This window comes from Papaver somniferum, chromosome 9 (assembly GCF_003573695.1).
Source record: "Papaver somniferum cultivar HN1 chromosome 9, ASM357369v1, whole genome shotgun sequence".
In the NCBI taxonomy this organism is placed as follows: domain Eukaryota; kingdom Viridiplantae; phylum Streptophyta; class Magnoliopsida; order Ranunculales; family Papaveraceae; genus Papaver; species Papaver somniferum.
Window position 1 is genome coordinate 108,939,785 of NC_039366.1, and position 72,089 is coordinate 109,011,873.

General features: G+C 38.7%; 2 protein-coding genes, 1 long non-coding RNA gene and 8 other non-coding genes across 11 annotated transcripts; all 11 read right to left on the minus strand.

Moving 5' to 3' along the window:
* Positions 1-23,996: 23,996 nt before the first annotated feature.
* On the minus strand, positions 23,997-30,943 carry LOC113309100. The gene is made up of 3 exons (XR_003340320.1): positions 30,869-30,943; positions 30,621-30,718; positions 23,997-24,410 (listed from the first exon to the last, which is right to left on the minus strand). It is a non-coding gene; the product is annotated as an uncharacterized LOC113309100 (long non-coding RNA).
* Positions 24,720-24,791, minus strand: TRNAP-UGG. Its single transcript has one exon. It is a non-coding gene; the product is annotated as a tRNA-Pro (tRNA).
* Positions 25,448-25,519, minus strand: TRNAP-UGG. Its single transcript has one exon. It is a non-coding gene; the product is annotated as a tRNA-Pro (tRNA).
* TRNAP-UGG lies at positions 25,866-25,937 on the minus strand. Its single transcript has one exon. It is a non-coding gene; the product is annotated as a tRNA-Pro (tRNA).
* Positions 26,069-26,140, minus strand: TRNAP-UGG. The gene has a single exon. It is a non-coding gene; the product is annotated as a tRNA-Pro (tRNA).
* TRNAP-UGG lies at positions 27,091-27,162 on the minus strand. Its single transcript has one exon. It is a non-coding gene; the product is annotated as a tRNA-Pro (tRNA).
* TRNAP-UGG lies at positions 27,819-27,890 on the minus strand. The gene has a single exon. It is a non-coding gene; the product is annotated as a tRNA-Pro (tRNA).
* Positions 28,583-28,654, minus strand: TRNAP-UGG. The gene has a single exon. It is a non-coding gene; the product is annotated as a tRNA-Pro (tRNA).
* On the minus strand, positions 29,170-29,241 carry TRNAP-UGG. The gene has a single exon. It is a non-coding gene; the product is annotated as a tRNA-Pro (tRNA).
* A 22,631-nt stretch (positions 30,944-53,574) lies between the features above and the next one.
* LOC113312391 lies at positions 53,575-54,675 on the minus strand. The gene has a single exon (XM_026561141.1). The coding sequence runs from the start codon at positions 54,673-54,675 to the stop codon at positions 53,575-53,577; it is 1,101 nt and encodes a 366-aa protein (XP_026416926.1).
* A 5,664-nt stretch (positions 54,676-60,339) lies between these two features.
* LOC113310092 (MACPF domain-containing protein CAD1-like) lies at positions 60,340-65,649 on the minus strand. Its single transcript, XM_026558655.1, has 7 exons — positions 64,747-65,649; positions 63,148-63,386; positions 62,750-62,942; positions 62,561-62,638; positions 61,812-61,995; positions 61,529-61,692; positions 60,340-61,221 (listed from the first exon to the last, which is right to left on the minus strand). The coding sequence occupies exons 1-7, from the start codon at positions 65,020-65,022 to the stop codon at positions 60,577-60,579; spliced, it is 1,779 nt and encodes a 592-aa protein (XP_026414440.1). The 5' UTR covers positions 65,023-65,649; the 3' UTR covers positions 60,340-60,576.
* Between the last annotated feature and the right edge of the window lie 6,440 nt (positions 65,650-72,089).

Here is a 72,089-nt window from a genome sequence, read left to right on the forward strand (position 1 = left end):
CAACTGTAGGACCGGACTTATGAACATCTCCTTTGGTAATATGACCACTGAACTAAATGTCTTTAATGTTAATAGACAACCTTATGACGATTTAGAGGAAGTGAATATGATTAGCACTTTAGTTCAGGATCTAACTCAGGATAATTGGGACGACACTTTATTTGGTAATTCCTTAGATGAACTTGATGAGGAAATTCTCTTAAGTCAGTTAGGTGACCAAACTTTTGAACTAGAAGAAGCTCTTGAGTACTTTAAAGACTCTACGGACCCTGAGATTCAAGCCATAGTGCTAGGCCTTACGGAGAGTAGTGTTGACCCTAATTTTGGGAGTAATGAACTAGAAGAAGCTCTTGAGTATTTAAAAGACTCTGAGGATCCAGAAATTCAAGCAATAGTTGGAGGTTTGTCCGAGAATACTGACTACCCTAAGTTTGGGGGTAGTAATGGTCAATTATCCCCATTAGAAGTCCCTAACTTGGGATTCGAGCCTAGTGTACCTGAGGTATTACTTGAGTCACTTCCGACTCCGCAACCGGATCCTCCTGATATTGTCCAGGAGGAAATTCTAAAAACTTGTTGTTCGAATGAGTCAATTTGTCAAGACACTCATATGAAGCCCAAATGGGCACAACAGAAAAACCCAGTTGTCTTGCAGGAAACCTTGGATGAGGATGTGCTATGTCTGTTCATTTTTCTGATTTGGTGCAGTTGTCTGATAATTGTGGCAATTTTATTTGCTTTTGTTGACCCACAGTTGTTTCAACTATTGATATATGATTTGAAAGGTAATTAGCCATTTTGTGGTATTTGACGTCTGGCTGAAGACTTTAAATTTAGCACTTCTTGGGAGGTAACCCAATCTCATGCAACACGGTAATATCTTTCCTTATCTCTTTGCTTTAAATGGTAACAGTTTCTCCTTGTTCATGCTTTTAATTTCATCTTTAGAACATTGAGGACAATGTTAGATTTAAGTTTGGGGGTATGGGAGAATTTTTTTAGTTGCATTAATAAACTCCAGAGCCTAGAAATTTATGTTTATTAAGGATCGCACTAACTAATCTAAGTGGATGGAAGCATTTTGGTTGTAGGAGTTGAGGAACCAATCTGATTAGATGGAAACATCTAAAGAGTCTATTCATAAAAGCACAAAGCTCAGGTGTTAGAAATAACATGATAGTTTCACCATATCTCGTTGAGTCCTTTTCACTTCTATTTTTATTTTATTTTGTTTTTAAACCATGTGTTTCTAAGTGATAGGTGGGGCCCACGATTCAAGTTGTTACCAATGCTAGGGTGAATTAGAGTGATTGAGTTACAAAGAAAAAGAAAAAAAAGACCAGACCAATTAGACCAAACGGATCAAAAAAAATAAAAAATCAGTGAATAAAGTCGACCACTGGTTCCCTTGTATATGCCAGTTGTGTTGAACTAGAATTAGGATTATCGATCACTGGTTCCCTTGTATATACCAGTTGTGTTGATATTAGTCAGACCAGTATCTCAATCCATTATGATAGGTTCATTTTGGCGGAGGCCTTCAGACAGATATGGGAAACGCCGTTCACTTAGTAAACATCAAAACCATCTATGTTTTTCTATATCCATCTTCTTGATCTATCCATGTGATTAGTTTTGACTCCGGATATTGATGTCCATAGTGCAACTATCTGAGTAGAGCTCTGTCACTTTATATGAATTTTAGTACGCTTGAGTGCAAACTCGTGTACAACAATTGGAATTTCGCATCAGGGTACTTCCTTCTGTAGTCAATAAGTATGCCAACCAAGGAGATTCTTTAGTGCCTTCCAAGGTTCTGTGTAGATAGATAAGGTCTGGAGTAAAGGTTTTGTGGGTATACCTCTTGTAAGCCCTCCGGAGACAACACTCCGCCACTAGGGACACTTAGGGGTTTAAAGGCTTATTGCATACGCTAAATGCAATCGACGATGCATGCGTCAGTGAGTTAGGATTTTATTTTATTTTATTTTTTGCTCGAGGACTAGCAAATAATAAGTTTGGGGGCATTTGATAGACACATTTTTGTGTCCAATTTGTCTCGATTCTATATATTTATAGTGCTCATTTTTGTACTTATTATGGTGTTTTATGTGTGTGTAGTTATTTTTGTCCAATAAACATTTTTGGAAAAATCGGCTCGAAAAGTTGTCGAAAAGCGCACCCGGAGGACACTTGCTATTCGGACTCTCACTATGGATAAGGGGTACCCGAATTACTAAGGGGCACCCTCAGGACATCCCAAAGGCACCTGCTATCGGCACCCCTACTCTGGATAGGGGGGCACCCTTCTTCTTCACATTTCAAACAGATTTTTTTGGCGGGAAAATGAACCCACACACCTGCAGATTAGGGTTCGAAATTCAACAGAGTTTTAGAGAGATTCAAGGTCTGATTTTCGTTGGGATGGACTTCCTAGAACATTACAGGGTTGTTACGTGTGTTTGGATCGAATGAATTGGGCTGAATAAGCCGGGAGAAGGAAACATAGGTGTAGGAAGTTCACGTCTTGTAGCGAACTTCTGGATTTGGTTTTGTCTGAGATACAATCGGATTTGGTTGTCGCTTTGGAGTCAGTTAAGCCTGTTTCTATAAAACAGGACTGGTAAGTCTGTCAGATTCGATAAAGTCGTGAGATTTCGTCGAGTTCAAGCTAAACAGAGGTTAAGGAAGTTTCGGGATTTTCTTCAACTATAATTGAAAGTTACGTGAAGTATTAACAGTATACTGATGGATATGATTGAGAATACCATCATTGAGAGATTCTGGTACGTTGGATTAAACTTGGAAGACGCGTGCAAAGGACACCTAGAGAGAATTATTCTCGGGACTTGCTGTGAAAGAATAATCAAGATAAAATTGAGTTGTTTAGGGTTTACTTGAGAGTTGTTGCCTATATATAGGTTTGTTGCAAGTCATAGAAGGGTTACGAACAGTTTGGGGTAGTTTAGATAACCACAGAAAGCTCAAAATTGAAATTACAGACATTCAGTTCTGCTGGTGTAGGGGAAGAACACGAAGAACATACTACTCCCAGAGACAGTCGTTTCTTCTACAACAGTTTAGAAGAAAGAACACGAAGAACATACTACTCCCAGAGACAGTCGTTTTTTCTACAGCAGTTTTCATATATCGTTTCTGTAACAGCTGTTTGTAACGCTTATAAACCGTTGCAGACTGTCTGCTAAACTAGTTTTCTCTTGTTTTTCACCCTTTTGAGCTATGAAAACCTATTTTGAGTATGTGAATAATATGAGGAGCTAAACCCCATTGCTGAGGCGACGGAGGAAGCCATTTTTCCAATTATTATTTGGTAAATTCTATTTAATTTAATTTTCGTAATTCTTTTATGATTATTTGCACTGAACTGAAATCGAATATATGATTCTGATTAAGTGGTTGTGTTCTCAATTGATGGGTCATGCTTAGGTTAAGTCTTTTGATGGTCCATGCTTTCGATTTACAACTATTGTTTTGAGTATCTACTTGTCTAGGAGAAAATATTAGAATCACTTTAAACGTAAAGAGTTGCATAAATATTGACTAGATTAAATCACATAAAAATTGGATATTGGTGGAATCCTGAGTCTCAGTGCTTTTTATAATCTTGATAACAATTTCTCTTTAAGTTTTCTATTTTAATATGAGTCTAAAATCGAGTCCACACAATCTGAGTTGAACGAACTTTACTACCACTTAAAAACTACATCACTGGCATGGTTGGCATGCCTTGGCGCGGAGACGTGGCTGGCATGGCATGCCATTGGCACAGTGGTGCGGCTGGAATGGTTGGCATGCCTTGGCGCGGAGACGTGGCTGGCATGGCATGCCATTGGCACAGTGGTGCAGCTAGCATGGTTGGCATGCCTTGGCGCGGTAGCATGAGAATTAGGGTTTGGCATAGATGATGTCAGTCAATGTTAAGGGTTCTGCCGTGGAACATGACCCATGTAAGAAAAAAAAGGTACCCCAGTAATTATTATGTAGGCATGCTGATCGATTCAATAAATGTGCTAATGGTCATAGTGATGTCATATCAGATGTGCGGTTTTACGATTTTAACCCTAAGCTAAAAACCACCATCAACAACATGTTATTCATGAATCTGTATTAAAACACTTGTCGAGTCTATGGAGTCTAAATATTCAACAACTATTCACGATTTGATGAATCAAGCTACTATTGTCAAGGCGCAGGACGAATTATTTACACTTTTGAAATTCCTCACGAATCAACTATCAAAGGAACCAACACGTATTCATTCTGGAGGAAACACTATCAAAAATTCATTATGAATCAATACTCATGGTAGTAGTCCTTCTTACAAGATTCACATTCATATTCATGGTGAGGAAGATAAAGCCTATGGTCACGCTGAATGGAAAGGTAGCCACCAACCTAACTTGTCTGCTCATGAAGATCAAGAGATGCCTCCTCAAACTCAGAAAAAAGACTTGTGGGATTCATCACGTTTTCATCAGAGTCCTTGCAATGAAAAGGTGATTTCATTATGTACATCCTTCTTGAAAAATATCAATTTCCATATTGCATCTGGAGCTGCTAAGAAATCCGCTGCTGCTTTACTCAATCGATCCAAACCGTCCCAGAATGAAGAAGCTCGTAAAGATGTTCAGGAATGCAGGCGTCCTTCCAATAAAAGATCCAACCTCCAGCCAATCACTAGTGAGGGTGGAAAGAGAAGGCATCTGGGGAACGGCTATCAAAAAAACGTGCAACACCAGCGCAACAGACAACTCAAACCCGAAAAGCTGCGACTAAGACGCCTGCACAGCAACAAGAAACTGGAGAGGCTGATCTAATCTTCCCATGTTCAATTGAAGAGGTAATCGAACTCCTGGAAGCGTTGATTTAAGATGGTGTCATGAAGCTACCTTCTACCAGACGTCCTCCAACCGAAGAAGAAATGGCAAATCCCAAATATTGTCGTTACCATAGGTTCGTTAATCACCCCACTAGCGATTGCAATAAACTGAAGCACATTTTCAAAGAGAAGGTGGATGAAGTATAACTTCAATTAAACACTGTGGGAGTCCACAAAGATCCTTTTCCCGTCAGGAGCTGCATGATTTTTGGGGACTCCGTCCACAAAACTGTACAGTCCACGATGGAGCATTTATGTGAGATTATGTGTTTCTCTAAAGCGCAGCGTCAAGACATATTTGCAGCACTCAGCCATTTCGTATCAGGCAAGCAACAATAGGCGAGCTTCCACCTGGAAATCAGAGAAGAGCTGTTTCACCAAAATAAAAGAGGAGAAATAAAACTCACGTATGTAAGGAAGAAAATCATCCTTTGGGCAATAACGGCCGATCAAAGCCCTTTAATGTTCATGGTCGTATCTAGCATCACCGTCTATGATCTCGCCTAAAGCTCGTAGACGTATCTACCACTACTTATGCTTCTTCAATCATCTAAGATTCATGGTCGTGGTTATCAAAGCCCATGACCACCATCACCACGCCTCTCCCTGTCGTGCCTGTAGCCACCACTCACCCCTGTCAAGGATCGTGACGGTAGCCATCCAAGCTCCAGCCGACCTGTTTTGTTCCCACAAAAACGCAGTCTCTTCTGATTGTGGTTGCTTCCAAGAACCATTGATGCTCGTTTGTTGATACTAGCCAGAACTTCACCATAACAACGACAACTACGTACAAAGGTAATCCAAATTTCTGCATATTTTATTTACCCATGGAGAAGTAATAGGATCACCAGTACGGAGGTTATATGGCGATACCTTTATTATGGTAAACCCATCGACCATACAAGATAGAATCACATAAACCACACTTGGGAGAATCCCTTCACTGTCAAGGACCTCTTCAACTCAGAAGAGACGGTCGACCAAGAAACCATGACAGGGTCACCACTCTTCAAATATGTAGCGTAAAGATATCATCACCTCCCCGTCTGGAAGGAGCCTGACCAACAAGCGGTATTGGACTCAGCCATCCGTAAGCGTTATTTAAGAATCAAAGAAGAAAGTCGCGCCTCAGCAAGCCACACATACCACCTTCACGTCAACCACCTTACCAGCAAATGTAATGAAGTACGTCTTTCAAGAGAAAATCGGCTCAAGATAATTACACATGGGGACTACCAGCATGGGATGCCTTCACGTCCCTCAACCAGGTTATTTCTGATATCAACATCATCATTGTCAAATCTTTACGAGCCGCAAGAATTTCTCAACATGAATCCTGTACACGTGCATCAAAGGCTCAAAAAAGTACGCCGCAGAGATTTTTTTCACATATCCGGCCACGCCATCAGATATAGTACGCATCTATAACTCCTTACAAGACCGCATTGTATTTCCAAGCCGACTCAAAAATACATCTCTAGTAATCAAGCAGAAGCGTAACTGGGGAATGCTCAATCACATCCCATTCCATACAACAATCCAAGATTCAGAAGATGATTCAAAGGATGTCGCTGGGAACGAAGTCCTTGAAGATTTGATAGCAGCACGTCGGCAACACAACACCTTTTAGTTCGTTCACTTCACTCAAAGGCTCAGGAAGATTTCGCCCATACAAGCGTTCCAAGCATATCATCATCGCAATCAGAAAGGGAAAGAATAAGCTTGTAAGCTAAAGATCCAGAATAAACACAATTTTATTCCGGTCAATACTCAGGAGTTTAAGGAACATCTTAATTACGGCTCAGCAGTCCAGGCACCAAATAACTTAAAGTCAAGGACGGATCAACAACGCAGCTACACTCTCCAAGATTAGCCCTGACATGATCATAGCCGAACATGTATTTCATCCATCCCTCCTAGGACTGCAATGGAGTTTGGTGAATTTTGAAATACACTGGAGAGGTTAGATACTCATTCTTCTGGAGACATAACCTTATTACACGTTCTGGAGAAGATCGATGGTATTGTTGGCTACATGCGCAAAAGAGAAAAGAGCACCTACCTTGAGTTCTCCTGGCTCGTCTTGCTGCTGATTGATTTGTTTCCATTGATGCTTGCTCTGCCACTGCTAACAAAGAACGTCATTCACACCGAATCTCCAAGTTTGATCAATTACTCATGGATATTACACTCACAACTAAAATACGAAGACAAGATGAACTTACCTTGCCACTGACGATTGACACGCTTGTGATGGAGCTGCTGACAGTGACGAAGAGGAGTCGGCTGCTGCAGATGAAAGCACGGAGCCGAACGGGCAACAAAAACAGAAAAGGGTCGATACCCCTTTTTTATACGAACGGAGTTTCTAGAGGCCGCGTGATCCCGCTGCTGAAGGACGGTTAGAATTTTCCTGGTAATATCTACCTGCTTCGTCTTTTCAATTTTAATTTCGTCTGTCACCATCTAATGCTTACACCGCAACAATGTCACTGTTACGTGCTAAGCAGGGGACTTAATGTTGATGGTGGTTTTCAGTTCAGGGCTAAAATTATGAAACCCTGTATTTAATGCGCCGTCATCCTGCAAAGGAACAAAAGCCATTTAAAAAAGTGATGAGTGCATAAACCTCTTCGCTTACATATGTATTGAGCAATTCAATATATTTGTGTATATATAAAATTCAATTAGAATGGTGCATATAGCAACAATCCCAAATATTCTATGAATTTTATTTTCCGCCAGAATTATTCACTAATGCATTGCCCGCCTAGTGTTTTCCTATGCTATCTTCCCCTGCTGAACTCTCAATATTGGCCTGACATGACGATTAACGTTCACTCGCAACGGAGTAACACGAATCTCCTGAAGTGTCAGTATTGAGATCTATATGAAAACACTTACACAGGCTATACCACTCTCTGATAAAGAGATTTTCGTGTCAATGCGCTTTTTAATTAAAAGTTAGCACGATTGACGCGCTTAAATTCTTCAAGGAAAACCTAGACTGTCCATGTTAGTCTTAAAGAGAAATCACAGCCACACGATTTGGCCAGACAATTCGACAAGGCTGACCTCTTCCCAGCGGAACTAGGTAATCTCCATGATGACCACCGGCGGGCCCACTAGCGTCCCAGCCGATCGGATCCCTTTAGTTCACCCACAACACCCCTAATCGCTAACCAAAACCAGGGTGATCGCGCTGCGAAGGAAAAGCTCAAACGAGCTAGACCGACCATAACGGTCTCAAAATCATCACATCCGTCCAACTTAGCCAGCCAAATTGGACGGCTTAGATCGTGTTTCAGACGATCAAAGAGGCGCCAACATGATCGCAGGCGGCTCATCTCCATCCCCAGCTGATCGAACTACATGCGGCGATCCAGAAGCACGTCGAACCGATTGCCCAAAGTAGGGCGATCACGCGCTTATAAAACCATAAATTGAATAAGCGACGTTACGCAGCTTCCGCAAATCGATCACGACCGTCTATCTTCGCCAACATATTCGGACGGCCTAGATCTAATTTCAGGAGGCCAACGAGATGCTTGCACACTCACCAACAACCCGTGTGTGCATATACCTAATCGGCATGTCCAAATCAGTGGCAAACGCCACAAATCGTTTGGCCCAATGGTAGGGTGGCCGCACGGCTTAAAACCCTAAAATACAATCAACGACAGCATACAACTGCCGCAAATCATCTCGTCCGTCCAGCTTCGCTAGCTTGGTCAGACGGTTTAGATCGAATTCTAGATGGCCAACAGGGTGACGCCGTGATCACCGACCACCCCTCCTCAACAGGGAACGATCGGCCAAGTCATGACTCGTTCATAGGATCCCCAAACGATCACTCAAAGGTGGCCCTTCGCGCTACTTGTATGATTCAACAACAGTCATTAACGGTCACAAATCGTCTCAGTCACTCAACTTGGCTAGCCGATTTAAGCGGTCCAGATCCAACCTGGACCAACCGATAGAATTTTAGAATGGCTACCAGTCGCCACTCTCCTATAGGGAATGATCGTCCACTACCTGGGATGCGGGCGTAGCTCCTACCAACTCCCTGAAAGAGGGTGGTCACGCTCCTTTTAAGACATTCAACTCGCGACTAATTTGGACGAGCTCTAAAACAACGATGCTTCCTGCACATCGGTTATTTTTAGCAGCTTGTTTAAAAGTGATGTTTCATTTGCATCAATTATAAAGGATGCTTTATAAATATTAATTCCACAAATAATTTTATTATTTGACCTAAAAGCACTATATGCTACTTTAAGCAACGAGTCTCATGACCTGACTCATTCAACAGTCTGTTGTATATATTTTTCTACAAAATACTCGAGACATCAAATATGTCACAAACTGGGGGATGCTTACTGGGGTATTGGTCTGGCGGTTTGCATCGTGAGGCGTGCAACGCGCCCATTACGAGAAAGTGTCAGGAAAAAGCGGACGGTTAACAACAATAAGAGAGTAGTGGGTGAAAGGGTGATCGGTCTTCCATCATAGTGGAAACGTGATGATCACCACCTTTTGCACAACCCCACTTCTCCACTACTTAACTGCCTCCACTTCCTACGAGATCAGGGTGCGCTCAATGACTTGTATAAATAGGTTTTCAACCTATTTCAACAGAACAACAAGTGTTATAAATACAAGTATCCAGAAAACATCGAGAACTGATAGCTTACATTCTGTAAGCCAGTTCTACATTCTGATACAAGTCATAAAACAGCCACACCTTCATAATTCAACATTCTGATCTCAAACACCTTCTTCGCTTCCCTCCCTAAGATCAACCCTTCTCCTTCACTTTGTGGCCGAATTGAATCTGGAACGGCCATTTCTTGGTTTAGGCTAGAGTCTTACAGATTGATATCTCGAATCTAAAAGTACATTTGTTTAGGGTTTGAATTCGTTTCTCATCAACGTACCCAAATTTACCAAAAATGGCAGAATCGGTTTTTACCCTCAAACACTTGTGACTTTAGGTCTCCCATTTTTAGCTACGTCTGATGCGATCATAAACTGTCGAACTGGTATCATGAATCCATCTTTTGGTAATATGACTATTGAGATGAATAGTTTTAATGTCAATAAGATACATTCTGAACTAGATGACACGTGCATTGAAGAGGTTAACATGATAGGAACCTTAGTTCAAGAGTCATTACCAAACATCTTATCGGAAGATCCATTAGAGAGTTGTCTGTCCCATTTTAGCCTGGATTTCGATGATGATAGCAATATTGAACAAGTAAATGCTCTGTTGGATTACATTCCTGTGTTAGATACTGATAGATGGAAAGCTAGGTTCAAACCATTACTAGCTTCCGAGTCTACCTTAATCTCTTGTTTAGAAGACCCTCCTAAGTTGGACCCTGAATATGCAACTTTAGGCCCATCTGAGACATTGCATGTGATTATAGCTTCCGATTTGGATAGTGATCAGTTGGATAGTGATCAGGAGAGAGTAGGTCATTGACCGTGCTTCAAGACAATAGGGAATATTTAGGGTGGACTCTAGCGTATTTTAAGGACATAACTCCTACATTTTGTATGCATCAGATGCATTTAGAGGATAAACCACCTGATTATAATTTAGAGAAAGAAATTGACCTTTTTCAGGAACCTGATGGTCTAGAAATTAGGAATATTGACCCAAAATTCTAAGTTTGGGGGTGGAATTGAAATATATTCCTCTACCATTTCACAAGAGTATCTTCATAGACAAATTCAGTTGTTAGATGTGGTTTACCTAGGTGATGATATCAAGATTGACTTTGTTTTCCCACCAATAACTTTTCTTCCAATTGTGGGAACGTATGAGTTTGAAATATGTCGGTTACTAAGTTTTAAGACTAAGCTTTATTATTTTAGGAGATTAGAATGGACACATTTGCTTAAGAATGACCAGTGCTTTCATGATGGTCAACTGTGTGAGTCAACTCTGATTGACTTTGAGGATCCCCAATTATTCAGGTTATTATTATGTGCTTCAAAGTTCTTAGTTGAGTTTTACCAGACTCTACAGCCTGAATCAGATCTTTTCACTAGGAAATTCAGCCCAAAGAGGTTTTCCTAAACCCATTTATAGAGCCTGAACCCGAACCACAACTAGATATTGTGATCTTAAACAAAATACTGGATAAGGTTGTGCTCGGCTTGTTCATTATTTTGGTCCATTGTTGTTTCCTTTTACTTGTGTCAGCTCTATTTGGTTTTAACGATCCACAGTTGTTCCGGCTAATACTTTATGATTTTATGAGGTGACTAATCCTTTTTTAGTCTGGATGAAGACGTTAAACTTAGCACTTCTTGGGAGGTAACCCATGCTCATGCAACACAATAATATCTTTTCTTAACTCTTTTGCTTCAAATGGTAACAGTTTCTCCTTGTTCATGTTTTTAATTTTATCTTTAGAACATTGAGGACAATGTTAGATTTAATTCTGGGGGTATGGGAGAAACTTTTTAGTTGCATTATTAAACTCTAGAGCCTAGAAATTTATTAAGGATGGAAAGGTGCCAATCTAAGTGGATGGAAGCATCTTGGTTGTAAGAGTTGAGGAACCAATCTGAGTAGATGGAAGCATCTAAATAGAGTCTATTCATAAAAGCACAGAGCTCAGGTGTTAGAAATAACATGGTAGTTTCGCCATATCTCGTTGAGTCCTTTTCACCTTCTGTTTTTTTTTTAAATATGTTTCTCTAAGTGATTTGGTGGGCCACACGCATCGAGTTGTTACCATTTCTAGATTGAAATAGAGTGACTGAGTTACCTAAAAAAAAAAGACCAGACCAATCGGAATAAATATTAACACTTGGATAGCAATATGTGTGTGTTCTCCCTGTCTCCGTCGCCTAAACAAGCGTGAAACGTAAGATCCACATGAATTACCATGTAATCTGCTGACAAGAAGCATGCGCTTGGATTCAAAATATCTAATCATGTTGTTAAAAAAAAATTGTTATGTTCAATGAATAAATCGACCTCTGGTTCCCTTGTATATGCCAGCTGAGTTGATCTAGAATTAGAATTGTTGATCACTGGTTCCCTTGTATATGCCAGTTGCGTTGATATTAGTTAGACCAGTATCTCAGTCCATTAGGATAGGTTCATCCTGGCAGTAGCCTTCAGACATATATGGAAAACACCGTTCACCTAAGTCAACATTAAAAACCATCTATGTTTTTCCTTATATCCATCTTCTTAATCTATCCATGTGATTTATTGACTCCGGATATTGATGTCCATAGTGCGACTATCTGAGTAGAGCTCTGTCACTTATATATGAATTTTAGTATGCTTGAATGCAAACTTGTGTACAAAAATTGGAATTTCGCATCAGGGTACTTCCTCCTGTAGTCAATGAGAGTATGCCAACCAATGGAGATTCTTTAATGCTATTCTAAGGTTCTGCATAGATAACTAGGATTTGGAGTAAATATTTTGTGAGTATACCTCTTGTAAACCCTTCCGAGACTATAACTCGTCCACTAGGGCCGCCTAGGGGTTTAAAGGCTTGTTGCACACGCTAAGTGCAATCGCGATGCCTGTGACAGTGAGTTAGGATTTTATTTTGTTAGTGCTCAATTTTGTACTAATTTGGTTATTTATGTCTTTGTAGGTATTTTTGGAGAAATAAGCTTTTGCGGAGAATTTGGCTCGAAAAGTGGCATTTGAACCCCAGGACGAAATTACTAAAGACACTCTAGAGAAGCGTAAAAAACACCCAAGAAGAATTGCTATTGGCACCACTTATCTTGGATAAGGGGCACCTCATTTGATAAGGGATACACTACTTGGGCACCACCCTGTCTGGTTAAGGGCACTCCATCTTCATCGTTTGAAATTTGAATTGGCGGGAGTTGTTCTTCACAAACTGCGAACTTCCTTGGACTGATTTTGGGAGAGTTTGACTCGGAATTGGTTGTAGTTTTGGATTGGGAATGAGTTTGTACGTTGAAATAATATTGGTAAGGGAATTAAACTCGGAAAACAAACACGTCTTCATAATTATCTCGTGAAACAGGTGGGGAAGTTTCGGGCTTTTGGTTGAGTTTAGTAGAGAGGATTTAAGATATTGTTTCCCGTATTTTCTTGCAGGATAGGATTGAGATGGGCCTGTTAGGGTCAAACACGTTCGTTAAGATGGTTAGAAACGTAATAAAGGGAAGAATTCCATAGAGTTTCGATAAACAGGGAGTTGTACGTATTCACCAGATAATTTGTGAATTTTTGGAAGTTGCATGGTGAACTAGGAAGGTTATGATTCCTGTGAAATTTAACTCTATCTTAGGGAAGATTTCGAGATAAAAACTGAAGCCGCGTGAGAAGATTTGGAAAGAAGAAACATATTTGTAACTTCCGGTGAAAGGAAAAATACAGCGAAGGTTTTTGGAGTTATAATCGGCTCTTGTGTATAAATATGGAGAAGAAGACCTAAACATGGGTATCGAGAGTTTGGGGTACGCTGCAGAGCTAAAAATCAAGCTGCAGGAGGAGTTGTAGCAGCAACAGGAAGAAGACGAAGCTGAAGAACATAAGGCTGTACAGGACAGTCGTATTTCCTAGCGTATTAAATTTCAGATTCCTGTAACAGTCCACTAGTAACAATTATCAGCAATGAGTTATTATTTTGAGCGTGTTTTCACCATAAGGAGATAAACCCCATCACTGGGACGACGTAGGAAGCCTTATCACAATTGTTCGGTAACTATAATTGATTCTTATGACTTTTTGCACTTATTTTAATTGATTTATGATTTTCACTAATTAGTTGTGATATCGTCTGATGGTGTATGCTTAGACGTAAGATCTTTTGATACACCATGCTTGTGATTTACATCTAATGTTTAGAAATCTACTTTCGGCAAAGAAAATAGTCAACAAAAGCACTAGAATTGTTATTAGTCATCATATGAACCAACTGAATGTGATTAATGGTGGAATCCGAAGTCCTAATATCTCTCGTTATCGTGACAATCTTGTATATAGATTTTCCTTGTTTTTATTTTTAATTCTTAAACCCAATCTTCACAAGTCTGAGCAATGAACACTTTATTTACCACTATCACAATCACATCACAATACAATCCTGAGAAAACATTGCCTCATGATCAAAATATCGTTCAAAGTATAAACCCTACATTCAGAAACAAAGTAATCATGTCAAGAAAATATTTTCAACCTACACTGTTCGGTTTGATGGAACAAACTACAATCACGGGTCATTTCTCATGAGAAGCTTCCTTATAGGAAAGAGTATGTGGAAGTATGTCGATGGTACAGAAAAAGCTCCTAAAGAAAGTAGTTCTTGTGACAAAAGGAAAGAAACACAATCAAATCCAAAAGAAAAATGGGAGATTAACAATCACAAGATTCTCTCTTGGATTGGAAACACGGTTATTCCTTTTATAAGCATGCAACTCACCAGTTTTGAAGTAGTCAAAGATGCATGGGATTTTATTTCAAAAAGGTACACTCAAATCAACTTTTCTCAGAGATATAAACTTGAAAAATATATTAGATCTATGAAGCAATCACATGATCAGACTATTTCTGATTTTCATTCTGAGATGTCTATAGTCTGGAATCAATTAGCACTCATGGAACCAATATGTACTGTAGATTTGGAACTATGACAGAAATATGGAGAAGAAACACGTTTAGTTCAACTTCTAATGGCTTTACTTGATGAGTTTGAGTCTGTTAGAGCATCAGTCCTTCACCGTTCACCTCTTCCAACTGTGGAAGCTGCTTTGTCTGAACTTATTGTAGAAGAAACAAGAAAAAGAATCACACCAGAGATATCAGAAGTGTTTGTTGTGCCTGCACGACAAAGTTCAAATAAATTTTCAAGAAACTCAAGTGCTTCAGTGCAACGTGACATGTCTCAAGTACAGTGTCACAATTGCAAGACTTTTAGACACTTTGCAAGGAACTGCAATCTCCCATCATCTAATTCCTCACCTTCTCCAACAATACCTGACACACCTACCACATAGTGTTGGTATTGCAAGGAACTTGGGCACTCATCCATATTCTTCGCCTCACCAACCTCAAGAAACATGAGAAGGCTCAATGCTAATGGAGGAAACAAATTCAGTACACCAACCAGATTTATGGAAACTCCAGTCTCATCTGCATCAATATCAACCTCATCTGCATTAGTTGTACCTGGTGGTAGTTCTGCACCAAACCTTTCTGATATTCAAGAGATGATTAAACAATCACTCTCAATTGATAACAATCCTACAACTGCATCTCCCTTCTCTATCTCCTAAGGTATTTATTCAACTGAATGGTTTCTCGACTCAGGAGCATCAAACCATATGACTTTTAACCAAAAGTTCTTTGAAAGTCTTCATCCTGTCATCACTCCTAAAATTCATACTGCTGATGGATTAACAGTAAATGCAAGTCATATAGGATTGATCAAGAATTCAAATAACCTATGTGTACCAGATGTGCTTCTTGTACCAAATGTTACAATGAATCTTATTTTAGTCGGTCAGTTGTGTGATCAAGGTTATAACACATATTATTTTCCTTTTGGTTGTGCTATACATGATCTCAAAACTGGGAAGCTAGTTGGGATAGGCCGTAGAGTTGGTCGGTTATATCTTCTTCAATCACTTGTTATTCCAGCAAAATCTAAAAGACATATAGTAGCTGCTACTCCCATTGCGTCTGTCTCAATATATCCTTCATGTCTTGGCATTCTAGATTAGGTCATGTTTCCTTTTCTCGTCTTTCGTATATCATCAATAAAGGTTTACTAGGAGACACTCAAATAGAAAAAGAACCCAATTGCATATCATGTAAATTGGCTAAGCAACCAACACTTCCTTTTAATGTCAGTACCACTTTTTCAAATGAACCATTTGAACTTGTTCATTTAGATGTTTTGGGTAAATCTCCAGTTGCTTCAAAAGGTGGAACATTATACTATGTTAGTTTTGTTAATGATTTTTCTCGTTACACTTGGGTCTATTTATTCTCTTCAAGGGAAGAGTTTCTCAAAATATATGTTGAATTTTGTACCTGTCATGTACCCAACTGAGATAACGGCAAGCAAGTCTGTTTTGGGGGCACCACAAAACTGTTGGGTGTCGTTATCAATTAATTAGGGTTAGTTAATTAATTAATTATTCTCAGTAGTTAATTAAATGTATTTAGCCATTATGGCTGTGGTTGCACCACGTTGCTTTTCTTGTATTAGGGTTTAGTCTCTCTTTATTATCCCGTGAACTGTAAGAGAAGGACATCCCGAAATTGTTAAAGAAAGAGGATGTATCAGTGTATACAGAAGGGTTTTCATTATCTTTTGTACTAAGAACAGCACAATTGGTATCGAGAGCAGGTTACGATGATAGGAACAACAGGAGAAGCACTGATGAAAGACGTGGACACAACAACCAAGGATCTGAAACAGAAAATCAGTGAGTTAAGTGAGACCTTACATAAAAATGCACAGGAAAGCAATAACTTTCTCCAACAACTTGTACGCTCTGCTGATGAAAGTAAAGTTGTGGCTGATAAAACTCTAACTACAATAGCTCAACTATTAAAGCTTTTAGTGGTGAGAGAAAATACAGAAGATAACGTTAAAGAGTCCGGCTCAAAATCACCTGAGAAATCACTAGAAGTGATCTACATTCAAGACGGTGAGAAAAATCTCCATAAATGACAGATCCATATGACCAGCACGGTGAATTGTCTAGATCTAACTACGGAAGCAACCCAAAGTTGGATTTCCCCAGATTTGATGGAGACAATCCTAGGAGTTGGATCAGAAAGTGTGAAAGTTACTTCCAGATCTGCAACATTGATGATACTCATAATGTAAGTATTGCTTCTTTATATCTAGATGGTAAAGCTGATTCATGGTTCTTAGATTATCACACTGGTAAAGGATATATTAGCTGGAGAGAACTAGTAGAAGCAATCTGTTTGAGGTTTGAGGACCTTGCAAATGATAACTATGTGGGATGTTTCAACAAGTTATTTCAAGTTTCTACAGTAGAAGAATATTATACTGAGTTTGAGACACTTAAGGCCTTGATGCTTAGTAAGAATCACTACATGACTGAAGACTATTTTATTCTTAGCTTCATCAGTGGGCTAAAGCCTGAAATCAAGAGTGCAGTACAAATGTTCAAGCCCACTACATTATCTCAAACTTTTTATTTATCCAGAATGCAAGAACTCAATATGGGTACTGGCCAAAAAACTGTTAAACCCTAACTTAAGATCAATCCCACCACTGCATATCCTTCTAGATATTTTGCACAACCATCATTCTCACCAAGAGTACCCTCACCAAACACCAATACTCAAAAACCTACCGTCACTCTTAAACCCAAACTTTCATCTTCAAACTTCAGAAGTAACAGATTCCCACCCATTAAAAGGCTCACCCCAGAACATATGGACCAAAGGCGTGCAAAGGAACTCTGCTACAATTGTGATGAACCATATAAGACTGGACATAGGTGCAACAGCCAACATCTATTTATGTTATCTACTGAAGGAATATAAGAAGAAGAAGCTGAGGAGGAACTGTCTTTAGAAGAAGAGAACACAAACCTTGTGGAGTCAGATATGGAGATATCCCTCCATGCTCTAACTGGTGGAACAAATGGTGAACAATCAAATACCAGGTATCTTGAAGAAGCAAGCCATAACCATACTCATTGACACTGGAAGTACTAATAGCTTCATTGACACTGATCTAGCTAAAACAATGTCATGCCTAGTACATCCCACAACTCATCTTTTAGTGACAGTGGCTAATGGAGAGAAGACAATAAGCACAGGGGTTTGCACTAAGTTGAAATGGGAGATGCAGGGACATACTTTTGTTGAAGATTTGAGGTTACTTCCTCTGAGGAAATTGGGTGATGTAATGTTTAACTTTGCTAAGCTGAGTATTACCTTCAAACACCAGGGAAGGAAGATCACCTTAACTGGGAGCTCTGAAAAAACCACCTTGATGCAGATGAGTTCCAGTGCACTAAAAAGCTTCTTTAGAAATAACACTCATGGGTTGGTAGGGCACTTATTTTCTAATTCAACTGCCCAACTACCCATCAACTTCAATACCCCCCAATATTCAAAGCATGCTAACCACTTATGTTGATGTTTTCAAAGAGCCAAACCAGCTACCCCATGTTAGAGTACTAGATCATCAGATACCACTGAAACCTAACTCACAACCCACAAATAAGAGGCCCTACAAGTGCCCCTATGTTCAAAAGTCTGTGGTGGAGAAGATAGTCCAAGAAATGCTAGAAAATGGTATTATACAACCAAGTCACAACCCATTTTCCTCTCCAATACTACTAGTGAAGAAGAAGGATGGAACTTGGAGATTTTGTGTTGATTATAGACAGCTCAACAAACTCACCATCAAGGACAAATATCCCATTCCAGTCATAGATGAGCTACTAGATGAATTTCATGGAGCTAGGGTGTTCACCAAGATTGACTTAAGGTCAGGGTATCACCAAATAAGAGTCAATGAGCAAGACATTCCCAAGACTGCTTTCAGAACACATCAAGGGCACTATGAGTTCAAGGTTACGCCCTTTGAACTTACCAATGCTCCATCCACCTTCCAAGCCTTGATGAAGGATGTATTCAAACTCTACTTAAAGGAAATTTGTTTTGGTCTTCTTTGATGACATCCTGGTATACAGTCCAAGCCATGAGGAGCATGCAAAACATTTATTGATTGTTCTTGAGTTACTCATGCAACATCAGTTATTTGCTAAGCAATCTAAGTGTTGTTTTGCCCAAGAAGAGCTGGAATATTTAGGGCATTTGATCACTGGACAAGGTGTGGCAGCTGACCTTAACAAAATCTCAAGCATGAAGGAATGACCTATTCATAAAACTATTAAGGAGTTAAGAGGTTTCTTGGGCCTCACTGGATATTACAAAAAGTTTGTGAAGGGTTATGGTAATATCAGCAAGACTTTAACAGAGTTACTGAAGAAGAATAACTTCAATTGGTCACCAGCTGCCACTGAAGCTTTCAATACTCTCAAAACAACCATGTGTAGCACTCCAGTTCTAGCCTTACCAGATTTCAGCAAAGTTTTTGTGGTTGAAACTGATGCTTGTGCAATAGGTATTGGGGCAGTCTTGATGCAGGAAGGTAGACCTATAGATTTTTATAGTAAAGCATTGGGCCCAAAATCCTTAGGTTTGTCCACATATGAAAGGAATTGCTAGCCATAGTCTCAGTTGTCACTAGATGGAGGGGATACCTAGCAGGGCACAAGTTTATCATCCATACAGATCAACAAAGCATCAAGTACTTCATGGAGCAAAGAATTACTACTGCCCTTCAACAGAGATGGCTTATGAAGTTACTGGGATTTGATTATGAAATCAAATACAAAAGGGGAATGGAGAATAAAGTTGCAGATGCACTTTCTAGAGTACCCGTGACATCTTCTTATAATGCCATCTCTGTTACACAACCTATGTGGGCCCAAGAGTTAATCAACAGTTACAAAGATGATGAAGTTGCTGAAGAAATCATACCTAAGCTGATAGTGTCCCCAACTGCTGTGCAGAATTATACTTATGAGGGAGGAGTACTGAGGTACAAAAACATGCTGTATGTAGGGTGTGGGAATAACATGAGGAGTACCATCATAGACTCCATACACTCATCAGTTGTAGGAGAGCACTCAGGTATCCAAGGAAGCTATGCTAGAGATAAAAATTATTTTTACTGGAAAAACATGAAGAATGAGATATTGTTCTTTGTGGTTGCTTGTGATATTTGTCAAAGAAACAAATGGGAGCATACTCATCCAGCTGGACTACTACAACCTCTACCTATTCCAGAGCATGCATGACAGCACATCACAATGGACTTTATTGAGGGCTTGCCAAAGTCTGACAGAAAATATGTGATCCTTGTGGTGGTGGATAGGCTCACCAAATATGGCCATTTTATAGCCCTTAATCATCCCTACACTGCAGCTACAGTGGCACAAGCTTTCCTAAATCATATCTTCAAACTGCATGGGCTACCTACCTCAATCACCTCTGACAGTGACAAGATATTTGTGAGCAACTTCTGGCAGGATTTATTCAAGATTTTAGGCACTTCTCTCAACTTAAGTACTGCATACCATCCTCAAACTGATGGCCATACATAAAGGGTCAACAGTTGCTTGGAGAGCTATCTAAGGTGCATGACATGGCACAAGCCAAAGGGATCGAGCAATGGCTACCACTAGCTGAGTGGTGGTATAACACAAATCATCATTCAATCTTAAAGATGTCTCCTTTCAAAGCCCTGTATGGCTACACTCCACCACATCTTGCTTTTCCTATCGAGGTCACCACTTCAGTTGAAGTTGTGGGAAAATACTTGACTCAGAGAGATGAGATGCTAGTTGTACTGAAAGAGTCCTTAAGAAAAGCACAGGAAAGGATGAAATGGTTTGTATATAAGAGAAGGACTGAAAGGTCATTTAAGGTAGGGGACTATGTATATCTCAAACTACAGCCTTACAGGCAAACCACTGTGGCCTTAAGGAGGAATATAAAGTTGTCATCCAAGTACTATGGGCCTTTTGCAGTAATTGAGAAGATTGGAGAGATGGCATATAAGCTTCAATTACCTCCTAGTTCAAGGATTCATCTTGTTTTTCATGACTCCCAGTTGAAGAAGAAACTTGGAGCTACTATCATTCCAATGCCAGAATTGCCATTAGTGGATCATCAGGGCCATTTAAAGGAATGGGGTGAGTGTTCCTCAAGTGTTAATCCAATGGACCAACTCCACTCCTGCTGATGCTACTTGGGAAGATAGTTCCAGCATTGCAGCTCAATTTCCGAAATTCCATCCTTGAGGACAAGGATGAGCTGAAGAAGAGGGCATTGTCATGTACCCAACTGAGATAGGGGCTAGCAAGTCTGTTTTGGGGGAACCACAAACTGTTGGATTTTGTTATCAGTTAATTAGGGTTAGTTAATTAATTATGCTTAGTAGTTAATTAAATGTATTTAGCCGTTATGGTTGTGGCTGCACCACGTTGCTTTTCTTGTATTAGGGTTTAGTCTCTCTTTATTATCCTGTGAACTGTAAGAGAAGGACATCACGAGATTGTTAAAGAAATAGGCTGTATCGGTGTATATAGAAGGGTTTTCATTATCTTTTGTACAAAGAACAGTACAGTACCATGATAAAAACTCAATTTTCAAAACCAATTAAAACATTCCGTGCAGATCAAAGGGGGGAGTACATATCCAATCCTTTTCGAGAATTTCTCAAAACTCAATGCATTATTCTTCAGCTTTCTTGTACTGAAACACCAGAACAAAACGGAGTTGCAGTAGCAAACACCGTCATATCATTGAAACAGCCAGAACTCAGTTAATTTCAGCTTCAGTTCCTTCCAATTTCAGGGGTGAATCTGTTCTCACAGCAGTATACACAATCAATCGTGTACCAACATCTGTTATAGGTGGTATATCTCCTTATGAGTGTCTTTATGGAAACAAACCTAACTACTCTGAGCTTAAAACTTTTTGTTCAACATGTTTTGTTCTTTTACCTGAACGTGAACGAAACAAACTTAGTCAGAAGAATGTCATTTGTATTTTTCTTGCGTATGGAGTAGAGCATAAGGTATATCGTTTCTATGATCCAGTTAATCGCAAACTGCGTGTATCTCGTCATGTTACTTTCTGGGAAAAGATTTCGTTTTGGACCCTCCCAAGTAGTAAGTAATCAACTTTTGAAAGGTTTACGTATTTAGATCCATTTTCATTTGAGATCACTAGCCCTTCACCAGAGTCATTAGTAAACCCTGAGAATACTTCAATCATTCCTGAAGAACTCGACCACTCTACGATTCAACCTGACAATGCGACTCAGGAACGAGATCCTGATTCTGAAGAGAATGCTTTGCCACCTTGCAATCGAAGACCACCAGCTAAGTATGCAGACTATCATTGTTCCTTGTCTTCTATCTTGTCATTTTACGAACCAAAAACATACAGAGAAGCAGCATCCACTCCAGAATGGCAAGATTCAATGGATGATGAACTGGATACACATAAAGAGGCAGGGACATGGGAAATGGTGGATCTTCCTCCTGGAAAATCAGTTGTTGGAAGCAGATGGGTTTACAAAGTTAAAACCAAGTCAGATGGTGAGTTTGATGTAGTTGCAGCACGACAATGGGGGCTTCATCAAATGGACGTGAAAAACGCCTTTCTTCATGGTGAGTTACAAGAGGAGGTGTACATGCAACCTCCTCCTGGTTTGCCTCATGGACCAAAACAAGTATGTAAGCTTCGACGAGCATTATATGGACTCAAACAAGCACCCCGCACTTGGTTTGAGAAGTTTAGCAATGCAATTCTCCAGTATGGCTTTACACAAAGCTTCAATGATTCAGCTATGTTCATCAGATCTTCAGACAAAGGGATTTTTATTTTTCTCTTGTATGTTGACGACATGGTTATCACTGGCACTGACACACAAGGTATTGATAATCTCAAGTCATATCTCAGTAACAGTTTTAAGATGAAAGATCTTGGACCTTTAAGTTATTTTCTTGGCATTGAAGTTGGCACGTCTTCCACTGGTTACTTCATATCACATGTAAAATATGCTTCTAAGATTATACAACGTACAGGGTCGTCTGACAATAAGGTAACTGACACACCTCTTGAATTGAATGTGAAATATAGTCCTACAGATGGGATTTTATTGTCCAATCCAACATTGTATCGTCAGTTAGTAAGGAGTCTTAATTATTTATTTGACTATTATAAGACCAGATATAAGTCATGCAGATCACATAGTAAGTCAGTTTACGTCTGCTCCAAGTTCTACTCATTATGCAACTGTTCCCAGAATTTTAAGATATATCAAGGGGTCTCTGTATCAAGGTATGCGTTTCTCATCTAAATCTGATCTCACCCTTCGAGCTTATTCTGATTCGGATTGGACTGAGGATGTTACAGACATAAGATCCATTACAGAATATTGTGTTTTCTTGGGAGAATCTTTGATTTCCTGGAGAAGTAAGAAACAAAGTATGGTTTCTCGTTCTAGTGCTGAAGCAGAGTATAGAGCTCTTGCTCACACCACATCTGAACTCATTTGGTTACGTTGGCTCCTTTGTGATATGGGAGTTCAAATTTCTGCACCTACACCGTTGTACTGTGATAACAAGGTTGCTATTCAGATTACACACAATGATGTTTTCCATGAACGTACAAAACACATCGAGATAGATTGTCATTTTACTCGTCATTAGTTTAGGAAAAGTACAATCACTCTTCTGCATGTCAAATCAGAATTTCAAGTGGCAGACCTCTTCAACAAGACTCACTCTGCAGCTCGTCTTTGATTCTTAATTTCCAGACTCAAGATGTGCACTACTCCAAGATATTATACGATGTTGGGTATTGTGTTAATATACAGTTGTAACTGCATATATATTTCCGTCTGTATTTATCCTAGATATTTTTTTTTGACGAGGATTTATCCTAGATATTGTTAGGTGTATCTTTTATTCTTGCCTTATCAAGTTCTGTAAGTTTGTATAAATCAGGCCTTTGCCTATCAATGAATATGACTTAATCTCACAACGACTGTAGAATCCCTATGCTATTGTTCAACACAGACCATCCACAAAAGAGAGATCCTAATGTTTAGAAATGGGGTTAATGACGTCCTTTACCTTAAGGTTAGGAACACTGTCAATACTAGTTGATAATGGCAGCGATTGGGAGATCAGAGATCCACTGATCATTCCAAAAATCCACTTGGTTACCATTACCAATGCACCATCTCAGACTCCCTTTGATGGACTCTTTACCTTTAAGACTTCTCCAACTAGTGGAGGAGTCGTTATTAGTTTCACTAGACCAGAAATCTATGGTATTTAGCTTTCAGCAACAACGCCACATCAGAGTTCGGATTTTCACTAATCCGCCAAGCCATCTTGGCTAACAAGGCGATGTTCCATTTATCAAAGGACTGCAAACAATGGTCCAATTGATATTATGCATCTTTTCTAGACTCTTCATCCCCACCCCAAAAAAAGTTTCTCCTAAACTTAACAATCTTATTCATCAATCTTTTAGGCAATTTTAACATAGACATAACATGGTAAGAAACATGATCAGGAACAAACTAAATCAAAATACACCTACCAGCTATGCTCAAGGATTTCAACTTCCAGTCAGTCATTCTATTACTCAACTTTTCCTGTAATTCAAAGACAGTTTTCTCAGAAATTCTTCCCCACTGTAAAGGAATGCCAAGGTACTTACCCGGAGCCTTGGCCACCTGAACCTTGAAATCCCTAGCCATTCCCATAGTAAAACTTCTACTGAGATTGCTAGAAGATAGAGTGGACTTAGCATTACTGATTATCTGCCTGAATTTATCCAATTACAATCTCAGATTGCAAGCATTTTTGTAGTTTGCCTTAAGGAAGACAATGCTATCGTCTGCATAAAGATAACGAGTTATCATGGGAGCACCTCCAGCAATAGCAATATGAGGTAACTGATCGAGAAAACAAGGCTGCGCTGCCAGAAATTCAGACAACTGACAATATAAAACATACCTTGAAAATTACGAACGAGATCAAGACAAAAATCTGACTGAAGAAAGAGTTGAGGAAATCAAAGAATCACTTGGTTTTTCAGTTCATTAAATTAGAGTTACTTAAGTCCTAGTATAAATATGTGTCTCATAATGACTATCTAAGCACCAGAAGATTTTGTATAATCTATATAATAGATCAAAAGAGTTGAGGGGCATTCCGAGAATCGAACTCGGGACCTCTCGCACCCAAAGCGAGAATCATACCACTAGACCAAATGCCCAATTGGAAATGAGAACAGAACTTATTTGTTATCATCGGGATTAGAGGTGTACCTGATAATATTTAATACAGCTGCTTTGAATATTTTAAATTAGTCAGTCAAATGACATCAATCTCCAGCAAAACCCAACGACTTCGATCCAGGGCATAAATGAAGATAAAGAGCTAAGCTAATCAAGTAATCAGAACTATGCAATGCAAAATGTGTAACTTTCTACTACTGACTACTCTCAGGCTAAAGTGTCTACAGCTTAGAGACAAGACAAAACTACATACATTCTGGACAACGCATGAAAAATAACTACTTCAAACATTCAGACCAGTTATTCACTTTCCTGTTATCCTTTAGGGGATTAATATTGATGACCAAGTCACAAAAAGTTACAGCGAGACAATAAACTACAAGAAAAGAAAATCAAACAGCTACCAACGTGAGCTAAAAGCTGATAATTAAACTAAGAGAATGTAACATGGATAGGATCCAACAATACACGAACAGACAATTTAGATTGACACTTGAACATGCTTCTAAGAATGGTTGACCCCAGCCTTCTTCAAAAAGGGACTACAAGAACAGACAATTTAGTTTTAGACCACAGCCTCCTTCGAGGAATGCTTCTAAGAATGATAGACCCCAGCCTCCTTCAAAAAGGGTTAGGGGCATTCCGAGAATCGAACTCGGGACCTCTCGCACCCAAAGCGAGAATCATACCACTAGACCAAATGCCCAGTTGGTATAAAAAGCACAATTAATTTGCTATAATTGGTATCAGAGATGAATCTGATCTTATCCAACACAGCTAATTGTTTGCCTTTAAATGATACTCAGTGCCTCACAAGGCGTCACACAACATAGCAATGTTCTATGAATGCAGCACAAAGTGTGCTGTCATTTACAATCACGCAGCGCATGTAAATGTGCAAATTGTACTCAGTCTGACTAGTCTGCTTGTAGGAAAAATAGAAGTCAACAACAGAATGTACCAAAATCCATTTCAGCGGTCTATAAACAAATAGCAGAATGAACCCAATCCAACCATCTATAGATCTCATATTGTAGATCAAAAGGGTTGTGGGGGCATTCCGAGAATCGAACTCGGGACCTCTCGCACCCAAAGCGAGAATCATACCACTAGACCAAATGCCCAATTGGTATAGATAACAGAACTTACTGTATTTGTTATCATCAGGATTAGAGGTCCACCTGATCACATCTAATACAGCTGCTTTGGAATTTTAAAAATCGGCGCCTCCGCCACCTTCTTCAAAAAGGGTTAGGGGGCATTCCGAGAATCGAACTCGGGACCTCTCGCACCCAAAGCGAGAACCATACCACTAGACCAAATGCCCAGTTGGTATAAAAAGCACAACTAATTCGCTATAATTCGTATAAGAGGTCAATCTGATAAACACAGCTAATTGTGTATCGTTAAATGATAGTGAGTGCCTCGCGGGGCATCACCCCACATAGCAAAGTTCTAGGACTGGAAACCAACACATATGAATATAGCTCAAAATGCGCTGTCATTTAGAACTATGCAACGCATGTACATGTGCAAACTATACTCAGGCTGACTAGTCAACAAAAAAATGTATCAAAACTAACATTTCAGTTGTCTATAACAGATTAGCAGAATGTCAAGCATAGAATGAACCCCAAGCCAACCCCATCTTTAGATCTCATATTGTAGATCAAAAGAGATGGAGGGGCATTCCGAGAATCGAACTCGTGACCTCTTGCACCCAAAGCGAGAATCATACCACTATAGAAAATGGAACTCAATTTTTATCATCAGGATTACAGGAGCAGCTGACCAGGCATAATCAAATGATACACAATGTTATGTAACTATACAGTTTAGTTTAGTCTTAGCCCAGCACATACATGTAATAAATATGAACGAAGTCAAATAAATTTTAAGGAAGTGGAAATATCATGTAATATTTAAGTGCATTACTACTGCAAACAGATTTCATTCAACAAAGAGATCATCAATTCAATGCAACCATGTGAACTAGCTGACCTTAACTATCTATTACTTGGTCGGTTAAGATCAATAGGCAGAAGTAGATAAGAAATTCTTTACATTTTCCGGAAACCTAATGAAATGATCTTTCTTTTGGACTATAGCCTCTAGTTTTAGAGTCAAATTCGAAATACAAAGTAGAACAAAAGAAAAGAAGACCATTCTTGCACATCTGCAGTCTAAGGGCCATTAAAAAAAAAAAGAGTTGGATTGGTTTTAATGGATATGAACCACACCTTATTCCCTGACCATCTTACAAGAGGAAAAAGGTTAGGGGCACTCCGAGAATCGAACTCGGGACCTCTCGCACCCAAAACGAGAATCATACCACTAGACCAAATGCCCAGTTGGTATAGATAACAGAACTTACTTGTTATCGTCAGGATTAGGGTCCACCTGACCATATCTAATACAACTGCTTTGGAATTTTTAAAATTGGCGCATCGGCCACCTGACATTAATTTCCAGCAAAACCCAGCAACTTCAATCCAGGGGATAAAATGAAGATAAAGATGTAAGCTAATTAAGAAATCAAAACTATGCAATGCAAGAATATGTGTAACTTGTTATTGCTACTATTGACTCCTCTCATGCTCAATTGTCTATAACTTAGAGACAAGATAAAACTACATACATTCTGGACAATGCATAAAAAAACAACTTCTTCAAGAATTCAGACTAGTTTTTCACTTTCCTGTTTTCTTTAAAGATGATTAAAATTGATAACCAAGTGCCAAGGGGGGACAAAAAAGTACAGCGAGATAAGAAACTACAAGAAAAGAAAAACAAACAGCTACCAACGTGAGCTAAATCTGATTATAAAACTAAGAAAACATAACATGGATAGGATCCAACACTACAAGAACAGAAAACTTAGATTGACACATGAACATGCTTCTAAGAATGATTGTCCCTATTCACTTTTCTTTTGCCTATGGAATAGGTAAGGAAATGTCACAGATCAAACACATAAGACCCAGGCCTTCTTCAAAAAGGGTTAGGGGGCATTCCGAGAATCGAACTCGGGACCTCTCGCACCCAAAGCGAGAATCATACCACTAGACCAAATGCCCAGTTGGTATAAGAAGCACAACTAATTTGCTATAATACGTATTAGAGATCAATCTGATCTAATCCAAAACAGCTAATTTGTATCTTTAAATGATACTCAGTGCCTCACAGGGCATCACCCTACATAGCGAAGTTCTAGGACTAGAAACCAACGCATCAATGAATGTAGCACAAAATGCGCTGTCATTTAGAACTATGCAACGCATGTAAATGTGCAAACTGTACTCAGGCTGACTAGTCTGCTTATAGACAAAATAGAACTCAACAAAAGAATGTATCAAAACCAACAAATCGTCCAAGATTTCTGTTGTCTATAACTCGATAGCAGAAAATGCCAATGTAAATGTGCAAACTGTACTCAGGTTGACTAGTCTGCTTATAGACAAAATAGAACAGACAAAATGGAACTCAACAAAAGAATGTATCAAAACCAACAAATCGTCCAAAATTTCTGTTGTCTATAACTCGATAGCAGAAAATGCCAATGTAAATGTGCAAACTGTACTCAGGCTGACTAGTCTGCTTATAACAAAATAGAACTCAACAAAAGAATGTATCAAAAATTCAAAACCAACAAATCGTCCAAGATTTCTGTTGTCTATAACTCGATAGCAGAAAATGCCAAGCATAGAAAGAACCCAAGCCAACTCCATCTTTAGATCTGAATCCCATATTGTAGATCAAAAGAGTTGGAGGGGCATTCCGAGAATCGAACTCGGGACCTCTCGCACCCAAAGCGAGAATCATACCACTAGACCAAATGCCCAGTTGGTATAGAAAATGGAACTCAATTTTTATCATCAGGATTACAGGGAGCAGCTGACCAGGCATAATAAATGATACAGGGTCAGTTAATAAACTATGCCCAATGTCATGTAAATATACAGATTTGTTTATTCCTAGCCCTGCACATACATGTACTAAATTTGAACGAAGTCAAATAAATTTTAAGGAAGTGGAAATAACATGTAATATTTACCACTGCAAACAGATTTATTCAACAAAGAAATCATGAATTCAATGCAACCATGTGAACTAGCTGACCTTAACTATATATTACTTGGTCGGTTAAGATCAATTGGCGGAAGTAGAGAAGAAATTCTTTTGAACAATAGCTTCTAGTTTTGGAGTCAAATTCGAAAGACAAAGTAGAGCAAAAAGAAAAAAGACCACTCTTGCACATTCTGCAGTCAAAGGGCCATTCAAAAAAGAATTGGATTGGTTTCAACGGATCTGAACCACACCTTATTCTCTGACCATCTTAAAAGAGGAAAAAGGTTAGGGGCATTCCAAGAATCGAACTCAGGACCTCTCGCACCCAAAGCGAGAATCATACCACTAGACCAAATGCCCAGTTGGTATAGAAAACAGAACTTATTTGTTATCATCAGGATTAGAGGTCCAACTGATAGTATCCAGTACAGCTGCTTTGGAATTTTTAAAATCCGCACCTTGGTCAGCTGACATCTATTTCCAGCAAAACCCAATGACTTCAATTCAGGGAATAAAATGAAGATAAAGAGCTAAGCTAATCAATTGTCTATAGCTTAGAGAGACAAGACAGAACTACATAAATTCTGGACTATGCATTAAAAAAGAACACTGACCTCTCTTGCACATTCTGTAGTCTATGGGCCATATAAAAGAATTGGATTGGTTCCAATAGATCTGAACCAGACTTTATTCTGCGCCCACGTTACAAGATGAAAAGGGTTAGGGGTATTCCGAGAATCAAACTCGGGATCCCTCACACCCAAAGCGATAATCATACCGCTTGACCAAATGCCCAATCGGTAAAGAAAACACAACTAATCGACTATCATTCCAATTAGAGGTCATCCTGATTAGACTCACTATAACTGATCTGTTAGTTGCCAACTTATGATCAATTTGTCTATCTTGAAAATACATTCTTTATACTCCTGGTAAACTTAAGACTACTAAGTAGTAGTCAATATTTGAGAAATTTACAACAAATGGCACTTCGTCAATCGGATGAATAGATCACATGTGCAGTTCAAATTTCTAGTCTTAATTAACTTTAGTTGAACCGATTAGTTTTCCACATCCAAAGAGAAGTTGGATGAATCTATACATATGTTTTGAACAATATACCAAACCAAAGTAACTAGGCTACTACACACAAAGACTCAAAATCAAGTCAACTTGAGCACAACCTGTTCAGCTGACCAAGCATCACCGATTTATACAAACTCAGATAATAGACTAAGTTATTCCAATGTTATATAAACATAACCTTCAGTCAAGGCCATACACTCACTTCCAATGCTATATAAACATAACCTTCAGTCAAGGCCATACACTCACATGTACTAAACTACACAATTTTAAAGGGTATAACAAAACCTATATTGCCGTATGAAAACAGATTTCTATCGAAAGAGTAACTAAAACTTCAATGCCAGCATATGAACTTGCACGCACCTACAGTAGCTTTGTATAAAAGAATTGTAAATAGACAGATCAATGCATTGTAAACACTTATGCAGCAGTTAGGCCTTGTTTTCCATCGAATTTCTAATGAGATTACGATATAAGTTGTTTGAGCAGTGAAGTTAGTAGGAAACGAATCATGTGCAGTGAATTCAACTAGAGAAATTTAATAATACATGTTCTACAGCACTTCCCCAAATTTGAGAATTCATAGAACTGACAAAAATAAAGAAAGACACACGATTCATTTTCAATAAATAATTAAAAGAAAAACTAACCTGAACATTCAAGCCGATTAAATAGGTATTATTAAACTTATTGCCAGTATCATGATATTTCTGCAGAATATCCCCTCTTCACTGACTCCATTAGTCCACTGTAAACCAGATAAGTCAAACGAGAGAGTGAGATCTCAGATTCAAATTGAATTAAAAAACAAAGAAAACTACAGAGTATTAAAAATTAAAGAAACTAGGGTATCTACAGGAAATTAGGGTTTTACTGTTCTAGGATTAGAGTTGATTACCTCCGGCTACGAAGCGAAAAGCAAGAGTAGCTCCAGTAATATTTTTAGGGCTTCGTTTTTCTGGTTGAAGTTGGACTGGTTGGGAGTGTGATGTGTAAAAGGGTTTTAGAGTTTACCCCCTAAATAAATTAGTAATTGAGCTTTCCCCCAAACTTACTAATACTAGTAACTTTGCCCCCTAAACCAATATTTTGGACAAAAAAACCCTTCTTGTCCCATTTTTTTTGCTTCCTTTCTTTTCTGGCCACAATCAAACATAATCAAAGGCATGATCATCTTATTGTCAAGGAAATAACGTTAGCTTAGATGATGATAAAATATAGGTGAAGATCAGGACAATATCAAACGAAGGAGTTAAATGACTATTTAATACTGAGAAAGTCCGTAACCTTGAGAAAGTCCGTAACCTTGACTATTTTCCGTTAATTGTTAACATCTTTTGTTTATGTTGGGTGAATTCAATTTGGTATCAACTTACTAAGAGCATTTCCAATGTTGAGGATGGAGGTCATAAAAAAGCATGTCATCTAAGATTTAAGACTTTGTTCACCAAAATTTCATCTTCGATGTAAGGGTCAAGGTTCTTGGAAAATGTGGCATGCTTATGTGGAGGTGGAAGAGAAAATCCATAATCTTGGGTCTAAGGCCACATCATCAATTTGTCTCTATGTTAATTTAAAAATTATTAAATAAAACCTTAAGGATTAGAGATGAGTTTTGTGTTGAAAGGTCTTAACTTTATTTGTTTTGTCCATATGTGAATGACCTTCATAAAAAATGTGATACTTAGACCTCCACCCCTAGCATATGCTCTAATTGTAATACACTTAGGGCATTTTATATGGCAATGGCCAAATTGAAAATTTTGTTGAGCCAGGTGGATGGCCAAACACGTTTCTCCACTATGCGAAAAGAAGTGAGTGGTTGATCATCAAGCGTCAGGACGAAGGACACACACCAGTGTTTGTAGGAAAAACTCGGCGTTGGAACCAGAATCGTGAGTGTTTGAAGGTTAAGCGCGGCGTGTTCACTACAAACACTGGCGTGTGAAGCAAAAACGCCAACGGTTAGTTTTTTGAAAATTCAAAATTCACTTTTTACCTCTATAAATTACCACCCTCTTCAAACAATCCACCCACACCAAAATTCACTTCTATTGAATTTTCTCTTCTAAATCCATTTCAATTTTTAGTTTTATTTATTGGTGAAATGGCTGAAAAGGCGATTACACTTTTTTGCGATGCAAAACTTGAAGCTGTTGTTTTTAAGATATGTGGAAGTTTTAAAAAGATTGAAAATTGTAAGAGGGAAGTTCAAGTTTTAGAAATTGCTCCAAGAAAATGTTCCGCTAAAAGGCAGAGAAGAGCTCCAGTTTTGAAAGTTAACAACAAAAAATTCAAAAACAAAGGCGAAACTGTCAAAGAGCGCGTTGAATGGAAGATATGTCAAATGAAGATAAACAGGAGGCCAAAGCTTGTACTTGATTTTTATTGAAGTTGTTTAGTATTTTTATTATTGTCTAAGTTTATATCTTGTAAAAGAATTGGCAGTACTATCAATGAAAATATTAGATTTTAAAATAGATTTCCACTTCAGATTAAGCGATATTTATTACATTTTAAACTTGTATATAACATCAAACTACATTTTAATAAACCACAACAATAATATCAAACTACATCAAAATGCTTAAACTCTCTTCCGGTTTCTTCAGTAAACTTGGCATGAGCGATGGTTTTCTGTAAAACAGATAAACAACAAGTTAAGATATTTATGATGCAGTTGATCAGTAAGGACAAAGGTAAGATACTCACCAGTTCTTCGTTGGATAATCCAGAATTGCTACGGTGAACCATCCACAAAACTTTTATATCATGTTTGACTTCCTTAGTAATGAATGCAATTCTTAGTTTTAGGCTCTTACTGTTTCTTATGGTTTCGTTATGCGATGCTACAAAATGTCCTAATACTCTTTCCCAGAAATATTCATTGTTCATTGGTCTCATCATACGATGTAACCAAGATCGAATAAGAGTAACATCTTCTTCCATTGTAAAGACCGGGAGAGGCATTCGAGTGCAGTACGGATGTGCTTGAGATGGACCATCTTTTAGAATTCTGAAACACATTTCGTAACGAAAAGGTTTACCGTAAGCTTCCTCCCAATTATCAAGAGTTGTTTGGATCACTTCATCTTCAGTTACACCGATGAACTTTTCTCGATCAATTTACATTACCAGGGCAAGAAATGGTTGGACTGTAAGCCTAATAGATTGAAAACGAGGATGCAATCGACGAGCATCTCGGTTTTCCGGGTTCCCCATCAGTGAGACGAACATGGTAAAAACGTTATCCCAAAAAAAACCATCTTGAAAGCCCATACCAACGATTACCCTATGAAAAAATATGTTTTGCATATAGTTATATCCTCTTCTTCAGTAAACTTGGGACCACGACCTCTAGCAGACATTTTTGCAGAGTGAGAGAAATTAAATGTTTTAAGAAGAAGAAGAAGAAGATGTGAATTTGGATTTGAAAAGAATGGAATTATAGGGCGAGAAAGAAAATCGAGCCGTTTGGTGTTTGTAGTAAAACCGCGCGGCTTTACTGCAACTGCCCGTTTGAATTACCAACGCCTATTTTTGTTGATATAAATACAACACTAGGTTTCATTCTCAACCAAACCAACAAAGCGAAGCCAACAACATCCATATGTTTTCTAAAGGCAAAATGAAGCAAATATTATGTGTCGAAGCAAAAGAGGTTTGTCAATTATGTTTCATGGATAACCACAGTCTTATGCAATGCCCCTGGATGTATTCAAAGTTTCCACTGGAAGGTTGTTCACGTATCAGAGATTCAGAATGGTGATTGAATCACAACCGGAAAAGCTCAGGTATTTGCAATGTCAAGATCCCAACTGTCCAGAGGAACCACATATGCTATATGATGCTATGAAGATTCAAGAAGAAGAAGAAAAGTTTGCAACACTCTGCAAAAACTTCAAACTTAAAGCCAAATTGAAGAAGAATTTATTACATTGCAAGCATTGTGGAGATGGAGATCACGAATACAAACATTGTCCACAGAGAATCAGTGGATGCTCAAATCGCGGTTGCAGGACTTTTATGTACTTGTGCACTTCCAATGAAGTAGACATATGGAAAGCATTTATGAAAATGTCCTAGGTGTTTTTTTGGTGGAGTGGGCTGATTAAAGTTGAAGGAAAAATCGCTAGTGTATATGTATTATGTTATTTAGTTTGATGTTTATTTTGTGTTATTCACGATTATCTAAACCAAACATGTGGATGTCTTCACATTTGCACCATCAATATCATAATTAATTAAAAAAATTCTTGGATTAAACATTGCACCGTCAATATCATAAATAAAAACATACTGCAGTGGATTAAACAACCACATCATACATGAGAAAAAAAGAAATACATTAGATTAAATTAGATTAAAACAACTACTACATGGGCGTCAATTCTCGTCGAGTGGTGGAATTCCTAAGACGATATAGGGATTGTACTTGTTGAGCACCTTAAGAATGTTGAAACAAGCTTGGAAGTCGAAAGGACGTCCGTCGTGAGATACTCTCCACATCGTTAGTGTTCAGGGTTCCACTTTATGTTCGGCTTCATCGTTGAGTTTATTTTTGTGATTCTCCATTAGTACAACGATGAATTCCAATACATGAGGACTAATTAAACTAAAACGATGCGACAATAAGTGAGAATCACGCCCATTAATGTTCCCTGTTTCAGCGAACATTCTATAAACTTTCTCCAACGTCAATTCGGCTACATTCCTATCGACAGCATCTTGTGTGTGAAAAACAAAGGCTCTACAAATAGCTAAATCCTCTTGTTGAGTGAATCTAACACCACGAACTCTGGGAGGCATTTTTGTAGATGATTTGAGAGTGGAGAATGTGTAAAATGTGTGAATTTGGAGTTGAACTGATGAGTATTTATAGAACTCAAAATTATAGTTGTTGGATCACAGGTGTTTTCAGTCGTCTAGATTTAGCCGTTGGCGGTTTTGAGAAAAACGCAGGTGGCTTCACCAAAGACGCTGGCGTGGGTTAGAAAAATGGGGGTGTTTGGTACAAACGCCAACGATTGTGTTTCAACCGCCCGGCATTCCACCAAGCGCGCGCTTGTTCTTCCATCTCACTCAACAAATGCCCATCCGTTTTTCATGTTTGTTGAGTCCATAGTGGGATCAAAATGAACAAACTTCAAGTTTGTTCATTCCATAGGAATTGCTCTTAGTTGTTTAATTAAAAGGTGCTGAGTCAAAACCAACCTTACGAGACACCACAAACAGGATAATCCTAACTTTCTTTAATAATTTGAAAATTTTGTCAGCAAATCAATAAATAGGAATTGAGGAAACCAGTAAGACCACATGTGCGATGTACACACTTGAATTTGATTATTTTAACAAAACCAAATTTGATAATAATGAAAAAAATTCTTAAAATAAAATTTAATATTCTTATTTGTAATCATTACATAGATAAGAGCTTTCCAAATATATTAATTTTGCAAAAACTCGAGGTGTATTTTGAAAGATATCTAAGTTTTAAATTTGTTGGTCTATTTTTAAAACAATAACATTCATGTGAATATACATACATTGATTCAATGTACATTTTCACCCTTACATATGTATGGTAGTGGTTGATATTAAATGTCATATTAGTAATATCAGGGTTAGACCAAGGCTTCACCAAAAATACCTCTTTTCTTTAATATTCGTGAGATAAGATGAGCTTGTTGGTCAACGTTCGTTCATCTTTTTTGTCTGGAAGTTCTTGAAAATTAAAAGATCAACTAAGCAATGAAAGGAAACTGGAATGTATTATTAGTATTTCTTCACGATATGGATTAGATCAATTCAAAATTGTGGATTTTTCTGCTCGTACTTATAAAAGAGCAACCATAAAGATCATCTTTAATACTGTTACATTAGATTTTTATCCAAAATTTTAATTAGGGGGATAACGTTAGTACTATTAACAAGTTAGGTAGGAAAGCTCAATCACCAATTTGTTTAGGAGGTAAACTCAAAAAGCCCTAGAATAAACTAGAAATAACATGTGTTATACCTGCACTGGTTTGATCTTGTTTTCTGCATTAAAGAAAATATTTATGGTGCATCCACCTAATTATGAGACAGTTACATTTTATATCGTGCAGATCTAACGCCTATATATATATATATACTAAAATCAACCCCTTTACATGACTGAAAAAAAGACAACCCGGTCCTTAACATATACATAAAATTGTGTGAAGTTATACAAATTACAACTGACTAAACGACAACCCGATCCTTAACATGTACATAAGATTGTGTAAAGTTATACAAATAACAACCGACCAAAGAGACTTAGGTGAAAAATCCCCGACAATACCAACAACTATCTAAGATTGTTCATGATTGGATTACTAAAAATTTTCATGGTCGGCTTACTCCCAAATAAATCGGAACTCACTTAAAACACCAATGGTTGTAAAGTGTAATGCAATCGTGATATCTTCATAGCCACTATAATTATCCCAATATATACCACATAAAATAGACAAAGTTAATACAATGCAGTTATTGCAGAACCTAGCTAAGACGTATGACGACACAAATACAGCAAAACCTTTGATATTACTGACCATTTAAAATATGAACTTGCAATCTAGTGGATGTCTTTTATCACATCAAACTTTTTTAACATGTAGGTTGGTAGAGTCTGACGCATAATCCAAGTTTTCAGCAAAGGAGGATGGATGCTAAAATGAAAAGAAACTAATGGAAAGGAATTACACATATTTGATTTTTCAAAATGATAGGAGATTACTATCTAAAACTTTGTAGCTTCATTTATTTTTATTCTGTATAAGATCCACAGGTAACCTGGTATTCAAATCATATGAAATCAAATCTTGGTATCATCGATTGAGAAAAAAAAAGAAGTTGGTCTTATTTCGTTTTAATTAAGAACATACTATCGTTAATAATACATTAGAGAAAATGATTACCTTAGAAGCTATCAACAAAACTAACATGCTTCAATCTAAAAAAAATAAAATAACAAATCAAAAAGAAACTCCATTTTGAAGTTCTTGTAGTAGTTTAATGCAAAGACACTGGTAAACAAAAGTTTCACCATTTTGGACCATTCTACAAAAAGATCGTAATATCTTGGAACCTGCAAAAACAGAAGCAATCTGACCAAACTTAGCGAATTATACATATAGAGAGAAAATAAGAGAGCTTTAATTAGCTGGAATAAATTGAAAATATACAATGTGAAGAAAAACAAAAAGGGGTATATGGAACTGATTTTTCTCTTAATCAGGGTTAAGTCTTGCATTAGCCTTAAACACAAATAAGTAATACTTCCTCTCTTCTTCTTTTTTTCAAAACCTTACCCCATAACACAACTCTTGTGAGAAATAGATTATAAACAAAATAAAATGGAAATCTCAATCCACTTATCCCGGTAAAGATTCCAATCCATTAATATATGGAGAAGATTTTTCGTCGGGTTTTGATAATGAATAAAATGGAATGACAAAAAGAAAAGAATAGTCTTAAATTTTTTGTATCACTTTTACCATTATTGGTTGAGTCAGAGGTTCATATGCGTGGTTATAATTTTGAATTGATTTGAAGTATGATATAACTATTATTTCGTTGCCTATATTGCAAATAGACGCTTCTTTCAAGGTAATAGGCGATTATTTTTGTTTTTTTTTCGGTACTTGTCTTGTTGATGAAGCTTTTAAAAACATAATTTTTTTATGCACCATTCTTTAATGCGTTAGAGTTTAATATTATTATAATTTTATTTTTATATCATTGTTGGAGTTTAATAGATAAAGTATTTGAGATTATTAATTTATTTTTTATTTTGCAGGATTTAAAAGTTTTTTTTTCACTTGATTGATGAAGAAAATTATTTACAGATATATACATCATGCTTGTAACTGCGAATTCCTAAAAACAAAGAATAGTCTTAAATTTTTTGTATCACTTTTACCATTAATTTGCATTAATTCGGCTTCCAATCATAACTTTTTTTAGCATTTAGTTATGAGTGGAAATTAATGCAAATTCATAATGAGGAGAGGTTTCAAATCATATGACTGTCTGATGTCTATTGTTAGGATAAAACTGGGATGGTCGGATCATCCGTTTATCTCTCAAAATGTTATTTGGCCGCCGGTAGCTCAAAAACTCCTTATGTTTTGCATTATAGATGGAATTATATTCTCTTTTTTGGTTAAGGGGCTGGCACATGAATCTGATTTTGTGCACGCAACATTTCTCTAAGGGGGTAAACTGGTAGTTCTTAAAGTGCATTTTATCATATTTACTGCTGTAAAATTTCTCAGTTTTAAAGCTCCAGCTAATATAACGGTTAATCTCGGGAAGAGAATGCGAGTTTTTTTGTGGTTTTAAATCTTTTTAATTGGAAAGTTTGTGATTGTTTGCATGCCGAAGAGTGCATGTGGTTCGCAGTAATGAACTACGAGAAATGAATTGAGTTATGCTAACTAAGTGGTGCTGGAGATATGGAGTCGACAAATCACACCTTTACTATCAAACCACTCAAAAAAAATATAAGTGTAAAGATTCTTTCTGAACTCTCCAGTTATAGTGAGCGCATGGTATATCATGTCACTGTTGGACCGAATGGCTAATCAACCTAACGGTAGATAACCATGATGTTTAGGGACAAAGCCGTCTTATAATGTCAAGTCTCACGCCATCGGGTAAAGTACCATAACTATCGTTGACACCCTCTGCACATACCACTTGCATTCTTTTCCATTACTATACTATATAAAGTAATGTTTGCATTGTTTTAACAAAAGTCATCTGGCATGCGCACACAATATATATGTAGTGGTACAAATAAGGGTTGTTAGATGGTCATTGTTTGGTCATCTAGATGCTACCAAGTTAGTAGACATGGGACTTGATTTGGGTGCATCAAGTGAATGAGGGAAAGACTTGCTCTAATCCTCCAACGGGAAAAACACATTTATCATAACGTGTATTTTAGTGGTGGTTGGATCAGGGATTGATTTGTGATTTTTTATACCACTTATCTAGGAGTGAGAGAAATATTAGGCAGAGTGGGTAGAAAACTTACCGTTTTTCGTTTGTATAAAAACCCAAGCATCTATTAACAAATCATTATGTCAACAAAAAGCAACCGATCTCATCATCATTAATATATTCTCTTTTCTCTGTTCGTTTGTTATCTTTCTGTTTCGTTTCATTTTATTTTATTTTTTGTTATTCCCTAATCAATATTACAAATCCTAATAGTTGGTTATATCAGTTTACTGACATCTCAAAACCCACTTCCCCATCCTTTGATTTCGTGGTAGGGGCCAAGGTTGTCACTGGGAATGCACATTCAGCAGAACTAATATATGTTACACAAGTTAGAAAAAACAAAAGGGTTTCTGAGTTTTCCTTCCTAAACGAATTAGTGATGTAGGTTTCCCCCTAATTTGTTAAAGTTTGTAACTTACCTCCCTAAACTCTCATTTATACCTCCCTGAACTCTAATTTGTGGCATAAATCAGACTTTAGGGAGGTAACTTACGAACCTTAACAAATTAGGGGGAAAACTCAAAAACTCAACAAAATTTTTGGAGGAATAAAAAGTCTAACAAGGGTAAACAAATTATCAAATGGATGACTGTTAATAAACCCAAATAAGAAGGAGGTTTGGGCTTCAGAGATCTACACTTGTTCAATAGGCTCTTTTTGCTAAATCTGCATGGAAGATGTGTACTGATAATTCTTCTACCTGTGCAAAATCATTACAAGCAAAGTATTATCAAGATGGGGAGGTCTTCAATGTCAGAGAAAATAACAACTCAACTTGGTCTTGGAAAAGTATTAGCAGGGAATTGGATTTCATAAAAAAGTATAGTTGCTGGAGTATTGGTAATGGGAAGAAAATCATGATCTAGAAGCACAGATTGATTGAGGATCTTGACGGGCCACTAATACCTAAAAGTGGAGTTTCAGATTATCTCAACTACAAGTATGTGCATCAACTATTTTCTCCAGATACTTGCAGCTGGAATTATCAGCTTATTTTCTCCTTGTTTGATCCTATTACAGGATTAATTCTGAATATCTCAGTTCATTATAATCATGAAGACACTCTAGTATGGACCCTCGAAAGAAATGGCCTTTTCTCTGTAACGTCGTCATATAGGAAAATGTTTGAGGAGAAGAACCTAAATCACTCACTGGGAACTAGAATGCAAGGAATATTCAAAAAATTATGGAAGCTGCCAGTACTTCCTAGAATCACCCAGTTTCTGTGGAAATGTATCAAAGATGTTCTGTCTACAAGAGACAAACTTTTTTATGTCATCCAGAATGGAGATATGAGTTGTTCTTTTTGTTCCTAAGTTCCTGAGACTGCATAGCATTTTGCAATGTCGTCTAGTTAAAAAAGTTTGGTTTGATACTTTGGGTATTCATATTCATTAATGTAAGAGCAAGTCTTACGGTGGAATCCAACATATTCCAAGTGTGGAAAAACCATGAAATGTCAAGTCTAATGGCTTCCAAGTTGGGGTCTTCCACAGAAAATCCAAGCAGAGTTCCACGGTTTTGTGGAAGGGTCCGTGGAATCCATGTGAATGCCAATAAGAATAGCGCAGTAGAAGACAATAAACGCTATTCTTAATAGCACAAAAAAAAAACGCTATTAAGAATAGCACAAAAAAATGCTATTAAGAATAGCATTTTTTTATCCGTAGATTTAAAATGAGTTGTTGAAATCTAACGGCTGAAAAAAGCGCTATTCTTAATAGCACTGAGTGCTATTCTTAATAGTGTTGTTTTTGTGCTATTAAGAATAGAAATTTTTTGTGTTATTAAGAATAGCGTTTATTTTATCCGTAGATTTAAAATGAGTTGTTGAAATCTAACGGCTGAGAAAAAAATGTTATTCTTAATAGTGTTTTTTTGTGTGCTATTAAGAATAGCGTTTTCACTATTCCACCATTACACTTGCGCTTCCATCCACAGTTCCAAGTGCTGAGGTGGCGTGGAAGATGGAAAATGGATGGATTCCACGATAAGACTTGCTCTAATAACCTGCAAGAATGGTTTTGTAGCTGGATGGATAAATTACGGGCCAAACAAGTTAAAGAGGAGGAGGTATGTAAGATAACTATTGTAGCCTGGTGCATATGGACTGAAAGATGTGAAAAAGTATTCAACGACAGTAATTCAACAACAGAGAAAATCATTCATCATTGCAGGAAGAAGTTATCTGAATTTGAAACTATGCAGTATCCTTCTACCCGTGCTTCTCCTCCTTTACAGTCTAGAACCAATCTCCATTGGTGTCCTCCTCTAAGAGGATGTTATGAAATTAACACAGACGGTTCTTTTCTTTTAACCAATAAAACTGGAGGTATAAGACTAACTATATGTGATTTTGCAGGTAATCACCGAGGCTCAAAATGCATCTACTTAACAACTGCTTTGGGTTCAGAGCAGGCAGACTGTAGGGGACTTTGGGAAGCAGCTAAATGGGCTGAAAAACTAAAATTGGAGAAAGTGGAATTTGAACTAGACTCGAGACTGGTGGTTGATGATGTGACTAAAGACCCTATTAACACAGATTGGAGAATCTGGAATATGGTTTTAGATATCAAAATTTATTTCAGAGATTTAGTTCTTGGCAATGTTCGTATGTGCATAAATAAAAAAAATAAGATTGCAGACATTCTATCAAAATATGCAAGAAAAATATAGAACTAGTGGTGTTCGGTTATTAACACCTCCGAGTTGTATCAACGGTAGGAGGATAAAAACTTTGTAAACACTGCTACTTAATAAATCACATCTTCAATTTCCAAAAAGAAAAAAAAAAAGTGGAAGATTTCAATGTAATATGATTACATAACTTGATTTTTTTTTTTATGCATAAACGTGGTCATATTTTACCGTAGTATTGATCTGTTTATACTTTGTACTGCCATTGGTAAAACAAAAACAAAGATAGACACCCTTTTAAGTATTAAACACTTAATAGATTATGCGTATGTTTAGTCATTGATTAACTTGCATGTTTAGAATCTTATACAAAACAAAAATTCATCTAGCACTTTTTTTTTAGGTGATCATGGAGTCGAACTATACCTTGTAAAGTATTCCTTTGGCCACGACAAAATTCCATAACATGCATTTTGATTGAAGCAGCAGTGCTCTCTAAAATCGTTAACATTATCAAAAGAAACCTAACCCTAATTACCATTAACATTATTAAAACTTAATCCCAAATTCATTAACATCTCAGAAACACCTTAACCGCCCCTTTACTGAACACAAAATCCACAAAAGTCTCGTAGGGTCTAGAGGGTCTAACCATATCTTTTATTGTCTTCGGAATATACGTCGCAGAAACAGCTCCGAATATAACTAATGCCAAATTCATTGTATGATTCATATCCTATGAATTTTTCTTGATTATCTTTTTGAAATCCGCTGATTCCTTCACCATAATCTTTTTGAAATCCGCGGATTCCTTCATCATAATCTTTTTGAAATCCGCATAGTGCTTGGTGATCATCCTCTTATATTCATTAAATTCTCTCAGAGCGCGACTGGCATTTGACTCCCACGTAATCTCGTATTCGGCGATGTGCATATCCTCTTCGATGTAATTCTCCGAAAATCGGTTGCCATTGTGGGAGGTGGTTGACTTGAGAGAGAGGGAAAACAAATGTGTTCTAGGTTGTTGTTTTATCCCTCTCGGTAAAATAGGGTTTTTAGTGCCGAATCATATATTATACTCTGCCCATGGTCCAGTTCAGTCCGGTTTTAAACTGTTTATTACACTTAGTCCCCCGTGCTTTGTACCGAGCACCAAGATGACTCACCTTCTTTGTTGGTGGGATGAAGAAATCACAGTTCTTGTCCGTCACATCAGCTACTAGTGCATTATACCTGGTCTTGCCGTGGTAGACCACGCATTAACATGGCGTTAGTGACCAGCAATTGACATGACTTGCAGGAAACCCAACCTTGGACTGCAATAAGCTTTATTACTGGAAGATAAACAACGCAAGGGATCGGCAGATACTTGGTTAAGAGAAGCTGTCGGTTGTTTTGGTACATGTCATTGCAGATCGGCTATTCGGGTTCAGTACTACAAGTACTAGTGAGCAAAATTAAAAGCATCAATGAAACTAGAATCTTAGAGCTTAGACTTGGATACAGCCATTATTTGCTTCCAACTCTACACTAGTTTCAATACTGTCAATTGTAATAAACTGATAAGATCATTAGAAGAGAATCAACTTGAAGTAATTAGGTAATATGCGGTACTGGTAGTTTTTCGGGGGCAGTAACGGAGCCACTTGCAGACCTGATGGCCCATCCCAAAGATTGACCCTTCTATCAAACCGCCGCAAAATGTTGAGATTTATGGTCCATCTTGAAGAAGAAAAAAAGTTCGTAATGTCGAATACTTTGACAAACTGATAAGTTTGTGCACGAATTTGTTCTTGTTTCACTCTAGATAGTATGTTGATTTAGAATCTAACATCTTATCAATGCAAATTGTCGACTTAAGTTGGAACGAATAACAGGTAAAAAACATTGAAAACTAACTGTGAACACATAAATCACGAAGGCATCCACGTGTCCGCAAACAATGTTCGCATTCATAAATGAAAGACGTTATACACAATATGACAGTTATAAATAGCATAAACACGATGACTCATCGACTCAGAGTCTTCGGACTCGTCATTGTCTAGTCGAGATTAAGTTAGATCAATCATCCCACAGGGTTACGAAGCATGACCGATCCAGATATAAGTAATAAAATGTAAATACGATGCTGAAATGTAAATAACACATAGATTTACGTGGTTCAGCACTAAGTCCTACATCCACGGGGTGTTGAGTTTCACTATGCGTTGAAGGGTTACATATGAAGTCGAATGACTTTAAGTGAAATACGACAATGGAGGAAATGGAAATCATACTTACTATTCCTATTTCTCTCTCCTAGTTCTCTCTTCACTCTTACAGATTGGTCGCCCCCTTCTCTCTCAGAGGAGAAGGGTATTTATAGGGAAAATATGCGGGGTCTCTTGTCAGAAACCAGTGAAATCTTATCTTCTTGTTTTCTGTGTCAATCCTGCTGGTGTCTTCGTTCCGAACCGATGCCCCCAGTTACTGTTATTGATACCGCTGGATCGATGCCTTCTCTTCCTTAGATATCTTGACACGTACCCTATGGTTAGGGCATTTAATATGGGTGGTTGGGTCGTCTGCGTGCGACAGTCAGCTGTCTGCAGGTCCCATCACACCCATGTCAGTATGTTTAACCCCTACCGTCGATCTTTGAGTTATCCTTGAGATTGGGTAAAGTAACGTTTAGGGCATCTTTCCCTACTTCTCGGTGGTTCGTAGTTTCAGTGCCCCTTGGTATAGTGGTCCGCATGTCCTCCACGTGTAGATCTTTGGACACGTGTTGAGAGATGGATTATGTGCATACAATTTGCCCCTTTTCTTCTAATGTGGGGTTTAGTCAAGGTTAGAAGATAACTGTCGTCATAGTCCTCCCATCTCTCTTCAATAACTTCCCCTGGATTTTAGGGCACGTTCCCCACGCCCTTGCAATAACTTCTTCTCGATTCATGGGTTGGTCTCAATATTCCTGGTGCTATAAATGGTGGGAGAGAGTTAATTTTGAAATAAATCCACATTCTCTTTCACTCTCTCTTTCTTCTGTCAGTCTTCAACTCTCTGACTCTTCATCCTCTTCTTCTATTCTTTTCCTTTGTTCTTTAGTTCTTTATTGCTGGTGCTGCAAGGAGCAGGATATCCTAGGATTTTTCAGAGTTTTGTCCGCTTGTCGCTACCTTCCTTACTCGCCTCTGTAAGCTTGAATCGCAGGTACGAGGTTTTGTCCTCTTCTTTCAGTTGCGTTTGTTTTGCTTTTCTGCTGCTGTATTATTGGTTTAGTGATGAAGAACAATTATACGAAAGTACATATACTTGCCCCTGTTCTTCATCACTAAACCTATAAACTTCTTGATCTGTGTATTTACTTCTTTTTTTTGCAACCTACCTAGGGTTCTCCGCTAGATACTCTCTTTTAGGGTTTTCAACTGATGTTCATGATGAGTTCACAAAACTTTAAAATTTGCACTTTTTGATCCTTATAGTTTCTTTTGTTGACTCTTCGTGTTGTTTTCATGCCTTCTACGTGTAGATATGGTTGATCATCACCGGGCTCCCTACCAGACTCCGCCACCGAGCCCTCATGGGACTCCTCCTAGGGACCCAGATATATCTCCGCCCGAAGGAGGTCCAGCTAGGTCTTCGCACCCAGATCTTCGTTCCCAGAGGACCTCTTCTGCCTCAAGTTCTAGAACTTCTTCTGTTAAGAAGGGGATCAAGCGAGGGCCCCTCAAGGGTCAAAGTACGTTGTTAGTCGTCCTGCGGCTACCCAACGGGATGGGTCAGCAGCGATACCACCTACTTATCATCATCTCATTGAGCCTCCACTGAATGTCCAGCCTCTTCGCTCAGTTGTTCCTGACACGATGCCTCCCCCCTCCGGCCGTTCCGATGAGATGGAGGATCATTAAAGGCGGCGCTTCAAAGATTGGTTCATCCAGGAATCCGTCATCTAAGAGAAAAGCTTCAGACTTAAGTCCCCCGAAGGGGTCTTCTCCAGATCAAGATGAAGATTCTGAGGCCCTTCCCTTGATACGGAGCCTCTCCGGTGCCAGAAAGAAGGTAACTTTCAAGCACATAGATCTTGAGGCTTTTAAAGAGAAACACAAACTCGAACACTTTGATGTTAGATTTGATGCTCCTGATGATGATCTTACCTTTGAGATGATACCAAGCTATAAGTACGATGAGTATCATCTGCTTACTACGGTGGGGGCCTTCGAGGCCGGGTTGATGTTGCCTTTGCATAAGTCTGGTGATTCTTTCTATTACGACGCCTTGTCTAATCGTGAGGGTTCTACTTCCTCTACACACTGTCGTTCCGTGGTGCAGCTGACCGGGAATTATCTTCGTGCACTCAAGGAATGTTGTCTCCGTAGCAAGGGGAAAACAACGATGACCTGCTATGTTCCTAACCCAGCTGAGCGGGGATGGTATACTCCTGAGATCTTTAATAGCTGCTTCAGAGATTATGTTAATGGGAGGAACCGCAAGACTTGGAGTGTTGGTCTTCGTACTATTACGACACCTAGTTTTGGTGTTCGTCTTTTAAGTGAAGTGTGTGGTACCAAGATGAAATACGTTCCTGGTACCGAAAAGTCAAGTCAGCGGAGGCGTTTTCCTAATCGTGAGAGGATTCAACGTGATCATGATTATGAGTGGCATGCTACCGTTATTGAGGTTATTGGTCCTTGGGCTTACAGTTGGATACCTGGTCCACGTGATTGGTGTCCCGTTGTTGGTAGCAAGGCTCGTGAAACTCCTCCCTCTCGCTATGGTGATTTCTGTCCGTGGAGATTAAAATTTGAGGGAATGAACTTTGAATATGCCTGCGACGTTGTTGATATGGATGAGGAGGAGAGTTCTGATCTTCCTCCGAAGAGTTCCGTTGCCGTCAAGGTATGGTTTATTGTTAGTCCGTGTATTTGCCCTTTTCTGTTGAATTTGACATTTTAGTCAAAATGAGGAGAAAAACTCATCGGACTCACTACATATTGGTTTTTAGGCAACGAAGAAGAAAAATCTTGGACCCGTTCAATCCTCTACCGATGCTGCTGAAGAGCCGGAAATGCCTGATGAGGTGAATAGTCCAGTGAACGAAGACTTTATTGAGGATGACTTGTCCGATGATGAAGAACGTGCCGGTACTTCCCCTCATGAGCACGAAGAGTCCAAGCATGATGGTGATGGTTCTGCTGAGAAAGACATTGTTCCTAATGATGGTGCTAAGGAACATGAAGATGTCGTTGGGGGAGGTGTGCAGCAAGAAGTTGCCCCTGATGGAGGCCTTGGTCCTCCCCCCACTCTTAGTCACGGGAATGATGGAGCGGGTCCTCAATCTTCGATGCCTGTATCTACCCAAGAGTTTTCTTTTGGAAAGATTTACTCTTTGGGTGGGCCGGTTGATATGGGCGCTGCCATGGATTTGGCAGAGGATTTCTCTCTTGTTTATCCCAACGATGATTGGGATGTTCTTGTCGACGGGATGGGTGGTGACCCCATCGGTACGGGTGACAAGACTGTTGGAGAGGAGAACCGTTCTGTTGGTGAAGATGCAGAAGCTCTTGCTGTCAAGGAGAAGGAGGTTCAAAAAACTTCTGTAGTGACGGGTAATCCTGATACAGGAAAAGGAGTTGTCGTCGAAGGTACTATCATCGATTCATCCTCAGAGGAATTTCCTCAGTTGCAGACGCCTGAAGGTGACGATGTAATCCTTAATTGGATGATGAAGAGAAAGCTGATGTTCGTGCCCCACCCTGCACCGCTGGTTCCTGGTGAGAAAAAATCTGATGCCTTTACTCGTCAGATGATGCAGATGACTCCCGAAGGGAAAGTTGCAGAAATGTGGGACAAATATTTAAGGGGTTATTCTTCGAAACTCCTGGTTGATCCTCCTTCATCGGTTGTTGAGATGATGGCCATTGTTGATGGCTATCAATATGGTTTTCCTCAACAGCGGGTACTCGAGGTATGTTCTTTAGATCTCTGATTGATCACTCTTTCGTGAGAGTAAAATCTGACTTCTACTTTGCTCCATCAGATGATGAGGAGTGATCATTGCAACCATACTCTGTACCAGTTTTTCAGGGCCAAATCCCTTAAGCTTGAGGCCAAGCTTAGTCACCGGGAAGAGGAGTTGAGCACCGTTGAGTCTCTCATCTCTGCCAAGGATAAAGAGATTCAGGATTTGAAGGACAGATTGAAAGGGAAAGATCAACTGGGTGCTATGGAAGAGCAGCTTCGAACGGACTTGGCTCTGGTTCGCAACGAGTTGGAGGAAGCTCGCAAGGGATCTTCGTCAGTTAAAGGTTCGTGTTCTCTTCTTTATCTTACCTTCGTCTTCTTCCTTAGTCTTCTTAGTGTTCTGTTTGAGTCCCACCCTATCACCAGCGGGTGACGCCGAAGAGTTGATGTGGCTTCGGAAGAAGAGGGTCCGACTTGCCTCTCATATCAAGGGGTTAGTGGAGAAGATCAAGAGTGAAGCCACCAGGTGGAATGCTAGGGACGAAGAGCATAGCAAGCTGCTAGCTGGTTTAAGGGCCAGGAAATCCCAGTTTATTGATATGCAGAATAGTCTTCGTGAGGCCACTGAACATGCCTCTAGCTTGGAGGCTAGGGTAGAGAAGTTAGAGAGGGAGCTACATCAAGCTCGTTCTTCTCATGGTCCTGAGGTTACTAATTATATACAGCAGCTCGTTCGAGAGAGAGACGATGCTAGGGCCGAAGTCCATGCTCTTAGCAATGCTTTGACTGCTTCTCGTGCTGACGTTGCCCGTATGGTCGAGTCTGAGAGGAATCTCGAGATGAACATGTATATGCTTAATAAAGGGATAGAGAAAATGAATGATGAAGTTAACCACCTTCATCACCAGGACTCTATGAAGCATGTAGAGTTAGATGAGAGTCAATCTGCTCTCTCAAATCTTCAGTTGGATTATAAGAAAATATCCTATGAGTTCGATTTTCTAGCTGAAGGCCGCGACGCTGTTGTTTATGATTTAGAGGCAGCTTCGGCTAGAGTCGGAGGTATTTATTTATTTTTTGGTGTGTAAATTCGTATCTTTAATTCCTTATACGCTGTGTTTATTCCTTGTGTAGAGCTCGAGGGACAGCTTCTTGCTACAAATGCAAAGCTTAAAGAGGCTCAATCTTCCCTAGTGCAGCAGGAGAGCCAGACATCGTATTACAAAGGTTTAGCTGGTTCTCGTGACGTAGCGGCGACGGAGGCAGCTAAGGAAGTGGCTCAGTTGACTGCTTTATTGTCCCAATCTGAGCTTCGGGATACTGTTATCGGTCACAAGGCTCGCTGTCATTTGGCCGAGGAGGCCAACAAGGTTTTGACACGGGTCGAGCAGGGCCTCTTAAGGGATCATAATATTGTCAAGAACTATCCCCGTCGCTCCATGCCCGAACCTATGACTTTCTCCTCTGGTCCTTCTTCGGGTGGGAGCGTTCCTTCGTCTCAGAAGAAGAATCCCACTGATCATGCTGAGTCATCTAGGGGAAAATAGGTTTCTTTATTTGGGAAGTTGATTTTTGTTGATTATTTGGCTTCGGGCCATTTTTTGGATATAATATTGTTTTCTTGTGTTTTGCCCGATCTTGTAATCAACTTTCATGAAATAGATCAACGCTTTTTGGGTATATTTACAATTTTCTTCCTACCTGCAACATTTGGTCAGTTAATATATTAGATGCTTGATAAGATTTCAAATGATAAAAGTGTTTGGTTGTGATGCCAAAGGTGTGCACCTTCGTGATCATCTTGGGACCTATACCCCGCTGGCTAATCCTGGGCCATAGGATTCCCAGACGGTGGGGGTCGAGGCAGTGTTCCCGGATATGTGGTGAGTTATTGAAATATTACAAACACCCATTCTGCTGAACCGCTACCTTAGAGTTGGTTGGGTATCTCTTTCTGCTGGATGTCCCCCCCCCCATGGTTTTACACTTATAAACACTTATAGGGGGTCCTGAGAGATTGTAAGTGAATACTTTCCCCAATGGATAGATTTTTCAAAAAGTTGGATCGTTTTGATTGTTAGATTGTGGGCTTCTACTCCTCGTCCAGAGATAGAAACATGTCGAGCGAGTACGCTGCTTTCTTCTTCCGGTACTCTTCACGCAGGTGCAGGGCTGCGCTGCATTATGGGTAGTATGGTTTGAGATATTTAGCATTCCAAGGGTGTCTGAGGATTTCTCCTTTGAGGTTACGCAGGTAGTATGCCACATTTCCTGCGATGTCGTGTATAACAAATGGTCCTCCCCACGTTGGTGCTAGTTTACCCCACTTCTTCTCTCGCTGGTATTGGGGTATAGTTCTCAGCACATACTTCCCTTCTACAAAATTTCTAAGCTTAACCTTTTTATTGTACTCCCTTGCTAACTTTTGTTGGTAGTTTTCCATCCTTTGTAACGCTGCTTCCCTTCTTTCCTCCAAGTCATCTAGCCTTTCCAACATCATGTCCGTGGTGAGGTTCTTTTCCCATGCCTCGGTCTTCGTTGTTGGCATAAGGATTTCCGTTGGTATGACCGCTTCGGCCCCGTAGGTAAGAAGGAATGGAGATTCACCGGTGGCGGACCGACGCGTGGTTCGTTATGCCCATAAGACGTTGTGTAGTTGTTCGCACCAGCGTTTTTTGTGTTCGTCCAATTGCTTCTTGAGGATGAGGGCGATAGTTTTATTTTTGGCTTCGGCCTGTCCGTTGCTCTGGGGATAGATCGGTGTTGATTTGTTCTTCCTGATTTTGAAAGTATCGAAAAGCATGTCTATGTTTTTTCCTTGTAATTGCTTGCCATTGTCGGATACGATTTCCGTTGGGATACCGAACCTGCAGATGATATTTTGGAAGATGAAAGTGAATACGTCTGAGTCACGGATTCTAGCAAGAGCCTTGGCCTCCACCCACTTGCTGAAGTAGTCCGTGGATACGATTAAGAATCGTCTTTTCCCTGACCCTTCGATCAGGGATCCGACAATGTCTATTCCCCATTTGGAGAAGGGTCAGGGGCTATCTACATAATTTAACTTTGTTGCGGGAGCATGGATCCTTCTGGAAAACCGTTGACATTCTTCACATCTTCTGGCCATCCTAGCTGCATCTCTTATCATATGCGGCCAGTAATACCCCTGCATTTTTGCCTTGTCCGTTAACGATCTCATTCCGCTATGATTCCCTGCATCGCCATAATGTATTTCTTTTAGAATGAGGTGACCCTCTTTTCTTGACATGCATCGTAGTAATGGCCCGAGGAAAGATTTTTTATATAAGATCCCGTCGCGGAGGTCATATCTCCCTGTCTTGGCTTGTATCTTCCTGGCTAGTTTCAGGTCTGCAGGTAGAGTACCTTATTGAAGGTAAAGATGAATCTCAGATCTCCAATCTTTTTTCTTGGTAAAATCCTCATCCTCATTTGCTTTCGTTACGATGTCAGCTTCCATGAAATGGTCTCCAATATCCTCCCCTACATCATCCTCAGCAATGTCCTCCCCAACGTTGTCCTTGCGGTGTGTGGCGAGAGATTGCTGAGGGATGATGGAAGGTTCGTACACCCTGGATACTTTGATAGCTTTCAAGCTCTCATCTTTTAACATAGATGAAATGTATGCCAAGGCATCGGCATGCCTGGGTTCCTTTCTGCATAGGTGCCAAAATTTGATGTTCGGTATCTGGGCTGCCAGTGTCTGGACTAACGCCATATACTTTGAAAGGGTTTCGTCGTAGACATTGTATTCTAGCCCGATTTGTTGTATGACCAGCTGTGAGTCACTTGTCAAGCGTATCTCGGTTAAGCCCATTTCTATTATTAAACGAAGAGCGTGTACCACAGCCTCGTATTCGACGATGTTGTTGGTATGGCCCTTGAACTCTAGTCTCAGTGCATGGACGATCCTTTCTCCGGTGGGGGTGGTGATTACGATGCCTATGCCAGCACCTTTACGATTTCTGGACCCGTCTATGAAGACTTCCCATTGCCTTTGGTTTGTAGGTTCCAGAATATCGACAGGGTCTTTTCCATCTTCGTTTTATGGCATGCCTTGGACTTCCTCGTCATTGTCCAGAGGTAAGTCCGCTAGGAAATCTGCCAAAACTTGAGATTTCTGGGAATGTTGAATCTCATGGATTATGTTGAATTGGTCGAGATGTGTGTTCCATTTTGCTATCCTCCCAACTTTCTCAGTGCTTTTGAGAATAGCCTCTAACGGTGCTTTGCAGGGGACACGAACATAATGAGTCAAGAAATAGGTTCTCAACTTCTGATTTGCCCATACTAGTGCCAAAATGAGCTACTCGATCTTCGTGTAATTCTGTTCCGCCGGGATAAGTGTCTTGCTGACATAGTAAATTGGTTGTTCAATCTTCGTATTGGTTTTAACCAGCACTGCGCTGACCGCATCATCGTTTGCAGCTATATAAAGAGCCAATACTTCGTCAGGATCCGGCTTCTGGAGAATGGGGATTGTTTCCAAGTACTCCTTAATTTGTTGGAAAGCTATCTCACATTCAGGGGTCCACTCGAATTTGCATCCCTTCTTGAGGATGTTGAAAAAGGGTTTGCATCTATCTGATGATCTTGAGATAAACCTCCCTCCATTGAGTTTTTGGACTTCTTTCAAGTTCTTCGGGGATGGAATTTCTACGATGGCTTGGATTTTGGCAGGATCGACCTCGATGCCCCTTTTAGTTACTAAGTATCCAAGGAATTTCCCTGAAGTAACATCAAACGTACACTTCTCCGGGTTTACTTTCATGTTGTGCTTCCTCATAGCCTCAAAGATATCTCTCAAATCCTGGTGATGATCCGCGCACAACTTACTTTTGACCAGCATATCATCTACGTAGACCTCCAGCGTATTCCCTATCCACGGTTTGAAGATAGCATCGACCATCCTCTGATATGTTGCCCCCGCATTTCTCAGTCCGAAGGGCATTCTTGTGTAACAATAGAGGCCGTGAGGGGTGTAGAATGTTGTGTGTTGTTGGTCTTCTTCCGTCAGGAAAACCTGGTTGTATCCTGAGTAACCGTCCATGAAGGACAGTTCTTCGTATCCTTCCATAGCTTCGACCAGTTGGTCGATGCTAGGGAGTGGATAATTGTCCTTAGGGAAGGCCTTGTTGAGGTTGGTGAAGTCGATGCAAATTCTCACCCCTCCGTTTTTCTTTGGCACGATAACCATGTTCGAAATCCACGTGGGGTATTTCACCTCCTTGATGAATCCTGCTTTTAGCAACTTGCTGAGTTCCTTCTCAATGGGCTGATGATACTCTGGAGCTATCTTGCGTACCTTCTGTCTGAAAGGAGTTGTGCCTTGTTTTATAAGGAGCTCATGTTGAATTATCTTCGGATCTATTCCCGGCATGTCTCTTAATTTCCACACGAAGACATCCGCGTACTCTATGAGTAGTTTGGTTAGGGATAACTCTCTTTCCTTGCTCATTAAAGTTCCTATCTTGATCATTTTCGTATCTTTTTTTGTCCCTATGTTGATTTCCTTAGCGGGTTCCAAAGATGTAAATGTAGGCTTCGGTTCCCCTAGGAGAGGGACGTTCTTTAATTGCTATTTGGTAGGCTCCTCTGTCGTCTTGGCCGCTGAGGTAATTGCCTCAACGCATTGGATGTCGCCCCCCTTCGTCAGGCTTTTTTCTGCAATTCCTTCGAGGTACAAATCAATGGCTTTTTCTTTGGCAGCTTCCTTGTTCCGGCTGCTGCGGGATTTTCGTTGCTCATCTAGCTCATTATTGAGCTGGTTTTGCATAGCTTAGCATTCTCGAGTAGTGACCTGGTCACCCTTGATCTCCATTATCCCTTCGGCTGATGGGAATCGAAGACACTGGTGATAAGTTGCTGCTATCCCCTTGAGCTTGTGTACCCATCTTCGTCCGATGATAGCATTGTAGGGGGAGGAGCGTCTACCACGGTGAAACGGGTGTCTATCTTCATCGGTCATGCATTTATTTGTAGAACAATGTCCTCCAATGGTTTCTTACGAGCCCCGTTGAATCCATAAATGGTGTGGTACGAAGATATCAGCTGCTCGTCGTTTAGCTCCATTCGTTTGAATGTATCATAAAACAAGACGTTGACTGAACCTCCTCCGTCAATGAGGATCTTCTTGATGTTGCACCCTGCTATGGGCAGTGTGAGGATCAAAGGATCATTGTGATCCTCCATGTCTTCCTCCATATCATCTGCCTCGAAAGTGATCGGTGCATCCATCAATTGCTCGTGATCGTCTATCTCTACCCCATCGATCTTGTACAGCTCGCAGTAGTCTTCGAATTGCTTTCTCAGCCTTTTTCCAATCTGCGTTGTTAACGATGGTCCAGCGGCTTCCGAACACGAAATGGTGTTTAGTGTTTGATTGCCTTCAGGCAGTTGAACTTGTTTGCTTCGTTTCGACCTATCATCTGCTTCTTCCTTCCTTATGTATTGCTTCAGTTCTCCGTTGACGATAAGCTTTTGGACCATTATCTTCAAGTTCTTGCACTTCTCGGTTGGGTGCCCATTGAAAGAGTGGTAGTCGCAGTATTCCTTAGATTTTTCGGATCTTGGGGGTTGCTTTCCTTTTGACCATGGCCATTCCAAGTTTTCTCGACCCTTAATTTCTTTTAAGATTCGAGCGTAACTTGTGTTTAGCTTCGTGTAGACTTGATCTTCGAATCTTCGATCATCGTTTAGAGGACCTTCTCTTCTTCCTCTCCTATCTTCGTATGGGTGTTCGATTGAACTTCTTTTCGATCCGCTGGCCTGCTCTGTGGAGTTAGTTCGATGATATCTTTGAGCATGGGCCCTCGGATTTTCTCGTTGGATTTCTTCCAACCTGGCGTGTTTTTCGATGATTACTCGAAGATCCCCTTCCGTCGTGGGTATGCTCCCATGAATATCGACAAACAACGGGCTCATCCTATCTAAACCCCACTTGTAGCAGTTAATGTTGACCACTGGGTCCACATTCCCTATAGCCTGGCATATCTTATGCCATCTATCTGTGTATTCCCTGGTTGTCTCCTTGTATCTGATGGCTAATGAGAATAACTTGTCCATCCTAGCGTGGACATCCTTGTTATACATGTAAGTTCTTAAAAACTTTTCGGTGAGTTTCTCATACGATCCGATGGAATTGGGAGGTAGGTTATCAAACCAGGACAGAGCCGATCCCTTCAAGCTTGAAGGGAAATATATACAGAGGACCACGTCGTCCTGATCCTATAGGGCCAACATACGGTTATAATACCGAAGATGGGCCGCGGGATCGCTGGATCCATCGTAGTATTCAAATGCTGGGATCGGACATTTCTTGGGGATTTCAGCTTTGGCTAAGCTTGGGACTAGAGGAGTAGTATTAGATTCTCTCATGACTTCCTCTAATCTTCCACCTCCTTGCCTGGCCTTCAGCTGATTGATCTCTGCCATCATTTCAGCGCGAAGATCTTCCATCGCACGGTGATGGCCGGCTATTGTTGCGGATTTCCCTGGTCTTCGATCATTACTATCGAAGTAATCCGAGTCTTCGGGAACATATTCTTGGTCTGAAGATCGGTTTCCCCTGATGTGTCCTCGGTTCAAGGGCTCGGGATTAGCTTCGTTTGTTACGACCATTCTTCGATCGTGATTTGGCTCTGGTGCTTTTGAATTAGCTTCGTCATGTTGGTTCGCCATCTTATCTTTGAGCTCCTGGTTTTCTCTAGCCAGTAATGCCACTGCTTATGCGTATGTTCTCTGATTCTTCTTTAGTTCTTCGAGCTCTGCCATCAATTGGGAGGAATGATTCGATCCTTGGTTTGGTGTCCCGACCTGTCCCTGCCCTCCAACCGCCATGGTTCGACCTTCGTCGATTTTATGGATTTGGGGGGCAGGGGGATCGGTAGCCCTCATCTGTGGCTCTCCTTGTGTTACGATGGGTTGATTCATCGTTAGTAATGGCTGAGTGGTTGGAATGGTCTGGTTTTGATCATTTGTCTGCGGCATTCCGAAGGCTGCCAGGTGCATTGTTGATTCTGCGAGCCCTTCACGTTGCTCATGAACGCGTGATCCCATTGCTAGATTGGTCTTATCAGCCTGTGCCGCAAGGGCTTTGACCGCTACCGCTGCTATCGTGCTGGCGTTCATTGGTGAGGTGATCTCAGCTGTGTCCACCTTCTAGGTCGCTGTCTTTACCTTCTCACCCTTCTGCTTACTACGGGTCACAACTGGTGTGGTCCTCAGCGTTTCTTTTGATGAGGCCTTTCCTTTTCCTACCTCTTTGACTTTTTCCATGTCAGATTCCTACAAAAGACGATAAGAAAACGAGGGAAAAGGGGACCACAACGGTTTTGTTAGCACAGTTAAACTTAAGTGCGGGGGATCACGACACCGAAGGTACGAAAAAGATATTCCAACTATTACTCCCCTCTTCAGAGGCATTGGATTTTCTTGATTCCTTTGATCCATCGTGAAGCTATAAGAATAACACGAGGGAGTTTTAAATGTGTTCTAACATCCTAATACGACAGATCTGCGGTTTTAAACGATAATGGTTGGCAGATCTGTTTGTTTTAAACAGCAAAGGTACCAGATCTGCGGTTTCAACACTCGAAGTCGACAGATTCGGTATTTTAAAGGACAGATGGTAGATCTGTTACCTCAAAACAGAGAAGACAAATCCTAGGAAACAGATCTGTTGTTTTTACAAGCCCGTAAACGAAGTTTGTAGAAGAATCAGCGTAAAACTCTTATGGAAAAATCAGTGTAAAATTCTTGTAGAAGAATCAACGTAAAACTCTTATGGAAAAATCAGTGTAAAATTCTTGTAGAAGAATCAGCGTAAAACTCTTATGGAAAAATCAGTGTAAAATTCTTGTAGAAGAATCAGCGTAAAACTCTTATAGAATTACTAAGGCCTTTAAAGGCGGCCATAACGAAGTTAGAATAAACCGTCTGAGATACTATTTCACGAGGAATAGTATCAAAGGCTCAAAAATCACAGGAAAGATAAATCTTTTACCGGGACAGAGTCCCAGTTTCTAGCGCCAGATTGTGAACACATAAATCACGAAGGCATCCACGTGTCCGCAAACAATGTTCGCATTCATAAATGAAAGACGTTATACACAATATGACGGTTATAAATAGCATAAACACGATGACTCATCGACTCAGAGTCTTCAGACTCGTCATTGTCTAGTCGAGATTAAGTTAGATCAATCATCCCACAGGGTTACGAAACATGACCGATCCAGATATAAGTAATAAAATGTAAATACGATGTTGAAATGTAAATAACACAGGGATTTATGTGGTTCAGCACTAAGGCCTACATCCACGGGGTGTTGAGTTTCACTATGCGTTGAAGGGTTACATATGAAGTCGAATGACTTTAAGTGAAATACGATAATGGAGGAAATGGAAATCATACTTACTCTTCCTATTTCTCTCTCCTAGTTCTCTCTTCACTCTTACATATTGGTCGCCCCCTTCTCTCACGGAGGAGGAGGGTATTTATAGGGAAAATATGCAAGGTCTCTTGTCAGAGACCGTTGAAATCTTATCTTCTTGTTCTCTGTGCCAATCCCGCTGGTGTCTTCGTTCCGAACCGATGTCCCCAGCGACTGTTGTTGATACCGCTGGATCGATGCCTTCTCTTCCTTAGATATCTTGACACGTACCCTATGGTTAGGGCATTTAATGTGGGTGGTTGGGTCGTCTGCGTGCGACAGTCAGCTGTCTGCAGGTCCCATCACATCCATGTCAGTATGTTTAACCCCTATCGTCAATCTTTGAGTTATCCTTGAGATTGGGTAAAGTAACGTTTAGGGCATCTTTTCCTACTTCTCGGTGGTTCGTAGTTTCAGTGCCCCTTGGTATAGTGGTCTGCATGCCCTCCACGTGTAGATCTTTGATCACGTGTCGAGAGATGGATTATGTGCATACACTAACAATTTTAACCACTTCAAAGTTGATCCAACTTACTTAAAGAACCCCAACTTAATTTTCTCCTTAACAGTGCTACTAAGACTAGCCTATTAGGGTCTAGATGGTCTAATCATATCTTTGATTGTCTTAACAACATACGTCGCAGAAATAACTCCAAATATAGCCGACGCCAAGTTCATTGCACGATTCGTATCCTCTGAATTTTTCTTCATTATCTTTTTCATATCATCCGATTCTTTCATCATAATCTTTTTAAAATCCCCGGATTGCTTCATGATCATCCTCTTATATTCATTAAATTCTACCAGAGTGTGGTCAGCACGGTCATCAAACCACCCGTATGTACGTGCGGCGAAGGGCATATCCTCTTCGATGTAATTCTCCGTTTGAGGAAAATTGGTTGCCATTTTTTGCGTGCGAGAGAGAAAAACATAAGTCCTGGATTTAGGGTTGTTCATGGTTGGTTTTGGTTCAGTTTCTAGCCAAACCAAAACCGAAACCAATACTATCGGTTTCTAAAAATCTAAACCAAACCAATCCATTAACCATTAGTTCGGTTTCCAAATGGTTCCGGCCGGTTTCGGTTTGTCCCAGTGGTTTTTGGTTAACCAATAATTATGTCAAACCAAAAAAAAAATTACACAAATTTACAGAAAAAAAATCGTAGCTGCAGATATTATTGGTTTACAAAAATTTTCAGACAAAAGATAAATAAAAAGAATATCAAGAATAGTTAAAGTTTACTCTAAATCTAGAGATCAAAAGAAGATATATAATATATCTTAATTTAGTTAATGACAAACAAAAAAGAAGGAAGACGAGAAGAAGAAAGTCGAGTAGCAGCAGTGGCTGCTGTAGTTGGGGGTGGAGAAGGGAGGCGACTGAGAGAAGGAGAAAGAGAAAGAGGGAGAGTATCATAATGAAATATTAGATTTAGGGTTTCTATTTATCCTCTAAATCAATGGGTAGAATCTAATACTTGTAAATCAACTGTAGAAACTAAGTTTAAAAATTAATCGGTTTTCCAATGATTTTTGGTTCGGTTTTAGAGGTCAAACCAAACCAAAACCAACACTATCGGTTTTCCACTTTTACACCATAACCAATCCATTAGTAAATGGTTCGGTTTGGTTTCTTCCTAATTGGTCTGGTTCGGTCCGGTTCCAGCGAAAAACCGAGACCATGTGCAGCCCTAATAGGGCTGTTCATGGTCGGTTTTGGTTCGGTTTCTAGCCAAACCAAAATCGAAACCAATACTATCGGTTTCTAAAAATCTAAACCAAACCAATCCATTAACCATTGGTTCGGTTTCCAAATGGTTCCAGCCGGTTTCGGTTTGTCCCAGCGGTTTTTGGTTAACCAATAATTATGTCAACCGACTCAAACAAAAAACAAATACACAAATTTACAGATAAAAAAATCGTAACTGCCGATAGTATTGGTTTACACAAATTTACAGACAAAAAAAAAATCAAGAATAGTTAAAGCATACTCTAAATCTAGAGATCAAAAGAAGATATATAATATATCTTAATTTAGTTATTGACAAACAAAAAAGAAGGAAGAAGGGAAGTAGAAAGTCGAGTAGCAGCAGTGGCTGCTGTAGTTAGGGGCGGAGAAGGGAGGCGACTAAGAGGAGGAGAAAAAGGGAGAGTATTATAATGAAATATTAGATTTAGGGTTTCTATTTATCCTTTAAATCAATGGGTAGAATCTAATACTTGTAAATTAAGGTAAAAACTAAGTTTAAAAATTAATCGGTTTTCCAATGGTTTTTGGTTCGGTTTTAGTGGTCAAACCAAACCAATACTATCGGTTTTCCACTTTCTACACCATAACCAATCCATTAGTAAATGGTTCGGTTTGGTTTCTTCCTAATTGGTCTGGTTCGGTCCGGTTTCAGCGGAAAACCGAAACCATGTTCATCCCTAGCAATAGTAAACTAACATCAAATTTGGATGAATAATTTCTTTATGTTCATAAATAATTGTTAATAACCCTAAAATCAAACCTTTGATTGCTAGATTTGTAGTAGTTGCGGTCTGATGATGAGCTGATGATGGGTTTTTTAGTTTAATTGGAAGAAAAGAAGTGGAAATGAATTTTGAGAATGAAATTGGTGGATTTGATGATGATGATAATGGACCTTTGTCAATTGAGAATAAAATGAGATTGAAATTAGCAAGCCAAGTGAGAAAAAATGCTGTACCACCTCCTAGAGATATTGTTGTGAGTTTAAATGGAAGAATGAATGTAAATAAGTAGAGAACTGGGAGGAGAGAAAGAAATCTGAGTTTTCCTTTTGGGATTTTCATGGGTATGAAATAACAATAAGTTAAAGAAATGAATGCTGAAATCCATACCTTTATGAAGTTCTTGATTTCATTTTCATCATTTTCTTCCATTGTTTTGATCTTTGATTTTAGCTCTCTCAAATCTCAGGTGGACTTTATATTGTTTGATTCCTTGAGTGTGGTGGTTTGACTGTTGGGTTCCTCAACTCGATCTAGTAATAGTATAAAAAAAGTTTATGCACGGATTTGTTTTTGTGGTTCCAAGTTATTTTGAAACATTCTTATAAGTGATGTTTGACAGCAATTTGGTGAGCACTTCTATTCGGTACTGAGCGGAGCAAGTCTGCAGGGATTGAAAGATTTCAAGTTCAGATTGCAGTTCTTGATAGAAGATATTCCCATGGAAATGGCAGAAAAAATCCATGTTTCTGTCCATTAAAAAAAAAGTTGGAAAAGATTTTTGCATAGAACTCATGATTAACAGCCAAGGGGACATAGGAACTGCAAGAACTCATCAAACGGAAAGACATCCCGTCTTCACCTCATTTCATTCACGAGTTCATCAAACTGCCAAAAATTTTACATCCATGATGAACACAAGAAAGCCCCATATCCAGAAACAAAAATAATAATACATGTCCTCTCACTAAAACCGAAAAAAAAATACGGTATCACTATGACGGCTAATGCTACTACTGCACATCTTGGAAATGGGAAACCATCTTGAAAAACTGAGAACTCAGTAATTTAGTACAGAGTATTTCACTCTCAAAACAATCTTCCCTTTCTCAACTCCAAGTTTTCCACCTGTTACCAACCAATGGCCCGGTGAATCTTGTGGCCCTTTGCTCATCTCTGATGCGTCGACAAACTTAACCAATTTATTACCCGACACATCTTTCGAACTTGAACTTGGGTTGCCAGAGCTGCTAGAACTATTACTCGTATTCGTAGATTTCTTTGACTTTTCATTTTGACCAACAGGGGTATGGTCCCAAACTGATCTTCTTATGGTGCAGCCAGGAAGCCTAGAAAACAAGAGTTTCATGTACAAAACATTCCTCGTCCCGAAGTCCCACACTCCGAGTTGAGCGCCTGTAACAATGTAAACACCACAAAGGTCACCTATAAAGGTCTCGTTGCTCTCAATTGGAGCAGTGCTAACATGTGAGAAGTTCTTCCATTTAACTGGCTCGAACCATCGACTATCTTGCTCCTCGGGTCCCTGCCATTTAGGTGCACCGATTGCTACATGGGTGTCCCAAAATGGTTGAAGGATCTTCGGAAGAGATACTAAGTGTTGAAGCTGAACACTGAGCTGGTTCTGTTTGACCCCTCCTAGAATTAACTTTAAGCCCGTTACTGGTTTACGGCCAACTGATACCTGCATTTTCCTTGAGCCACTTCAGTATGCAATTGAGGATGAATAGTACATAGTTATATAACAAAGAATTGGCCAAGGAACACATCGGGACAACTATCATTCTCTTCACTGGCAATTAATAAGGGTGAACTAGATCCACTCCACGAAATATAAGTACTTAAAAGCCAAACATGAACGGTTCTGGCTAGTGGTTTACTGGACCTCGTTCACCAGCTCACCCACGTTAGATGCTGGTGAACAAGACTGAACTTCAGGGCGGCCAATCAAGACCTGATTGTCGAAATAAAGCTGGTTATCAGGAGCATACCTGCTCTTGGCTGATGTAAAGCTTTTGACCCATCATACTGAACTGCAGATAAGGACAAACAGGCTCTTTTTTTTGGTGACCAGGATGCTTGTCCTGCGGTGGCGCCCACGCTCGAGGGATTTGAAACTCCAAAAAGTATCGTAATTCTTCGATTGGGGGCTTGTCTGCAAATAGTTTTCAAGAGAAAAGTTTGACTATAGGGCTGGAAGAAATTGGAGCATATATTCCACAACTCCACATCTGTAAGATAGACCGACTACTATGAGCTATGAAGTTCTCTTACACTCGAGGTATAAATCGATTGCACGAGCTAGATAGTCCTTTCCACGTAATCCATCGAGGAGAGACGTAATGGGGATGAAGGTCATCTCTATAACATCTGGGGAAGCCCTAACAGTTCTGACCCATTGGAAGTGGCTCTGGACTAGATCATCCCCTCCCCTCCGTCTGAAAATGACTGTAACATCCTGGCATCAAGCAAATGTTCTAATTTGGTTATTGAATAAATAAGGGGAAGTAATGCACACAGATACAATTGTGATCAAGTCCAATCACCGGAACATATTATAGTTCATAGTTCCTCATCAAGTGAATATACAAACATAAAGCACAAAGTTAATGTATAAATTAGTCCTGTGCAAAAGTGTGTAGCTTGTGCTTTTTCAAGTGAGGACAGTTAATTAGAATGGGGAGATTATCAAATTCTGTTTCAGGTCCACGGCTAAAATGAGTCGATAAAAAGCATAGGTGTTTTTTCAGAACAGGGGTTCAGAACCAAGTGTCCACTTTTGTATTGGGTGTCACTGTTGCAGGTCACTTAAAAATGGAGCAAACAAAAACCTCTTTGGGTTCAAACACCACTATACCCAGTTCCACTTAGATATCCAGTGACAATTGGAAGCAGCTTGAGATAGAGCTTTTGATATAAAGCTCTGCCAAGTATCTATAAATTTGTCATTTTCTACGTGTGAGGATAAGCTTGTTAAGTTATAGATAAATCTTATAAGAACAACAAAAAACAATTTTACTTACTTCTTTCCCTGTAAGGTAAGGGGCATTAGAAGGTTGAGGGTATATTCCTTGACTGTTAAATAAAGCAGGATCGACAACCTGCCAAGACAAACACAAGCCGAGTATGCTTACAATTTGACAAGAAGGTATACAATAAGAATCTTCAAGAATTGCAGACAAAAGAAGAAAAGAAACTGTGGCAGAACTAGCCTTATCCTTAAATTTCATGGGACCTGAAGTGCGGCTGTCTGTATCAGAGAACCTTTGGTCTCCAATATCCTGCACATAGTTCTTTATCTCCATGGTGGATAAAGGCGATGAACTGTGTTGCTTGACGTAAATTACATCTTTACCCCCAATTGTTATAGAAGTAATAATATGAGTTCCGTAGTTCTCAATGAAGCTGCCAAAAGAAAAGAAGATTAGGGACAACACAGATACCTAGTTTTACTGAGGTTTTCTGGGTTCGTAATCAGACAATATATACTGAGATTATGTTTTTAGTATTTTTGATATATCCAATCTGGTTTTTAGCATTAAACCAGAGTTCTGTCTTAAAGTAATAATTCACCTAGGTGCCGGAAATATGTGATGATTCATAAATTTACCTTGCTAAGGATGAGGGATCCCAGAATGACGGGATGGCCCTCTTGACATTTTCTTGCAGCCCAAAAGCAGAATTTGAGAGTTGAATCTTGCAGAGTGGAACAAAATACCCATCCACGGCAAGACTTTTAGTAGTTGCAGCATCAATTTGCTTTGAGCCAGTAAAGCTAAATGCTGAATTAAAGCGTCCAATGGGCACGTTTCCTGATAGATTAGCCTTTTTATTGAAGTACTCCACCATCTGCAGTCATTATTCATCAATTAGATAGAAATGCACGAGATCAACTCTTTTCTAGCAATATGTAGCCTTTACTACTGAAGCAGCCTAAAACATGCATTTCGTGTTGGTAGCATCTATCATGACTTTCTCAACATTAGCAATTGTAATTTTGATATACCCACGAAGAACAGATGATGCACATTTCTAAACGTAGAAAACAACATTACGGAACCCGGTTCATATACTAAGCTAGGGTGAAGCAAGTTTGCAGGCACCAGTTCTCAGAGCTACTAATGTTTCAGATAAGCCAAGAGCTTCTGGATTGATGAAATCATAATTAACCGAGAATAAAGTTGTAATCGACTATTCTGACCGTTTGAAATAGTAAGAGACTCTCTGTGATTATGTATTCCCACATTCCTAAAGTTTGTAGACACCTCCCATATCTTATGTCAGTTTAGGACATCAAATATAAGCACGAGCCTGTCACCAGTGCATGGTAATATGGCTCTAACTGCTATGTTGGCATCTTTTTTCTTACAACATAAAATTGTTAATTTTTGATCATGCATCCAAGATACCTACACCTTTAGCTTTAACACATGTTAAGAGCTGAGACTGCCAGGTTCAGCTTACCAGAAAGCAGCAGTCTCGCAACAGTATCCAAACAATCTTATTATGCAGCTACATCTAGTAGTTACCCTCAATGGTTGACATTAGTGCACTATATCTATCCAAGTCTTGTGAAACTACTGCACTAAGTTTTGTGCTTGCATCATGTCCCACTTCTTTCTATCCTAACTCTAACCGACCAGAAGACTCCTGCTTGCATAGAATCAACTATCTTGGCGCATGAAACCTTACTTGATCTTCTACGCGTGGGGTGCCTCTTTAGAAACACTAACTTTATGAGACAGCCTACAAAGTTTATTCCAATAAAGAATATAGTGCGATGGACTTTAGCCTGTTACTCGAAAATGTCCTCGTAGCACAACTACTTATTGCAGTGGTGAGCTTAGGTTCAGCATTATACAAACGGATCATCACCAGCTTCTTTTATTATGGATGTGCTAAATGTCATGAAACCTCTAAATTCAGTAAAAAACATTCTCAGTGATCACGCAGAAACCAAGGATAAATTCATGAATCCAAATTTCAAACAACTCCGAAGAAAATAGAATCCAACACAGCCCTTCAATTAATTGACCAATGATAAAATTGCAACTAATTCACTTCACTATACAAGGTCACTCTACACTAAAGTTAATAGGCTAACCTAGAATCCAGAATCATGCCACACCATGGAGCCGATCAAATGAAATTATAAACTAAAACAAACTGAAAATTAAACATTTCTAAAAGAGGAAAATGGTATATATACCTCAAAATAATTGCAAACACCAGAGCTTTCACGCTGAATCCTTTCCTGAGAGCATCTAATATCTCTAGAAACATTATTAACAACCATACCATCACAAACCAATAGATCTCTTGTATGTTCTTCATCAAGCTCAATAGTTCTAGACCCTGCAACCCCTTTACAGTAGAGTAATCTAGTATCAAAGTTGACATCAAATCCTTTACCTAGAGCTTGTACTGAATTCACTATAGTATGTAAAGCTGCTGCATTTTCTTCCATCCTCATCAACCCACACATAAACACTAAAACCCCATGAAAATAAAAAACCCAGATTTCAAAACCACTCTTTTAATTCCTTTAAACAACAAAACCCATCATCACAAAAACCCTCTTGTAAATTAAAACCCAGATTGTCAAATCTACTTTTGAATACAATTTTTAGAAATGGTGGGTACTTGTCAGAATCCAATTTCCAAAGTAAGCTACTTTGAAAACTTAGACTTAAAGTTTGAATCTTTATTTACCTTTCACTGAAGCAAACCCATAATCAGAAACTTTTACCAAACAAAATTTCAAAGTCTTGTTTCAGTCTTTTAGACCTCAAAGAGGCCAAAGACTTTGAGACAGACAGTACTATCAAGTCCACCACCACCACAGGGTAGGGAGGGAGAATGATGGAGAGTAAACTAAACAAGGAGAAGATTAACAAGGAAACAGCAGCTCAATAAACGAGGGAAGATTCATGTCCTTGAATCTTGATCTCCTCCTCCTCCTACACAAACAGAAATATTTTCTTTTTTCACTATTAGAAAATTAATAAAAACCAAACCCTTATTAGGTGATCTTTATTTCATCAAACAAAAAAGAAAAAATAAAGTTTTTTTATTTGGTTTATTTTATTAGGCTCACGTTTGGGCAATGGACAGATCATCATTGACCATTTGATGATATTATGAATGAAATGAATAATCAGTGGATTGTAAAACCAAGTCAGTTTGGATAATACTTGGAGAAAAGTTATTGACTGAAATTTCAATTAACGGTTTGGATTGGTTGTACCTGGTTGACCATGATAATGATATGTGTTTACTGCAACTCCACCACTGTGTGGTGCATAGTAAGTTTGTTTGTCATTCATTACAACGAGTGCCCAGCTTAGATGGGTAACCATCTTTACTTACGTTGAAGCCAAAAAAATAAACGTTGAAATACGATCTGGAATCTAAACTGTCAACATGTACAGTTGAGTTTAATAATATGAAAAATACAAGTCTTTTCGAAAAGTGGTTTTTCGCAAGTATAATATTACAAATTTAGAACGTAAACGAGGAGCAGGTAAATTAGAAAAGCAGTTTAGAAGCATGCAACTATGTTTTGAGTGGGATGCAAACATGGAGTTTTTGTAGTTTATTTCCCAAAAGAAAAGAAATATAGTGGATGTACACTACAATGTGAAACTTTGTTATTATAATGGAATTTTGAGTACAGTATCTTTCCAGCTTTTCATCGTGTTCCGTGAATTTCATTTGTGAGGACCCATGATAGATTAGAACCTCGGATCCTCAGTTGTGCAAACAAATTCAGATTTTTTCGTCACTTTCATATTATTGTCTTGAGTCTCTGTATGGGTAAACTCAAACAGTCAAACCCCCATGGATGCACTTTGAGATTCAGATCAAAATTTAGGAGGATGTCGACCAACATCCCACGGTAATCACGAGGGAGACAAAACTCGAGAAAACAAATCTAGGATAAAATCAAAATGTACCTGTGAAAACAGTCAATGCATTAGTTTGTCATTTTGAATTTTTTTTCTTTTTTTGATAGGAACATAGGATATATTAACTAAACAACATAATACAAAACGTCTACGATTTCAGTTTTTCCAAAAATATTAGAAAGAATTTTTTTTTTTTCATTTGCTGTTGCAAATGTTTCGACATTTTGAATTGGATTGTGAAAATGCTTGGTGTAAACAAGGCTTTTAGCGGGCCAAAAACAATAATGTCTATGTAAGGGCAAAATATAGATAATAAGCCTAATTTAAGGATATTTGTGTAAGAACGAAGATGAAAACCTTGAGGAGTTAGTTGGTAAGTGGAGACAGTTCCATCTACTTGCTCTTACTTTTTTAAACCATTACTAATATTTATGCCCAATATTATGATGTCTTTGTGACTTCGAGCGATTTTGCCGATACTTGCGAAAATGTCAGGTGATATGGCACTCTCGCTAGACTAGAAAATTCATCCAAATTTGACTTAGGGTATATGTATTTTTCTTTTCTAGCGTAAATACCTTTAAATTGGTATGCTTATTCGTGATTATTTCTAATACTTTATGTATACCCCTCTACTTATAATCCTAACTCCACCACTGGTGTGCACTATGTATGCAATAATATTATGTTTTGATTCGGGATATGCAACTAACCACATCGCCACTTCATTCAGGTCTCCACTTGATGCATATCACAGTTGTTTATTCATACTACCTTTCATACATAAAAATCAAGTATAAAAGTTTATAGTGTGATAGGTTTTAGCCATTGGAAAAGACTTTGATTCTTCAAAGTAAGAATTTCAGCTGAATAGCAAACAATGAGTTTAGGGGGAAAAGGAACTTACAAGATTATTAATTTACCAAAACTTTATCTTAAGTTATATAAATTTTTATAATTAGAGTTATTATAATTTTTGCAAAACGTAATTGGATTCAGTAAATAAAACTTTTTATTAAGCTGATTGACTTTTGTAAGTCAGTAAAACCTAAATGTTTTTAATGATGAAATTTTTGTAAATCTTTATAAAAATATCGATGGTATTTATGATATGTCAGCGGTCAGTCCACCAATTTTTTTCGTACATGTTTACAACGTGCAGTTATATTCCAGAGTTATAAACGACAAATAACATAGTGTTTAACGCTGAAATTTCTAATCTTCGGAATTAACAAGGATTTTTTACATCTATAAAATGTGCATTAATCTTTTCTAGTTTAGACATTGCATTATAAAGATTAGATATTCGGTTCATTAACATTCTATTTCAGCACTAGGGTTTTAAGTTTGTGATGGTTATCCTTTTCATCTTTCCATGTTTGTCACTAGCCACCATGAACGCAAAAATATTTGCTTACCATGTGTATGCTTTTAGAAACTTCAAATTCAAAAGAACAATAAATTCGCATCGATGTGTTGAAATTGCCATAATGATTAAGAAATTAATCAAATCGTCTAGCAACAATTCAAAATATGACCTTGAGGTCATAGGTTTGACCCCAATTTGCACACATAGAGATCAGTTGTTGCCTCAAATTTGAATCTCTTGCTCTCCCGTTTATAGATATGTTAGTGGTGTACAAACCTCAAACCATTTCCTCTAGAAATGATTTTGTCGTTTGGAATCACTAATTCTTTGTTATCAAGGTATACATATCGTCTCGTGACTTCTAATACCATGTTAGTATATCTTCGCACGCAATAAACGAGTTGAAATTAGCCCTTAAGAAAACGTGGCTAAAAGTATACACTTGTGTGATATTTTTATTTGATTGAGTTTATTCGCGAGAAAATTTTGATATAATTTTCTCGCATCACGACGAAAGTTGTGCAAAAAATTGTGTGTTATATTTTTGGATAGTCCATCTTGGCTATTTTCATGAGTATACATTTACTAAGTTGGAGCTTAATTGTTTGTGTGTGAGGTTGCAGGTATCGCATCCTTCAAGAGTAAGTAGTTGTGGTGAACCTAAACAAATTAATTTTTGTTACGGTTACTAACAGACAACCCATCCAATGCTTACATATCTATGGTGAAGTACCCTTCTCAATAAAATATCGCATGTGTGTCCTCTTTTAGCTAAGTGTTAGAACGTAAGGAAATCACAAAGGGAGCCCTAAGCTAGGGGGTGCTTTACCGATAAATAGAGAGGGGAAAAAAATAAAAAAGACGGGGATGATGAGGGAAAATAACCTTAGCTTTTATTGAAGGCCGAGGAGACTCTTGATGGTAACAAGTGCAAAACTAAAAAGAATAAATAGGTGGTATAGAGAGGATAAATGAAGGAAACTCAAGAGAATATACCATCAATATTTCATGATGATGTAATTGCAAATATTTTCCAAAAAATATCATTCCACGTTATTTATTCATCGGGAACTGAAGAAAAGAAGTTAAGGCTCATCTGAACCATTAAATCGAACTAGTAAGGTAAACAAGGAATTGAAAAATTCCACATAAATCAAACCAATAAGGTGAACAATGAACTCCAACCTAAAGTGAACCCAGAATTGCATAATGCACGGTGCGTACTTTTTCCCTATAAACTATATTCTCATGCAATGTATTCTTACGTATTTTTGAAAAAAAAAAGGTTCAAAATTTTACAGTACACAAGAATTGATTTCATATCACACATAATAAAATTATAGAAATATTCTTTTCCTGTAAATACTTGTATACATGATTTTTTTCCTACAAAATAAATCTCTCAATTACCCAAAGCAATTGCTACAGTGATACCTTTTGACACTACTAACCAAAGCCTAAAAATGACTATTATAAACGGGTATGTGATTCCGACCGCTATGTTCTTTGTGACAAATTTTTATTTGGAAATACGTCCTTATAAGCGGATGCATGAGAGAAAATCGTCCATAATTTTCCGTAGCGTTTTCTTTTAATGATTATGGGGTTAGTGGTTAAATTTTAGAGATCACATATACAAAAAATTGAGCTTAAATTTTGAAGCATTTCGAAAGTAATTCTTTTTTCCATGGGATAACAAGAAAATACTTCACAAAAATGACCAAGATATCCAATAACCTGAATGTATCCATAATTCCCAATTAGTTCTTTTTAATAAGGTTGCTAAAGGGGATACCCGTGCTAGCAGGGAGATATCAATCTATATAAAGCAGAACCATAGCAATGGCAGAATAAATACCCCCGATAGCTTATAGCAATCGTGCAATAAATATGTCCTTAAAAATAAGACCCGAAAAATAATGAAGTGCTTTTTCTTTAAAATAAAAAACATATAACAATGTTAATTGTCTCAGTATTTCGACCCCAATATTTTTAAAAAAGGCTAGTGACACTGAACTTTGAAAAAATTATATACTTTTTTCCATCTTGAAGATTAACCGTGGAAATTCAAACCAGTAGAGAAAGTCAAGTACCTCGGAATGCATTTGTTCTTGGTTGTTACCCATTTAATCCTCCCTCTTGAACTCATCCTGGATCAATATACCAAAATCCAACGTTATGTGAATTTCAATATATGTAGCATTAATTCTTGTAAAATATAATTAGATTAAGCATATAAATTTTCCAAATTCGTAGGCTCTTAGATTTTGTATGACATAATTAGATTTAATAAATAAAACTTTCTAAAACTTTGCAAAATATCGATGATATTTGAGTATTTCAATGATGGATATTAATGTGTCAGGGGTCAATGCGCTAAAAATTTTGTACATGCTTGCAACTTGTAGTCATAATTTGATGCTACAAACGACAATTTACATAGTGGTTAACGCTGAAATTTCCAATCTTCTGTTCATCAACATTCTATTTTAGCATTAGGGGTTTAAGTTTGTGATGCTCATCTTATTTACCCTTCTTTGTTAGTTACTAGACACCATGAACCCAAACATATCTTCATATTATGTTTATGGATCAAGAGAGCAATAAACTCTTATCGAAGTATTGTAATTGCAATAGAGACTACAAATTAATCGGATTAGGTTAGCTAACACATATTCAAAATATAACTTTGAAGTCATAGATTTGATCCTAACTTACACACAAAAATAGTCCCTGGACTTTTCATGTTTGAGTTACTAGCCTGGTATTTACAGATATATTAGTGGTGCAAATTCCTGGTACTCAACTTAGTACAAAAGATGACACACGAACCCTAATTTGTATTAAAAAATACAACCTTTTTTTATTTAATTCTATAAAAATTCTTCTTTTACAATTCATCTCGAGTATTTAAGTTGAAATAAACCCTAAAATGAAAGTACCCACGTGGTTACATCACAACCGATGGTCACCAACGACTAATTAATCCTGCTTATCACTGATTAACTACTACTTAGACATAACAAAAATGATTTAACGATTAATTGACTTAAGGGGATCCCACAATAACAAAATGGAATGATTTAATGATGTGGGGATCCTCTTCTCCACATCATCCTTGTCCTCAAGGATTAAAATCACGAAAAATGAGCTGTGATTTTTCTACAGTCTTCTCAAGTTGCATCTGCTGAGGAATACTTGGTCCTCTGCACCAAAACTTGTGCTACTGCAAACCCATTCATATCATTTTTTTTCATTTTCCTAGGATAGTAGAGGGTTGCACCTGAATATGGCCATGATGGTCCACCAATGATAGAGATGGCATTGGAGTGATTGCATCACCGAGCTTCTTCTTCAACTGAGAAACACGAAATACTAGATGAGTTTTGGAGCTGGCGGGTAACTGAAACTCATAAGCCATGGTGTCAATTCTTCCAATCACATCAAAGGGATCATAACTTGTGTGAGTGTTTGAAGTTCTTTCTCAAGGCCACAAACGTTTGTTTATAAGGTTGAAGCTTCAGATATACATAATCTCCCACATTAAACAACGTATCAGTTCTCTTCTTTTCAAGTAACCATTTCATCATCTCTTAAGCCTTATATAAGGACTCCACAAGTACATCTATCATCACATTATTTTGAGTCAAATACTCCTCTACGATTTCAATTGAATTAGTAACCTCAATTGGAAAAGAAAGGTGTGGTGGTGTATATACATGTCCTTGAATGAGGTCATATCCGAGATGATGTGGTGGTTGGTGTTATACTACCATTATGCTAATATAAAACCATTGATTCCATCCTTTTGGATTGTGACTTCTTATGTACCCCAAGTAGTGCTCCAGACATCTATTGACCCTCCCAGTTTAATGACCTGTTTGTGGACGGTATGTTGTGCTCAAATTCAGTGGATATCTAAGATCTTGAACAAATCTTGCAGTGGAGGTGGTAAGACCATGTAGCTTGAAGATGGTATTGATGAATTATTAAGTTATTATTGTTGCAGTTGATGGGTGGCTGAGACAAAATAAAGTGTGTTAGAGCATTGCTCGGTTGAACTCACAAGTGTTGCTATCTCAAGACTGTTGTCAAACTATATCTGGATTTCTAGTCTACATTTAGTCAAGTCTCGGACTAGGATAGAAGTGTGTAGTTGAGAATCGGATATCACTCTTTTCTACCGTTTGAAGGTGAAGATCAACAGGATCTTTGGAGAACTCCAACATTAAAAGGTAAGTGAAGACTGGACCACCTATTTATCAAGTTTTCACC

What these genes read in the sequence shown, in the direction of transcription:
- LOC113312391 (XM_026561141.1), bottom strand. Translation starts at nt 54,675, where the DNA reads ATGGACAAGTTATTCTCATTAGCCATCAGATACAAGGAGACAACCAGG.
- LOC113310092 (XM_026558655.1), bottom strand. Translation starts at nt 65,022, where the DNA reads ATGTGTGGGTTGATGAGGATGGAAGAAAATGCAGCAGCTTTACATACT. An exon ending in CCATGAAATTTAAGGATAAG is followed by an intron (nt 62,639 to 62,749) that starts GCTAGTTCTGCC and finishes TTGTCTTGGCAG; the next exon opens with GTTGTCGATCCTGCTTTATT. An exon ending in TTTACATCAGCCAAGAGCAG is followed by an intron (nt 61,222 to 61,528) that starts GTATGCTCCTGA and finishes AGGAAAATGCAG; the next exon opens with GTATCAGTTGGCCGTAAACC.